The 60,117-nt window shown below is 34.4% G+C and overlaps 4 protein-coding genes and 1 long non-coding RNA gene across 17 annotated transcripts; 1 reads left to right on the top strand and 4 right to left on the bottom strand.

The window, feature by feature from the left end:
- Window positions 1-640: 640 nt before the first annotated feature.
- LOC103484111 (glutaminyl-peptide cyclotransferase) lies at window positions 641-6,274 on the bottom strand. Its single transcript, XM_008441061.3, has 11 exons — window positions 5,553-6,274; window positions 5,015-5,071; window positions 4,158-4,193; window positions 3,751-3,815; window positions 3,320-3,383; window positions 2,907-3,024; window positions 2,526-2,623; window positions 1,953-2,023; window positions 1,827-1,854; window positions 1,586-1,637; window positions 641-1,166 (listed from the first exon to the last, which is right to left on the bottom strand). Exons 1-11 carry the CDS (start codon window positions 5,823-5,825, stop codon window positions 1,054-1,056), a joined length of 975 nt encoding a protein of 324 aa, XP_008439283.1. The 5' UTR covers window positions 5,826-6,274; the 3' UTR covers window positions 641-1,053.
- On the top strand, window positions 6,269-9,803 carry LOC103484110 (heat shock protein 83). Its single transcript, XM_008441060.3, has 4 exons — window positions 6,269-6,816; window positions 6,951-7,092; window positions 7,199-7,479; window positions 8,012-9,803. Exons 1-4 carry the CDS (start codon window positions 6,679-6,681, stop codon window positions 9,560-9,562), a joined length of 2,112 nt encoding a protein of 703 aa, XP_008439282.1. The 5' UTR covers window positions 6,269-6,678; the 3' UTR covers window positions 9,563-9,803.
- LOC103484108 (protein REVEILLE 6-like) lies at window positions 9,426-15,489 on the bottom strand. Of its 9 annotated transcripts, none has more exons than XM_051086714.1 (8): window positions 15,105-15,477; window positions 14,693-14,750; window positions 13,832-13,955; window positions 13,562-13,753; window positions 12,896-13,000; window positions 12,154-12,263; window positions 11,977-12,036; window positions 9,426-9,725 (listed from the first exon to the last, which is right to left on the bottom strand). In XM_051086714.1, the coding sequence occupies exons 1-8, from the start codon at window positions 15,320-15,322 to the stop codon at window positions 9,714-9,716; spliced, it is 879 nt and encodes a 292-aa protein (XP_050942671.1). In that variant the 5' UTR covers window positions 15,323-15,477; the 3' UTR covers window positions 9,426-9,713. The 9 variants fall into 9 exon arrangements, with proteins under 9 accessions (XP_050942671.1, XP_008439277.1, XP_008439276.1 ...); XM_008441055.3 differs by lacking the exon at window positions 9,426-9,725 and adding an exon at window positions 11,571-11,765 and having other exon boundaries at window positions 13,562-13,747; window positions 15,105-15,478; XM_008441054.3 differs by lacking the exon at window positions 9,426-9,725 and adding an exon at window positions 11,571-11,765.
- A 4,795-nt stretch (window positions 15,490-20,284) lies between these two features.
- LOC103484107 (uncharacterized) lies at window positions 20,285-20,999 on the bottom strand. The gene has a single exon (XM_008441053.3). The coding sequence runs from the start codon at window positions 20,937-20,939 to the stop codon at window positions 20,433-20,435; it is 507 nt and encodes a 168-aa protein (XP_008439275.1). The 5' UTR covers window positions 20,940-20,999; the 3' UTR covers window positions 20,285-20,432.
- An 18,458-nt stretch (window positions 21,000-39,457) lies between these two features.
- LOC103484106 (uncharacterized) lies at window positions 39,458-58,578 on the bottom strand. Of its 5 annotated transcripts, none has more exons than XR_007821955.1 (8): window positions 58,224-58,578; window positions 55,248-57,892; window positions 54,840-54,899; window positions 54,704-54,759; window positions 54,529-54,615; window positions 54,117-54,282; window positions 53,884-53,964; window positions 39,458-39,760 (listed from the first exon to the last, which is right to left on the bottom strand). It is a non-coding gene; the product is annotated as an uncharacterized LOC103484106 (long non-coding RNA). The 5 variants fall into 5 exon arrangements; XR_007821956.1 differs by having other exon boundaries at window positions 55,268-57,892; XR_007821957.1 differs by lacking the exon at window positions 54,840-54,899 and having other exon boundaries at window positions 55,248-57,437; window positions 57,811-57,892.
- Between the last annotated feature and the right edge of the window lie 1,539 nt (window positions 58,579-60,117).

Raw genomic sequence — 60,117 nt, 5'->3', positions numbered from 1 at the left:
AGGTTTAAAAAAAAACTATAGAATATGAACCTCTGCATTCCAAACAAGATGGACCTTTGGAACATTTGCTTAAAACTACTTTTATTTTTGTCCTCATTTAAGACTAACAATCTTGTAATAATTTCAACCGTAAATACCATTGAGAATAAAACAAAGAAAGCTTTTTCTTGGATTCAATTAATCATAAAATATTTGTAGGAAACGAAATCAATAGAAAAATTATGTAGGAAAAGACACAAATTTTACTCTTTTTGGTTAAAATTTATAAAGTTTGACTAAATTACTGAGATTCAGTTGGAAAAGACAAATTTATGAAGATTATAGAATTTATTTAATCAATTTGTCTCGGTCCAACTCAATTTATTAAGTTTGAACTTGATAAATTTATGAAGAATTCTGCATTTGTTTCTTGGTGGTTGTTCTTTACAAGGAAAAAAAATGATTTCCCCCTGTATTTATATCGGCCATTAGAAAAGGTCAATTTTAGTACTCACAATTTCTTCAAGAAAAAACTGATTTATGTCTTCTGGAAAACTTTTAAAATCGCCCAATTAAATGAATTGCAATCTTGGTTCTTGATGATTAGATTTCCTATTTGCATGTTAATAACATTATTTCGAAAAAGAATGTAGGAGATTGCTTTTCCCAAAAGAAAATAATGATGAACAATAATTAAAAATGATTGAGAAAGCAGGGAGTTTGTGCTTAGTGCTGAAGATACAAACAACTCTAATTCCTAAGACTGGCCTTAATGATGTGCTGTGACTATTAGAAAAATTACAAAAACTACCCTATATTCAAAGTACTCAAAGCACAAGGATTCGAATAAACACAAATCCTACAAATATTACTTGCCTCGTATTTTTTTATTTAGACTATAATTACATAACTTTAGTAATATAGTTGAAACTTGAACATATCATATAGATAAGTGGTCTCCTTTGCTATCACACCGAGTGCAGGCAGAATATTATCTAAAAAAATAGTGAACTTCATGTATATATCGACTGCACCTCGTGTGGATGTCAACCTCGTTCATGACCATAATGTTAGTCAAAACGTAATTGCCTCTCGCAAGCAAAGCTGCTTTATCCTTTCATCACCATAATTCTCCTTTGATGGCTGCACTTTGATTTCATAGAGCTTCGGCCATAGCTTTCCTGTCACTGAAAGAGAAATGGAGATTTTCGAGTGAGGTAGTTCATAGAAGATGCCAATACAAACTATGACATCAATAACTGTTTTAGGAAAGAGAACTATTGATCGTTGTAACGACGAGATCTACCAACATGAATGACTTGACTAATCCGAAGATCAATGTACAAAGCACAGCATTTAAGAATTTTGGGATTCTTTCACATTGAAATGAGAGTAAAATGTGTGTTTTGGGTACTACTGGATTAATAATCTAAGGGGGAAGAAACAATTGACGTTGAAGTCTGTGGATTTGTCGATAATTCTATTCTGCATATTGCGTTCTCTTCATATAATTATACTTATCTTTCTAACGTAAGATATAATAATAACAATAATTAAGTTGCGATGCCGATTAACAAAGAGGATATCAGAAATCTAGGGTTCTTACCAAAAAGGCGATTCTTGCCACTATCCCATGCAATGCCATTTAAAACATCAATCTGCAAGTAAGAACAATGGGTCGTACAAACTTCAGAGATTAAAAACTTGGAAATGTCATTGTCAATGGAAAATGATAATAGAATGTTTCATTCTTCGATAACTTGTCTAATGTTTCATCCAATAAATATAGTATATCAGGACCATAATCAATGGGAAAATAACTATTTAATTCTGATTGAAGCACTTACTTGTTTCCCTTCTTGCAATAATTTCCGTCTGTAATAGAAAATACAAGTACGATTAATGTGAATTTTTACTGACAATGTGAAGTCTCATTAGAATTCTGCTAAGCACAATTGTATTAAATGCAAGACCTCAAAGTCGGGAGGAGAACCCATCCAAGCACGCTTCCGTCACGTACAGAGATTCTGGCGATGCAATCTGTCTACAGAATGGAACATTAAATCAAACCTTATAACCTTGCAGAGAAAATAAAGGCCAACAGAAAAAACATGTGTAATATTTTCATCGAATATATTCAATTTGACAGTATCACGAGACATATAAAATATAAAAAGTTAATAATTAAAATGTTGGTTGGGCAAGATAGGCCCCAAAGAATGATATACCAAAAACAAACGATTAAGACATTTTTGATTACTCCAAAAATTTGAATTTACTTGTTAATATAAATTTTGGTTTCTATCAATTATGGATCTATAAATGTGATCTAGAATGCCATAAGACCAAACATATGAACTTACACCACATTCCGTTAGGTAGCAAACAAAAAGTTCCAAGATGTGGTCAAGCTAACAATTATTTTATGGTGCACGTACACCTAAGAGTACAATTATTTCAAGACTCTAGAAACTTTAGAACGACAATTAGAAATTTACACAAAGAAAGAAAATCATTAAAAGAAATAGATATCTTCGAGAATATACCATCCAAACATTTGCCCAGACTTCTCCATTGATAAATTCCAACTCATTGAGGTTATGCACTTCATCTCCTTGATATCTCACAACCCATTTATTAGTAACTGCACTAATTGAGAAAATAGCAATATGAATGTTAAGTAACGAGACATTTTTTGCTAAATTAAAAATAAAAATATGAAAATATTTATTTCTTCAGCAAACAATATTTAGGTAATAAGTAATACACTAAGAATGAGAGGCACGAGGCAAGAATGCTTCAAAATCCTCGTACCAGTTGAGAACAGATTCAAAATCCTCGTACCAGTTGGGAACAGAATACGGAAACTTTTAGAGTCATGGAGTTCAATTTAGAATAAAACACTAGTTGTTACATGGTAGAGCAACCTATAAATGTCTCTGGATCAATTTGATATAATGTTGATGTTCCATCGCTTCCATACAAAATTTTTCCATCTGTTGCCAATCCCCAACCATCAGTCATTTGATGAGTGAATTCCTTAACCTGCATGGAGAATAAAAATAACATTATATCTTTACATCTTAAAATAATATTTTTTATAAATGATATCTCAACATATGTAACATAGTTGACATTGGAATTTAGAGCACCTCTCTACTTAAGTATAATTAAAAACCTGAGAGCAAAGGGTCCAGGAACATAGTTGATCCAACTTTATTACTGGTAAGTGGTAAGAAAAGGCGTGTTTTTCATTACATTTACAACCTAATCATTAACCAAGCAGCCCAGAGGTCACATCAAAAATTGAAAAACAAGGTAATAAAGATGAAGTACAAACTTCGTTTAAATTGTCTTGGTCATATATGAAACCAGTTTTCTTCAACCAAGTTACTTGAAACAGCCTACAAAAGAACATAGAAAGTGCTAAATTAGAGATTTTGAAGACTCCTTAGACATTTTTCTAGCTGCTATAATGAATACAGATATAGATACATATGACACAGTAAAGTAAGAACAAATTAGCTTTTGAGGATGAGAAATAAAAAGTTAGGCTGCATATAAATGGACATAGATTTTGAAATAAGTAAATAACTGAGTTTCAGCACACTAAACCAATTACATTCCTGGTTTTTTATTTTACAGTTGAAAGCACTGAGCATTTGATTTCATACTTAGATGGTTATTGGTTAATATCCAAAACAGTAGTTTGCCATACTTCCTTCAACAAAATATCAAAACAATGCAATTAGTATCCAAACTATCACAAACCTTTCCCCAAGAAGTGTTAAACCTTCCCCAAAGTAAGAGTCATCCATCTTGTGAAGAACCTCGGTCTGTAGAGGAAAATAAGTAAATAAATAAAAGTAACAAAAAAAATGGAATGTGTTTTTAAATAGTTTCTTCAGTCATCGATTGAAAAGGAAAGAGAACAATGTAAAAGAAAATGCAGTCAAGTTGGGAGAGAGAGAGAGAGAGGACAGAAAAGAAAAAATGTCCAAAAAATCGGGCACTTCAAAAGCTCTTCATTGGAGCTCTCTCTCAACATCAAAACTCAACATCAGGCAAAAATTTTAAAAATATTAATGGTGTAAATCATGATCAAAATAATGAAAAGAACACATTAAAAATGCATCACTTTATCTTTTGAATGTGAGAAATCTGAAAATGGAAATTACCTTCCCAGTAGAGAGAGCTACTTTTCGAACTGATGACTGCAACAGAAGTTATATAAAGTCATGATAAAAGCCACAAGAAAAAAATTGAAGGATAACAAAACTAGAGTTATTCAATATTCGTCAAGTTAATAGACAATTTTGAACAACTAAAAATGTAATAATTTCCCAAACTGCAAACACACATTCTGCTTACACTTAAACTTAGTTGTTCAGAACAGCTATGACAAATTTATCTAAGAAGAAGAAAATGATGGATTAGGGGAAACGAAACTACACTTGAAAACCTCCTCAAATTCTAATCCCTATCTATTTTAGTGTGCTGTTGGAATAAGCTGAAAGAGAAGATGCAAGGGCATAAGGCCATCATGTATACAGCAATACCAAATTATGACTATTTGAGAAATAGCTACAAAATAAAAACATGATGGTCAGAAATTTCTTACCAAAACTAAGAAGAAAGTGATCAGATAAAACCATGTGGATCTCAGAGCACAAGAATCAACAAGCTAAGTAGTATTGCTAATCACAAAATTGTTAACTATACTTCGAACTCAAGGATACAGTTGTACAACCTCTAGAATTCATATAAGGTCGTAAATGGTACTATGGTAGGAAACAGGAAAGTAAACAGAAGCATTAAAGAATGATGCGATGAAAAGTTCACGGTAAAAATTGTAAACAACATACAGTAATTCTCTGAAATTGGCAAAGAAGGGTGAACCCAAACAATCAGGCAAGGGGGAATGAAAAGGTAATGAATAAAAGAAAACGAGAGAACACTTTAGTTGAAAGATTCTGAACCAATGAAGGCAATCAAAGTGTTTAGAACGCCATTACAATGAGAAATGCAAATTCACCTGTCCATAGAGGCCAGTTGACTCAAATAGGGTGTCATTTTCTACATAAACCAGTCCCTGGTGAATCATGAGACAGATTTGTCAAAACCAATACTTATGAATATAGCATTCCAACAAAAAACAACGTTCAATGCGCATAGGATGAGCCAATATTCCAAATTCAGTTTCCTGAAAAAACTCTACCGAATATTCAATTAAAAGCGGACAACTAAACAAGAACACAACGATTAGGAATAGGTGATTAGTCAATTCTTGATTTGAGAAAAAATGCTTAGACAGAGAATTACAAAGCAACACTTCGGACCTTGTCACCATTTATGAGCATCAGGCGCGTCTGTGTGCGTAACAATGGTCAATACTAATGAATATCAATTACACCAACAATATAATGATTCTAGATTGGAAGAAAAATTCCCCTGAGCCAATATTTAGATAACTTATCCAAATCATAGTATACAAAAACTTGAAATTCAGACTCCTGTACCAAAAAAAAAAAAAAAAGGAATTATGAATTCGAAATGGCTCAGCAATTGGATACCTGAGTAAAGGCTCGAGGATCGTGAGGAAATTCGTTGACCACCTCAATAGAGTAAATCATTGGCGATTGAACTTCATATTTGGGCGATCTACGCAATACATTCAAAGAAATGCCGGAAACCAGAACAACAAAGAAAATCAAAGAAATGGAAACTAAGAGGGCAGTGCTTCTATGGGTGAGGAAAGATTGATAAGAAGGCCGAGAAGCCATGACTATAGAAGGCTTGGAAATGGATCGCTTAGACTGCCTTCTCTTCAAGGATCCGGCCGCCATTAGACGGCGGATTGTTCATTGATAGGGAAGAAAAGAGAGAAATGAATTAGGTTGAGCATGCAAATTGGGAGCCAAAAGAAAAACTAAGGATCCGTCTAAAGTTGAATTTGATGGACTCCGAATTGTCCATTGGAGATTCGTCTTCAACACTCTCTTCTCCCCTCCATAGTTTTGATTCAACTTGATATGGAAACGAAATAGTGATCAAATTAATTATGTAATAAATATTTTTACTTATTTTCAAATCCAACCTATGTAACCAAAATATTTATCGAATATGAAACACTACTGCCACAAACACAACCACAGATACCATTATGTATATATGTAAACCACAGATACCATTTGGTCCCATCTATTGTAAATAAATAAATCGTGCTATTTTATTGTATTTATAAAAGTCTTCTAATTTAAAATAATTTTTCAAATGTTTTTACTAAAATAATTAAAATATTCTTTAGAAAAATTTAGTTCGAATTCTTGCGAGCAATATTTCGCGCTAACGAACATTCCAGAGACGACCCCACAACCGAAGAACGTTCTCGATCTCGTTATTAGAGACCAAACCGTCGAGGGAAAACCGAGCGGCAACGGGTCATACGACGACGTTTAAACAACATCAATTCAGACGTGATTCCTTTTTATCAAAGCTCTCGAGAAACGTAGAAGGATCGAGACTTTGTTATATTCTTCATCTACTATAAATACCTTTCGTCTTCTTCCACTCCGGATCAACTTCGAGTTACAAGCGATCTCTGTGCATATCCTGTTCTTAAGTCTCTTTGCTCTCTCCAAACCTTGTTTTTCGCTTGCTTTGAGTTTTTCTCCATTCGTGAGGTTGTATAAGAATTCAATGGCGGATGTGCAGATGGCTGATGCGGAGACCTTCGCCTTTCAGGCTGAGATTAACCAGCTTCTCAGTTTGATTATCAATACTTTCTACAGCAACAAGGAGATTTTCCTTCGAGAGCTTATCAGCAATTCCTCTGACGTGAGTTTTCTTTTCTTCTTCTTCTTCTTGTATCTTCTTTACATTCAATGTCTACGTCGTTGTTGAGTTTTTAGTGTTGGGTTGTGTTCTTTTGATGACGGATGATCGATTGTTTTGGTTTTGATAATCTACAGGCGTTGGACAAGATTCGATATGAGAGTTTGACAGACAAGAGCAAACTCGACGCACAACCAGAGCTCTTCATTAGGATTGTTCCGGACAAGGTTAACAAAACTCTCTCCATCATCGACAGTGGAGTCGGAATGACTAAAGCAGGTAAGAGAAAGGTCGAGTTCATTTCTGTTGAAGTTTGGACTCAACAATTTTCTTGCGATATTGGAAACTCGAACTTAACTGCTTCGATGTTGTTTCTTGAATGCAGATTTGGTGAACAACTTGGGAACCATCGCAAGGTCGGGTACCAAAGAATTCATGGAGGCATTGCAGGCCGGCGCCGATGTGAGCATGATTGGTCAATTTGGTGTAGGGTTCTATTCGGCTTACCTTGTGGCCGAGAAGGTGATTGTTACCACGAAGCATAACGATGATGAACAATACATATGGGAATCACAGGCCGGTGGTTCTTTCACCGTCACAAGGGACGTAAATGGAGAGCAACTCGGGAGGGGTACCAAGATCACTCTCTTCCTTAAGGAGGACCAGGTAATTGAATCTTATAATAATAGTTCATTTTGTTTTCTGTTCTTAGGATTCGAAATGGAGAGCATGAATTTCGTAAGCGGAATAGGGAAGTGATGCGAAATGTGTTTTTTGTTAGTATGCCTTAAATATAATATCCGGCTCTGAATGACCAAATACAGCCTAATTTCTTAACATCATGCACAATATTTGATATAGACCTTAAAATCCTACTTTATCAGTGTCTTCACCCTCTAGGGTGATCATTGGTAGGTGGGAATGGTTTTTGGGATAAATTGATGACAATTATCGATTTTGGTGAGGCTGTCTACATACTGTCTTACTTTTTAAACCGGCTGATCGACTTTAGATCAGTCAATTTTGGTCGGTCAGATTGGTTTTCTAGTGTTCTCTTGCACGGCCTTATAATTGCCACGTGGTTAACATGTTGGGTCGATTTCTCTGCGGTTTACTTTGTCACTTCTATTACACTTTTGTTTTTTGAGTTTCTGCATAATGTTGAATGCGGCACTAATTGGATGCATAAATTATTCAGTTGGAGTATTTGGAAGAGAGGAGAATTAAGGATCTTGTGAAGAAGCACTCTGAGTTCATTAGCTACCCCATCTACCTGTGGGTTGAGAAAACAACCGAGAAGGAGATTAGCGACGATGAGGACGATGAACCTAAAAAGGAAGAAGAAGGAAATGTTGAAGAGGTGGACGAGGAAAAGGAAACCAAGTCAAAGAAGAAGAAGATCAAAGAGGTTTCTCACGAATGGGAACTCATCAACAAGCAGAAACCCATTTGGCTGCGCAAGCCTGAAGAAATTACCAAAGACGAATATGCATCATTCTACAAGAGCTTGACAAATGATTGGGAGGAGCACCTTGCAGTGAAACACTTCTCTGTAGAGGGACAACTTGAGTTCAAAGCAATTCTCTTTGTCCCAAAGAGAGCTCCATTTGATCTTTTCGACAACCGTAAGAAAATGAACAACATCAAGCTCTATGTGAGAAGAGTGTTCATCATGGACAATTGTGAGGAGTTGATACCCGAGTATCTTGGATTTGTTAAAGGTGTAGTTGATTCAGATGATTTGCCGCTCAATATCTCACGTGAGATGTTGCAGCAGAACAAGATTTTGAAGGTGATAAGAAAGAATTTAGTGAAGAAGTGCATAGAGATGTTCAATGAGATAGCTGAGAACAAGGAGGATTACAACAAGTTCTATGAAGCTTTCTCTAAGAACTTGAAGCTGGGTATCCACGAAGATAGCCAAAACAGGGCCAAATTGGCAGACTTGCTTCGATTCTACTCGACCAAAAGTGGAGATGAAATGACAAGCTTGAAGGACTACGTCACCAGGATGAAGGAAGGTCAAAAAGATATTTACTATATCACTGGTGAGAGCAAAAAGGCAGTTGAGAATTCTCCCTTCTTGGAGCGCTTGAAGAAGAAAGGCTATGAGGTGCTTTTCATGGTCGACGCTATTGATGAATATGCTGTTGGGCAACTGAAAGAGTACGAGGGCAAGAAGCTAGTCTCTGCAACCAAGGAAGGACTCAAGCTTGATGATGAAACCGAAGAAGAGAAGAAGAAAAAGGAGGAGAAGAAGAAGTCTTTTGAGAACCTATGCAAGACCATCAAGGACATCCTTGGCGACAAAGTAGAGAAGGTCGTCATTTCCGACAGGATTGTGGACTCCCCTTGCTGCTTGGTCACTGGCGAATATGGTTGGACCGCAAACATGGAGAGAATCATGAAGGCTCAAGCTCTAAGAGATAACAGCATGGGCGCTTACATGTCAAGCAAGAAGACAATGGAGATCAATCCAGACAATGGAATCATGGAGGAGTTAAGAAAAAGAGCTGAAGCAGACAAAAACGACAAATCTGTCAAGGATTTAGTCATGCTTCTCTTTGAAACTGCTCTGTTAACTTCTGGTTTCAGCCTCGATGATCCTAACACATTTGCTGCAAGAATCCACAGAATGTTGAAACTTGGTCTTAGCATTGATGAGGAAGAAAATGAAGGAGATGACGCAGACATGCCTGCTTTAGAGGAAGATGCTGCTGAAGAGAGCAAAATGGAGGAAGTAGACTAAGCCAATCCTTTGTATCATCCATCATCCAATTTCTTTAGCTGGTCATCGTGTTGATATTGAGGTGTCTGTGAATGTATTTTGAGGAAAGTTGATGTCTTGTGTCCAGTCATTGATCAGCGTCAATGTCGGTTTTTGTGTCTTGCTTCCTGTTTTACATCATCATCTGTTGTAATCAAGGAGAAAATGTGTAAGTGCTAAAGCGTGTTACTCCAAATATATGAACAGATCTTTTTTTTTGTCAGCATCTTTGCATATTTATCATCTATATGTCCTGAAAATCAGGAAGCAAAAGAATTAGGCAAACTTCAGATCATCTCTTTTAATGAAGTATCAAAATCTTGATGTCAAAACTTAGAACAGTGGAAGTGTTGCTGGAACATGACAATGTATTGTCATTCCTTCCACTTTTTTCTGGTTAGGTTGGACTAGGTTAGAGTTAGAGTTTGTACTAGGTTAGGAGTTATATTTTGGAAGAGAAGGTATGATAACATGAGTGGAAAGTACAGTTATTTAGAGAATGTTTTTCAAGTCTCTTTTACTCTGAGAAGTGATGGTAGGCGAATATACAACATTAATACAAGACTGGATATCTAGTGCAATAATATTTAGGAAGCTCAATTAGGTACGATTGGATGAATTAGTAGCTGCCATTTCTATTTCCTCCAAGGGCGAAGAGAGGCTCATTCCCATATTTGAAGAGGCAGCCAAGTCTTTTAAAGGAAAGGTACAGTTGTTGCTAAGTAAATTATTTCTTTCTTTTTTTTTTTTTTGAGAATTGAGAAGCTAACTTCAAATTCGAAAGTTTAGTCTCAGTGACTAGGAATATTTTGTTGTCCTTAGCTTGCAAATTCAGCAAACTGTCTTATTTTTCATGTAGATATTAACGAGGAATTGTGAGATGCATTGTTATACTATTTTGGAATCCAGGGTTGCTCTCTGTATTTCTTTCTAATTTTATGTGTTTCGATGCAGCTTATTTTCGTTTATGTGGAGATTGATAATGAGGAGGTTGGAAAGCCAGTATCAGAATATTTTGGCATTAATGGCAATGGTCCAGAGGTTATCTTTTTCATTACCTCTGATATATTCATTTTCAAATAAAACTTTCGTACGTTTGTTTAACTTTAGCAAGCTTGATATTGGGAAGTTTAAATTTGTATTATGCATTTGGATTATATGAAAAATAGGTTTATGTAATCTATGTTTGTTAAAATTTAGAATATACTCGGTAGTACATATTATATAATGTGTGAGCTGTCCTTTTCATGTATTTCCAAAGTGAAACTTGCCTACCTATAAACATCAATTTCCACCGAATGTGTTGTATTTAGAGTCAGTATGTTATAGAAATCAAATGAACATACGACAGTATGAAAATGATTTTACAAATAGGCTTTGAAATTGAAAACATAGAAAACATTTTCAATTTTCATGAATGTATGCATCCCAATTTTAGAAACAAGTTCTACTTCACCGGAAATATGGGTCAGCGAGAAATCTGTGTTTGATTAGGACGGTTGGTTGAATTTGGTTGTTAGTATATCTTGTGATGAAATTAAAATTTTTGCTTCTATGTAGGTTCTTGGATACACTGGAAATGAGGACAGCAAGAAATTCGTGCTTGATAAGGAAGTTACCTTGGAAAATATTAAGGTCCACTAATTAATCTTCCTTCCTATCCCTGTAAAGAGTATTCTTTTACTTCAACTTCTCAGCTAATTTCTCTTTTCTCATCCAATTCACTGGACAGGCTTTTGCAGAAAATTTTTTGGAAGACAAGCTAAAACCATTCTATAAGTCAGATCCCATTCCCGAGACTGTAAGTTGAACTATCGCACTTTTCATTCAATGAAAAGTCTTTGTTTTCTTTATTTTCTTTTTTAAAAAAAGTTGAACCGACTCACATTTCCTGTCAGTATAACTTTACTTTTCGTATTTGATTTCTAAGATGTTTCCCTCTCTATTCATGCAGAATGACGGTGACGTGAAAATAGTGGTTGGAGACAACTTTGATGAAATTGTTTTAGATGAATCGAAGGATGTTCTCCTTGAGGTATCGTGTAATCCAACAAGCATTTTATCTGTTCAGTTTCTCATGTTGTTCATTATATACTGATTTATGTTTCATTTCTAGATTTTCAGCTTTCTTGTTATATTTCTAACCATGTTCCATGAAGCAATCATACGATGAGAGTACCCTTTTCTGCAAGATAATATGTAATAAAAAACAAGTTAGAAAAATAAATAGAAGCACGTTCTCTCGAGAATGGAATGTTTCTTATTTCAGTATACTTAAGGGTGGGGGTTAAGGGCAAAATAAAAGGATCGTCAAGGTGATGAATTCAAACGGCAAACAGATTTTCCCCATAAGTTTTTGCAAAAGCATATTTTCGTTATTGAGGATATAAACTCACATGGTCCTCAAAGTCGGAGCTGGTGAGATTAATGGCTAGGTTCCTCATCAACAACAGCACCTGAAGAGAATGAGAAGATCAGATATCTACAGTGTAAGTTGTTTTAAGCACAAAGGATGTTAAAGAAGAGACTATGTTTGTGAAGTGGAAGGAATGAAATAGGGAGAAAGAACATACAGTTTCGACGTCTATTTGGTCCATCTGTTCTAACCTCTTCAAATGATTTGAGGCTTTCGGGTCAAACACGCTGCCTATGAAGTTATAGACTTGACCAAAATCTGGCAGTACTGCAATGAATTTGAAGATTAAAAAAGCATCAATAAAGGAACGAAGATGCAACTTCAGGTCAATTTTCTGTGGATCCATAGTAAGTGAAGGAACTGAATTATGTAAACGCCGGTCTCTCTTTCAGACGGTAAAGTGAAGTTTGTCTATGGATTGCAATAACCTGAAAATACTTGAGATTACTAGCCAGTCTCAAGCAACTATACAATATACCTCAAAAGATCGACATAGTTTGAGATCAAGGGTAAAAAGTATAAACCAGTCCAGTGAAAGAGTATGACAAACTGAGGTCCAGTTCCCAAGGGTACAGAGTCAAGTAGTCTTCATTGAATGTTCTGGATACATAGGGGTTGGTTTGAGCTACTAGCTCAGAGCAAGAAATGATGTTCATCATTGCACGTGGCTTTTGAAGTCGGAAATAAATTTGCGTCGTACACAATTTAGAGCTGCTTTCTGAAACACTGGCTAGAAAGGAATTGGACGGTTTTCCGAACTGTTCCGTTGGTATATTACAATTTTCTGCTTTATTCTTAGCTGCTTCTTAATGGAGTGCGTTTTTATTTGGTAGACCATTTTTTCTCCAACAAGTACCAATCAGGCAAAGAAAAAAAAAATCGTAATCATCAAAACTGACCTCTCAACTGAAGGTTGTTATGTTCCTCGATGCTTGACTTGGTTGGAAAGCGTGTTCTTGTAGTGCGGTCCGTGCTACTACTACAATTGTTTTCTATTACTTGCCCTGCAAACATAAATTGGAAAGGAAATATGACTACATCCATTTAATTTTTTGTTATGTTATTTTTTAGATATTCATTTTTTTTAGAATTATTATCCAAATTCTAAAAACAAACGAGGTTTCAATTTTTCTTTTCTTCGTTTGCAAAAGTACTTGATATTTTAAAACAGTTCTAGAGAACAAAAGAAGTGATGATGTATCATCTAAAATTAAATGTTATTAAATGGGAATGCATTCAAAGCATTCAAAACAAAAGGAACGAAAAAAAGTTTGTAAGTTATTAAGTAATGAAATTTCTAATCCTTTCTGTTTGAAGAAAACCGTTTCTATTTTTATTAAGTAACTTTTAAGACTATTTTTTTCTGTTTTCAAAGCTGCTTGGTTTTTCACCACTCCTGAAAAGTAATAACATAATTTTAAAAAATTGAATGTTGTAAAACGGGAAACAGAAGTTTAGTAATAAAATTTTCAACCCCTTCCGAAGACTAAACGAAACCAAGAAAAGGTTCACTGTCTAAGCAAAACTACAGAAAAATAAGATCTTATTCTGATTCAAATTCTCACTTGTGATTTCACAATTCAAACCTCTTGCACCTTGAGAGAAATTGACTGTCTGGATAGAGTTATCTGCCCTAGATGACATGGCAGTAGCAGAAATGAAACTGGCTGGAGCAGAAGAGGAATCTGGCTTTATATTATATTTCGGTTCAACAGAAGAAGATTGAAATGGCACTGTCACTAGTGCTACACCTGAGACTAAAATGGGTTTCCATTACCAGAAAGCTTTAACAGAATTACATTGTCAAAAGAAAAACAGACTGAAATTTTACTGACCATTTTTCGAAGCTTTTTGAGGATATGGATGAGCAGCTTTCCTCTTTGGTCGTGGAGGAGGCAAGTGTTCGCCCGTCCCACTCTTTTCAACCTTCAGGAAGTACTTCTGAGCATGACTACGTATCTAATCATGTTCAGAAGATTTATAATAGATGAGCCAATATTTGAAGAACTAGAGCATTCTTCAAGATATTCAGTAGCTAGCTTTTAGCGGTAGAAATTAATAGAGTACGAAATTGAATGGAAAATAAGATAGAATGTAACATTTTGAATGAAGATTGTTCCAATGAAAGAACTAAGCACTTATTTGTCTGTGTTCGGGTGGAATGAGAGATGATGGTTACAATATACAAATTTGTAAATATGGCAAACAATGAGAATTTTCTTACGGTAGAAATTTAACAATGAGAATTTTCTTACGGTATAATAATAATTTGAGCTTTCAACTATCAAAACAAAATACTTGAACACGGACAAGAGCAGAGTGTTAAATCGCTTCTAAATCCAAACTTAAACAGAAATTAGTTAAAACAAAGACAAAATTTGTATATGTCTCTGTTTCACCATTTCTTCCTACATCTCCAAGTCAGCAGGAGATAGTAACTTTCTCATATATTCTTTTTCCGTTTGTATGAACTTGAGAATAACATGAACATCGGAATTGATTTCTTTTAATCGAACAGAACAAGAGATAGAAATTTACTTCATAATCTTTAAATAATGTAATGAGGATCCAATTTCCCGAACATGTCTATAATCTTAGAAGCGGTATTTTGAAAGACCAAAATTCCAGAAAAGAATGAAAAGATCCCCAGATTTGTTCAGATAAAAACAGGACGTGAGACGAGTGTCTTACATTACCTGAATGACAGTCTTCGATCCAACAAAAGCTTCAATCTTCTTCCAGTCGCGATCAAAGCTAAAGAACAATCAAAAAGAAAACGCAAGATCAACAATCAGAGTTCCAAACAAACACAACACAACGATTCAAACACATTTCTGCCTCATTTCACTCCAAATAATCAAACAGACAGACTACAATTCCTGTCCCGATGAAAGTAAACCAAAAAAACAAACAGTCAAATACTCCAAAGTCACTTCGAAAACAAACCGCACAAGCCTCCAATTCGGAAACCTCAAAGGATGCCGGATTCGAGCACACAATTCCAAACAGGAAATGTTATCAACATGGAAAAAATTTCAAATTGAACAACAAAGAGACAATCATGAAGAAGAAGAAGTAAAAAGAAGAGAAAGAAAGCGGAGAAGATACAGTTGAATAGCTTCGAGGAACTTATCGTGCTCTGGCTCGGTCCAGCTCTCTCTACACTTGGTGATGGTGTAAGGCTTACGAGCTCTCTTCGAAAGGTCATCTCTCGAAGACGTGGTAACAGACTCGAAGGGTAAGGCCATTCGTAGGGATCCTACATCAGGGCTCAGACGAAGCGGGAGGTTCGAGAAAATGGCTGTTTGCAGTTGCCTCAGTGCCATAGATATTTCCGTGAAGATACTTAGGAAATATCAGATGCAGCGGGGTGTAGATATGGCATGGTGAAACCAGTCTATTAGAAGGTGCCACGTGGTCAATCAGGTCCCGGAGGGTAGGGTGTGGTGGCAGGTAGAAGATTGGGGCTGGGAAGATGGAGGGAAGGAAGGGAACCGTTGCATGGGAAGTGGAAAAAAGGATAAAAGATAGTGCCCTTAAGAAGGGGCAGACACGTGTCGGTCGATGCCTCGGTGGCTTAAAAAAGTGGTTTTTAAGACATCCTCAGTACAAGATATTTTGATTGGGACCCACGTATGGAACTCGAATCTGTGCCACTGATCCAATGTTCGGACAGTTTTTCGTTTATCCATTCATCTTCAATGCATTATTCGTGGGTTTTTTTAGCGAAAAGTATTTATGTGCTTTTCACAATTGATATTTGTTTTGTGTATAAAATTAAAAGAACATTTTAGGAGGATAATTTATTAAAATATGGTTATTTTTAAAACTTATTACAAAAATAACGATATCTTACTAAAATACTGCTACTTTTCTTTCATTTTCTTTAATATGTTGTAGTAGGGCTAGTTCTCAAAATTCTTTCAAGTTAGTTTATTTAAAAAAAAAAAGCAAAGAGATGAGACTCGCCCTCTCACCATTTCTTTTCTTTTCTATTATTTAAAAAATTAAATATTTCTATTTTCTATAATTTAAAAAATTTATTTAAATATTTTTATTTTCTATCCTTCATTTAATTATTTACTCTTGAAAAAAGATGTAAAATTTAATTTTTAATTGTTATATTATATTATATTATATTATATTATATAATTCTTTTAAAAACTTAACTTTAACTATTTTAAAATCATTATTAATATTAAATGGTTGAGAGAGAAAATAAGGCCACAAAGTAAAGATAATTTCAAATTTGATCCTAGCCTACTAGATATTAGGAAATTCATATCCTAATTGAGGTATGGTAAAAATAAATCTTACAATGGTTCATATGAGTTATCTAATAATTACTTTTCGATTTTTTCTCCATCCTTATAGTTTAGTTTTTTAATTTAATTAAAATATTAGGAAAGAGTTTTAAGGAATTAGTTAAAATGTGACCAATGAATGTTAAAATGTGTTGAATTAAAAAGTTTAAAATGTGTTAAATTAAGAATTTAAATAAAAAGAAAGTAATTGAATTAAAAAATGTCATGGTCATCGTTTTAAAAAAGGATTATTTTAACTAATTTAATCTTCTCCCACATTTTAATTAATTTAAGTTTTTTAAAATTTAATACTAATTTATTTTTCTTCCTCTAACAAAAAAACTCACATTCTCTCACATTTTAACTAATTTATTTTTCTTCCTCTTTTGAGTATATGTTTATGCCAAATTAGATCCTACATTCTATTTAAGTTGTCACATAGAGATTGGTCATAATCAATCCCATCGACACTATCTGTGATATGACTATTTGTAAATAACACTGACACATATTTGCCTATCATTTTCTTATTGGTTTTGAATTTCTCGTTGAATACACACGTTTCTTCTTTATATTAATACTTCTCCTTCTTCATATTCTCATTTCTTCTTGTGATTTCTTCATATCTTGTTCCATAATTTTTTTCTTCTTTGTCATTTCTCATATTCGTGCCATCTCCTTATTCTTTTTTCATTATTAGGTATTGTGTCATTTTTAACTTATTATTTCACTACAAATCAAAACGATCATTTAGCAAGATCATTTAAATTTTGTACCCTCACATTACATTAATAGTGTCTAAATTAGTAAGGAAATTGAACATTAAAAAAGAAGTAAGAAATTATTAGATAACTCGTATGGAACCATTATACAAAATTTTAGTAAGATTTATTTTTATCCTACCTCAATTAGATAGGAATTTCCTAATATCTAGTAGGCTAGGATCAAATTTGAAATTATTACCTTATTTTCTCTCTCAACCATTTAATATTAATAATGATTTTAAAATAGTTAAAGTTAAGTTTATATATACATATATATATATAATATAATATAATATAATATAATATAATATAATAATTAAAAATTAAATTTTACAATTTTTTTTCAAGAGTAAATAATTAAGTGAATGATAGAAAATAAAAATATTTAAATAAGTTTTTTAAATTATAGAAAATAGAAATATTTAAATAAATTTTTTTAAATAATAGAAAAGAAAAGAAATGGTGAGGAGGGCGAGTCTTCAAGACTCTGCCCATCTCTTTGCTTTTTTTTTTTTTTTTTTTTAAAAATAAACTAACTTGGGCGAGTTTTGAGAACTAGCCCTACTGCAACAGATTAAAGAAAATGAAAAAAAAAAAAAAAGAAAAGTAGCTGGATTTTAGTAAATTCTTTTAGGATAGCATTATTTTCGTAATAAGTTCTAAAAACAACTATATTTTAATAAATTATCCATTTTAGGATGTATTTAAGTATTATTCTTTTTTGTATATGAAGAATGTTTGTTAGTATAAAATTAAATTGATGTAAACTCTTATAAATAGATATTTATCAGTTTTTTTAAGTAAAAAAACGTAATTCAATTAACATCAAATATTTATAATACGATAAGTATGATATGCTATTTCACGTTGACTAGATTTGTATAGATAGATTTTATTCGTAGACTTTTTAGTATCGGTTCAATAGGGTTGGGGTCTCCCCGCAACTTTATATTCTTTATATATAAGATATATATAAAAAAAACAAAAATAATGCCAGTTACCAGTAAACTTGATAGTTGAATGTCATCCAACCTCCTTTAGGTTCAAATTTAAGTATTACCTTTTTACGGTTTTTTTCCAAGTATTTACTAAATTATAAATCCCAAATTGTTGAGAAATGGAGTGGGTGGTGAACATGCGTATAAAAGTGACAGTGTAATTATTCAACAAGTATTAACTCAATGGTTTCAAATATTTATAAGAGACGGTTAAGCTTGAACAACAGTTACGTTTTACTATTCTCTATGTGAATGACAAAAATCATTAGTTGAAGGAACGTCTATATTATAACCCTTCATTCTTGCATTTAAGTAAAGCAAATTAATGACTAAATTAGAATGAAAGTTACAAAATCATTTATTCTTATTACAAGTAAAACAATAACATAACCAAATTCTAACCTCGATCAAATCACTCTATAAATAGATCATTGGATTTATAAATCAAACAACATAGAACAATATTGAACAATTAAGTATATACATGCATGGAATTATAGAAGAATTCACACTAAAGCGTTCTTTTTAAGATTTATTCTTTTTTAGCGTCTTATTAGCTTGCCACCTTCAAATTGGTAAAAAACTACACAGAAAAATTAAATACAAGCATGGAAGTAATGAATAAGGGAGTGTTATCAGGTATACACTCTTGTTTCCTAACTTTTCTTTCTTTCATCATGAGGAAGGTAAACATTAAAATGATATTTTATTAATTTATGCTTTCAATTTTAGAGCAAAGTGAAGAAGGGGGTTAAGATCAAATTATAACAAATTATGAACGATTTAAAGGTGAGTTTGTAATAATTAGTAAGAAATAGAAAAAAAAAATTCTAATATTAATTAAGCTCCGAAATGATCGAATCAAATCAAAATTTCAATTTGGTTGTTGTCGAAAGTTTATTATGATGAATTTATTCATCTTTGAGATGTGAAATATAATACATGATTTTAATTTACACAATTTCAAATTCACTACATTAGATTAGTTTGATTGTTATATATATATATATATATATATATATATATATATATATATATATTTTAATTATTAACTTAAACAGGAAAGTCATCTAATAGTTAAAATGTATATGAAAAAAAGTTTGGTAGTTAATACTGTGTTTACTTTCAGATTCATGAAAACTATACATGTTATAATAATATTATATCAACCCTACGAGTTTCTACTATATTTGAATATACAAATTTATATTTATGCAAATTTAATTTTTTTTTTATATATATTCAAATTTAATTTTCTTATATATATTAAAATAAAATGACAAATTTTACGTACGTGTTACTTACTAGTATATTCTAAAAATGCAAACTAAATAACTAATTGATTCTAAATGGTAATTAGTTAGAAGTTAATGACATATGCTATACATATAAACAAACCTAACAACCTCAAGTAATATGCCTAAATAAATAGTCTAATTTTAGTTTGATTTTTACAATCGAGTTACATTCAAAATTTATATTTTTATCTTCAACCTTTTTATTGCTAAATACTATTTAGTCTTCAGTGTTCATATCTACCATCAACCCATTTAACATAAACAAAAGAATAAATGATATAATCAGCAAAATAACATGAAAATATAACACTTCATATATTTGCAAACATTGACTAATTAATTTGTAGAATTTTTTAGAATTTCAAGTTTTGTCATTTAGTTTATAGCAACTATGTACGACAATTGATAGCAGTCATTTGTTGGATACTCCCTAATCATAATTATAATTATTTTAAGAAGATTGATTTTCAAACATCAAGATATCAATAAAATATAACATAGATGTTTTTTAACAATATTGTAAAAGAGTTTACGATAAATTAGATCCAACTGTAAAAAGAATTTACACTAGATTAGATCCTAGTGTAAAAATCTATTAGTGACCATGCATGTTGTTGGTATTAGATAAATCATGAGAGAGATTTTCTAAAAATGTTAAATTATGTTGATAAATTGTTAGTTCCATCATACTGCTCTAGCCTCGCAAAAACAAACTAGTAGTCTTCGATCGTCTTAAGTTTAAGTAGTACTCCACCCATAAATAATAGCTGATAGGGTGCTGTAATTGATTACCAGACATGCTCATTCTTTTTTCTAATTGATTACACCTATCATCTATAGTGATTAGTGAGGGACTAACTACAACAACATCAAACAATTTTGTATATTTGTAAGATGCATCGATAGATGTCTGGAAATCTCAGATTGATTCCTGAACCATTGATCAAAGTTCCATAACTTAACGGGAAAGTTTCAAACATATATTACATTCTCACAGTGATACCTTCATTATTATATTTCTTATTTACACACATTCCTCCGTCCAAAAATCCCCCAATTACCGAAACTCAAGTCAGTTCCTAGCCGGATCGATTCCCACGGACTTCAGCGACTCAGTACGGTGAGGATGAGCATATGCATCGCCGAGCAGAGGATCATAAGGAACTTTGTAATCCCCAAATTTCTCCACCTCCTGAACGTGAGCCACTTTTCTAAAGAAAGATTTAGCGAAGAACTTCTCTGTCTCCTCCGCCACGTGCTCCGGCTCCACCACCTCCGGGATCGTCTCTCTCCGTTTTTTCCGAACGGAAACCGACGGCGAGTAAGCCAATTGCTGTTTCGCCGTGTGCAATCCGAGACCAACAGAGAGAGCAATCATTCCGATCGCCACGTATACCGGAACAAAATCGCCGGCTCTTGATGCCTTTGGCTTGCTCTGGTGATCGAAGTGCGAGAAATCGGCCGTCGGCGCGTAAGATTTCATTCTTGGAGTCGTCGCCGTCGCGTAGGTTCTTGTACTTTTATTTGATGTTCTGAAGCCATTTGCGGCCATTCGAGATACCAAATACCTGAGCGCCATTTTGGTTAGGGTTATTACTGGAAGGTTGATAGTGGCGGGATTTTATAGGGGTGAGAGAAGGAGATGGTTCTGGAGGTATGGTGAAGACGGTGTTTGAAGAAGAAGATGGTATACGTGTCGATGTGGAAAAGATGACACGTTTCATGGAAGTCTCCTGAAGTTGCCGGGTGTCCTCGTCTTTACGGGAAAGTAATGTTTTTGTATTTTTTGTTTTAGAACTCTCTTTGTATAGTCTCCTTTGGGTTTTTTTTTTTTGTTTTCTTAGTATTTTCGTTTTAACTATTTTGGTTTTTGGCTTATTTTTAAATTAAAGTGTGTTATACATCCGGTGGCAAAAAAGACTGGTCCATAAAACTTTTAAAAGGAGTGAAACGTTTTCAACGTACAATTTTAAATACAGAATCTGTTGAAACCGTAAGAATATCTATGCTTAGGCATCTATTGTATCGCTTCATAATACTAATACATTTCAACAAGCTTAATTGGGTGAGCATTGCTAATGTTCTCTTTGATTTTAGTGAGTTTGAGGTGGTTCGAGAGAGTTCTTTTGGCCACAATGTCACTTGTGAATAAGACATTATTTCTTTTTAATAATTATCTAATGAACTTCACATGCATGAGTAGTGTGTTGTTTTTCTTAGTTGTTTTGGGCATCAAATATTTTTTTAATCTTTGACTTTGATCTCTTGCGGTCGGAGATTCGTCTCTTCGTTTGGTGAATATGGGTGGTCGATAGACTCGTTGGCTGAGATAATATGGGTGATTGATAGGTGGTGTGGTCTTCTACCGATTGTGTCGTCTCACAATTTTGTTACTTATGAAGTCCTACAACACGATTGCTCCTAGATGATTGGTGTTGGTAATGTACGAGTTCAATTTTAAGCCGGTCTTGATGTTAATTTTCATGACCTTCAAGAGAGAATGGGCTCTAAGGCTAAGGATTTCTCCTAATTCCCTTTGTGTTGATCGATGTTGTCTTGATCAATCATAGCCTCCATTTGGGGTATAAAATCATAGTTACCTTGAATTCGGAGAAGTGTTCAAAGTAGTGCTAATTCGAGCTCACAACGAGACTAAAATTGCAAAATATAAACATTATCTGTTCCATCACATAAGTGGGGATATTGGGCTAAGAAATTGAAATTGGAGTTTGTGAACTTCATTTTTTTGTTTGATCATTTCTAAGAAAATTGTGAGCCACAAACAACTAAGAACATCGATTTTATATTTTGTATTAACTTCTTACGTGGAGTGATTCAAAAGAAAAAAGAAATCATGGGTTCTACAACCTCGTCATGCCTCTCTCCATGGATTTCATTTTTTCTTTTTATATATATCTTCCTCTAAACACTTTTTGAAGAGTGAAAGTAAATTTCTTATGATCTGAGCACGTACTTTTCTTGCTATGATATAAAAGAGGTATATAAGAAAGACAAAAATAAATAGGTTGCATACGTGATAAGAGAGTAATAAGAGAGTAATACAGTATGAAGTCACTACAGGAAAAAGCCTCTTTGTTGATGCCTAGTCCCAAACAGTGTTGACAAAATTTGTTGCGTCGACAGAAACCATCGAAACAGGGTCGTCAAGATAGGTTGAGGAAGCCTATTCTTAACACTTTTTTGTTAGCGTCGGCATAGATCGTTTATGCCGGCACATGACAAATGGCTAGTTTTGTTGACACCTCCGAGGTGGCATCGAAAAAACCATTCTACGGTGACACATTGTTGTGGCGTCGACAAGAGGCTTTCCCAACCACTGCATGTGTATGTGTAGAGATATGCTATTTGATATATACATTAAAAATGCTTCTGACAGACGTATGATGTCAGAATAGACTGTTGGAATTTATGTCCTAAAACTTGTAGCTTGTAGTTTAAATATCCTATTCAATAAAGTGGTCATTGAGAACTTATTAGTGAAACTAGAATACTATATTCTTGAATCCAATACTAAGAACCCAAGATTATCTAGTGTAGACTTAAACTTTATATAGAGATATAAACGTGGATCAAGTTCAAGTTTATGTAAGACTAGAACCATGAAATTGTCAATTATACGTTGTAAGTTCCACTACAAAAAATTGGGATTCTCCCAATGTCAGCATGCGTCGGCGTAGATTCCAAAAGGGGTCGACAAAAGATATTCGACGTACATGCATACGTCAAGAAGGATGTTGGCAGAACTGCATCGGGGGACCCATTCCCGACATGCTAATGGCACAGTGTCGAAACTTCCTTTCTCCCGATGCTTCTATTGCCAACGAATGAAAGACGTCAAAAAACTTCATGCTCGACGTCACATTCATATGTCGGGAGTAGGTCACCGCCAACGTCCCATGTAGACGTTGGACAAAATTTCTTCGACGTGTTATTCAATGCGTTAGGGGCAGACATCATTCTCGATGCTTTGCGTGCGTCGAATGATATTTTAAATATATATATTTTTAAACTTATCAATTTTTTTCCAACCGTATGGTATTCTTTTCGGTTCTAATTCGATTTAAATTGAATAAAATTGTAAAAAATAAGCAACAAATTACTAAATAATTATATAAAATACCAAATCAAAATTAAATATATTATAAATTAAATATTAAATTGTCTAACAATGTCGAATGTTGCAAAGAAATTACATAGAAAAGAAAAAAAATGCATTGATGTCCTAATGGCAGTTGACATCATATTCCTATAAGTCCACACCTACAATGACACTGTTGAAATTTATGTTCTAAAACTCGTAGTTTGTAGTTTAAATTACATTATATTAAATAAAGTGGTTATTGAGGATTTATTAGTGAAAATAGAATACTATAATCTTGAATTCAATAAACTAAGGTCCCGGGGCTATCTAGTGTAGACTTCAACTTTATGTAAAGACATAAACGTGGATCAAGTTCGAGTCATAGCCTAAACTGCCTATAGTGTATGAATAAGGTTGGGTGCCTTATCCATACACTATAGCCCAACCTCTTATTGGCCCAAGATAGATTCAGTTTATAGGTTGGACCTTAAATCAATTGTTCAATATTGGATCAGTAGGACTTAAGAAACAAGATGTAATCTTGGGGATAAAACGGTATTTTGACCCAGTCGAGATTACGAACAACCTTTGAAGGATTAACTTACTGATCATGGTTATATCATATGGATAGAAATATATCTATAGCGAGGGGAGTACAACTACGAGACTTTAGTGGAATGACCCTTAGTTAACAAATGTTGATTAGCTCGGTCTAAAAAGGTTTAACCAATTAATATCAGATCGTTGGAGCCAATGATCTATAAGTCCATTAGGTTCCCTTACTAGCTCATATGGAATTAACGTAGAACAATATGTTGGAATAATTCAAATTGTTCGAGTTAGGTAAAGAGAGAAAAATCAACAAGTATATTTGATATAGTCGTCGTCTATAGCTTTAAGATAGAGCTTTATATTCGAAAGCTTAGAATTGATGGAAATTGTTAAAGTTGTAAAAAGTCAAAATGTTGACTTTTGACTTTGAAAATTCAAAGTTTGACCAGCTTTATATTCAAATGTGACTTGAATTTAAAAAAATGAATGGGGTTCATGCTCGGGAGGTCGAAATTAGTCAAGACGGACAAAATGATAAAAAGTCAAAATGTTAACTTTTGACTTGAAAAGACAAAGTTTGACTTTAACTAGAATGGTCAAATGACCATTTTGGCCCTTGACTAAAGTTAGTGGAAAAATCCAACATTTTGTTGGATAATCCACTAACTCTTAGTAGGCTAAGTGGAAGCTCATGGTAATAACATGAAGCCTACTAAGAGAAATTGGAATGGTGTTTAATTTCACTAATTGGTAGTGGAATAATAGGTGTTGAGTTTTTATAAACAAATTATATACATTTTTGCATGTAATTTGCTTATAAATAAACTAGTTTTCAACATTAAATATATTTTCCCTCTCTTTCAAAATATCTCAACCTTAATTCTCTCCTCCAATTTTTGTCCATCTCTCAATATTCTTTCATTTAACGGGTCCTACAACCTAGTTATAAGTCTGGAGAATAACGAGTCAACTTTAGTGGTGGTCTTGGACTTGTGTTTGTGAGGAGATTTCGAGGATCGGGAGGCTTCGAAGGTAAGTTTTTTATAATTCCTAATTTCATTGAAATAGGGTTCATTATGCATGTTAACTTTTAAATTTGTTTGCATGTAATTAGAGTAAAGTTTCGATTCTTATTTCCGTGCGATTGTATGCTTTCCATCACAATCATCTTCTTCATTTCTTCCATCTGTTGGGCATGGAGCTATGATGTCCTTCTTTGTTCTTCAATCGAGCGTTTGGCTCCTTCAAGCTTGATTCTTTGTTGCTCAATTAGGACTTAGCTTCTTCGACCTCCCTAAAGTGCTTTTCTTGCAAACATGAGGTCGAGGAACTAGTAGCACTCTTCCTGGACTTAGGCTTGGGGCCCCAATCAAGACCTTTTGAGTAGCTCGATCGTCTACCCAAAATGATCTCACGTATGTCGTCCCCGGAGAGTAGTTGGCAACCCCCTCCTGCTTCGCCCCTTCAAATTTTCAATACACCCCACCCCCTCAAATTTTCAAATTCAATCAATATAACAAATTCAAATTTATTCACAGTATCAAATTCAATGAGTATTTCAAATTCAATCTAAATTAATTCTTAAATCCTAAAAACACTTAAAATTCAAATTCAGTACCGAAGACTAATTCAAAATCTAAATCCTAAAACTAATTTTAAATCTAAATCAAAATACACACCTACCAAAAGCAAAACTAAACTAAACCTAAAGTAAAACCAAAACCAAAACTAAACTACTTACTGAAATTAGGAGCGATGATGATAGACGACAACGAACGGCGGTGAGTGGCGACAACACGGTGAACGGATGACAGGCTTCTCTTCTTCTTGGTTTCTCTCTCTCGTTTTCCTTATGTGATTTACATAATTGAAAGAATGTTTTTTATAGGGAAACTCTCGATGCAGAATGAAAATATTGGGCGAACTCATCATTTTCGACGTCATTAGTAATGCATTGGGGTTTTATCACCAAAGCATTTGCAATGGCGTTGGGAATAGGGTCCACGTTCCCAATGCCATGCAATTCGTGTTGGGAGAAATGAAAAATATTATTTAATTGTTTTCGTAATTCTGACACTGTAGGTGAACACATTGAAAATATAGACCACAGTCTCGATGTTTCTTACATGGCATCGGGGAAGGTGAAATAATTAAATAATATATTTTCTTTCCCCCGATGCTTTAAAGGTAAATGTCAGAAATATGGATGCCAATCCTAACGTTTGTCACAACTGCGTCGGGAAAAATGAAACGTTCATTTGAGATTAGCTTCAGATGGGTTTAATCCGTTTGGGAATGAGTACCTCGTACAATATGTGGTATGTGGTGTTAATTCCTTATAATTTGTCGCCTTAGAAATGCATGAAAGAGTTCAACTTCTTCATGTCATTGCTCATATCTGGTCCAAGATCTTTTGGTAGGGAAATTGATGTTTACCTACAACTATTGATTGAGGAATTGAAAGAGTTATGGACTTTTGGTGTGTTACTTATGATTCTCTTACTAGTCAATTCTTTCAATTGTATGCAGCCTTGTTGTGGACAATTACTGATTTCTTAGCATATGGTGACTTATCCAGGTAGAGTACGAAAGGGTATCAGACATGTCCCGTATGCATGAGAGATAACTCGTCATTCAAGATAAGAGGAAAAATATTTTTCATGGGACATCGAAATTATCTTCTAGAGAACCACATTTGGCGTAGAAGTAAGCTACATGATGGAAATATAGAGCGTAGGGCTCCTTCAGATGTACTTAATGAGAATGATATCTTAGAACAACTAGATTACTTGGATTTTCCAATTATAAGTAAACATCCTTCGCTGAAAAATAAGAAAAGAAAGAGAGCTCTCAATTGGACTAAGAAAAGTATATTTTTTGAACTTCCTAACTGGGCAAAACTACTATTACGTCATAAACTGGATGCAATGCATATTGACAAAAATATTTGTGATAACTTGGTTGGTACATTATTGAAAATTAAAAGAAAAACGAACGATACTACGAATGCTTGGTTAAACCTACAAGATTTGAAAATAAGAAATGATTTACTTCTCATAGAAGTCGGTAACAGATTTGTGAAGCCACATGTAACATATACTTGACTAGCAGTGAGCGAGTTGCATTTTGCATGTATCTGAAATCAGTTAAGTTTTCTGATGGATTCGTTTCTAATATGACACGTTGTGTGAATGACAGAGACGAGAAAATATCAGATCTTATAACACACGTCTGTCACATTTTACTACATCGACTGCTCCATATTGGTGTTCGAGCATATTCACTGAACAACGTGTCCATTGATGTTACTGACTTGTGTGGTTTTTTTGTAATCTATGCGCAAGAACGATAAAAATAAGTGATTTGGATCGATTGCAATCAGATATCACTTTGAAAGTTGGAAAGAATATTCACACCTGCCTTCTTCGATGTAGTGATACACTTTGCCATTCACCTACCATATGAAATCAAAGTTGTTGGTCCGATCACTTACAATTGGATGTATCCCATTGAAAGAAGTCTATGCACGTTAAAACAATTTTTTCAAAACAAGGCACGTCCTGAGGAGTTTATTGCAGAAGCATATGTGATGAATGAATCAAGGACTTTTTGTTTGAGATATTTAATTGGGATTGAAACTCGATTCACTAGAGATGAATAAAATAATGATAACATTCCTGATGACGAGGTAATTGGTGAGTTTGAAGTGTTCGTATAGAAATTACGTCCATTAGGGACGTCAAGTTTACGTAGTCTATCACAGGAAGAGAAACGTCTCGCACATTGGTACATCCTCAACAATGTAGATGAAATAGCGGACTGCCGCAAGTATGCATTTCCCCACTTTATACTTCATTGGTTGATTTAAGTCTTTGTTATTGTAGTCACAAAAACTGACAATTATCTACCTTAAGAAACACTCGAGGTTGATACGTTGTCAAGCTCAAAGCACTTCTAACTTATATAGAAGACATCAACGAGCATTTCCTGATTGGTTTATAGCTCATGTATATAGCGTACATGATTTTGGAAATTGGTATATCTTATTTGAGAACTTATATATATTCATTTACATGAATTTCAGGTCTTAGAAATTCGCGAGGGAGAAAACCTTTCTCATGATTTCTTCTCACTTGCGATGAGACCTTCAGTTGAGGTCGCTCTTATAGTGGATGCATTGTTGGTGGGGAATGATTTCACACAATAAAGCGTGATTTCTGATGCACTACACAAAACAGTGGAGTCATGGTAGTTGATGAAAACAGTGGCAGTGGAAGTGCCAACAATAATTTCTACGGTGTTTTAGATGAAGTGTTGCATGTTTAATATCTTCTGGGACGACGTGTTTAGCTATTCAAGTGTTGGGGGCGACGTTCGGAGGGTCATGTAGGAATCTGTAGAGGCGACATCGAGGTTGAAACGCGTCACTGAGGTTCGATCAACCACCGTAGCGTCGAGGACGCGAATTTAAGCCATCCGTACGACGGTGCGCACGGGAGGCTAGTGTGTGCCCCCTGCCTTCATAACAATCCCACATGGGGAGAGTTGTGTGGTGGGACAGCGATGCATGACGCCCAGGCGACATACCCTCGGCCAGAAGGCTCCAAGCACAACCTATGTTCAAAGACTGGGTGGTTTGCGAGATCCTCCAATTCACACCAAGTATCACCTTTTGCTACGTTCTTCATCGATGCGAGAGTCGAGATATCTAAGATTGAGGTAGGGAGCAGGCGAATTCATTTCACATTCCTTGGCGTGACGTGCGTTGGGGTTTTGTTTAGACCTATCGGGAGGGGAGGAGCAGGCAGAGAGCATGCTTCCTTCTGCCATTGACGCAGATAGTTTGTTTTTAAACGCGTTTGCGGGTCGTTTAATGTTTAGGCATCTATAATGACCCTTTCGTAGGTTCACCTACGGAAAACTTTTTTCTACTTCTCCTTCCTTAAATAATAAGGTTCAATGGACTTCTCATGACGTTGTGGGTAATGAACTGCCTATGTCGCCACGATTCAAACACTTCACTAGACCATTCAATCGGTAGGAGCGATGGACGGTGTGTACAAAGGGTAGGGACGTAGTCAACGCGAGCTGATGACTCGCGCTTACTAGGAATTCCTCGTTGAAGACCAACAATTGCAATAATCTATCCCCGTCACGATAAGATTTCAAAGATTACCCGAGCCTATCGGCCAAGGCTATAAACTTGTTGAATACATCAGTATAACGCACGTGCGACCCAAAACATCTAAGGGCATCATAGACCTGTTATTGCCTCAAACAATCCTTGGCCTAAGCGGCCATAGTCTCTCTAAGAAGTTGGTCGTGGAGGGGTACCTCTGTATAGCTAGTTAGCAGCTTGAGGTCTCGTTCGTTAACGAAATTAATCAGACAAATTGCTCCACCAACTAAAAACGACCATTCACTACAACCCATAGAATCAAGAAAGAGCTCTAAGTCTGTCAATCCTTACTATGTCTGGACCTGGTAAGTTTCCCCATATTTAGTCAAATTAAGCCATAGGCTCTACTCCTGGTGGTGCCCTTCTATCAATTGCTTTAAGTTTCAGCCTTGCGACCATACTCCCCCCGGATCTCAAAGACTTTGATTTCTCGTAAGGTGCCGGCGGGGTCCTTAAACCAACATCTGTCGATCCCTGGTCAGCATCGTTTATGGTTGCTAATAGGATGGTATCTGATCGTCTTCAAGCCCCCAACTTTCGTTCTTGATTAATGAAAACATTCTTGGCAAATGCTTTTGCAATTGTTCATCTTTCATAAATCCAAGAATTTCACCTCTGACTATGAAATACGAATGCCCCCGACAGTTCCCGTTAATCATTACTTCGATCCTGAAGACCAACAGAATATGATCGAAATCCTATGATGTTATCCCATGCTAATGAATACAGAGCGTATGCTTGCTTTGAGCACACTAATTTCTTCAAAGTGACAGCATCGGAGGCACGACCCGACCAGTAAAGGCCAAGAGCGCATCACCGACAGAAGAGACGAGCCGACCAATGCTCACCATAGGCGGATCGATCGACCCAACCCAAAGTCCAATTATGAGTTTTTTAACTACAACAACTTAAATATACGCTATTGGAGCTGGAATTATCTCGGCTGCTAGCATCAAACTTGCCCTCCAATTGATCCTCGTTAAGGGATTTATATTGTACTCATTCCAATTACCAGACTCGAAAAGTCCAGTATTGTTATTTATTTTCACTACCTCCCCGTGTCAAGATTGGTTAATTTGTGCGCATGCTGCCTTCCTTGGATTTAGTAGTCGTTTCTCAGGCTCCCTCTCCGAAATCGAACCCTAGTTCTCTGTCACCCGTCACAACCATAGTAGGCCACTATCCTACCATCGAAAGTTAATAGGACAGAAATTTGAATGATGTGTCTTCGGCACGATGGTCGTGCGATCCGTCGAGTTATCATGAATCATCAGAGCAACGGACAGAGCCCGCATCAACCTTTTATCTAATAAATGCATCTCTTCAAACAGTCGAAGTTCGTTGCACATATTAGCTCTAAAATTACTATGGTTATCCGAGTACCAGATACCATCAAACAAACTATAATTGATTTAGCAAGCCATTCGCACGCCACGCGTCTGCAGGAGTGTGTGGGGAGCGCGTGCAAGGTGCCCACTATAGAGGTTATTGGCACTATCTAGTGCCCACTTAGTGCCTACCATTGATGCCCCTCGTGCCTACCCAACGCCCACCATGCACTCCCCATGCCGCACTTAAGGCCCCCATGCCCACTCAACACATAAATGAGATGTTAAATCTATCTTCTCGTGCTTGGATTGTTATGAAATTTTTTCTGGGAGCTAACTAATGTAAAATAATGATGTCATCACTTAATAATAAAAAATTCATAAAAAACTATTGGTTGGTTAAAAAATTATGAAACTTGTATTGCACATTCATTTGAATGTCTAAAACATAATACAATCATGTCCTGGTCATAATAATAACAATATCAAGCTTTTCTCAATGGTGTGACATTTCAAATTTTTCATATGCAAGCCTACCATACCAAAAAAAGTTCAAAATGTACTATATAGGAGGGGCGATCTGCCTGCATGGGCGGGGCGCGGAGGTACCCCTATGCCGTGACGTCGACCTTTCAAGCACATTGCACCTATCATGGGCACATATGCTTGAGGTGTTGACATCGTTGGAGTGCCACGTCCGATCGTCCGGTGGGGAGTGAGAGCGGGATGTCGAGTTGATGTACTCGGATGGGCTTGGTCGGATAATGCTTGTACCTTGTTGTTGGCATAGTCTAGGCGTGCTTGTCCTTGGCGATACGAGAGGACTTGCGATTACTTTATGCTTGGTGGAGGGATTTGATCGGAGTGCCACGTCCGACTGTCGGACAAGGAGTAAGAGCGAGATGTCAAGTTGATGTACTCACATGGGCTTGCTTGGATAATGCTTGCACCTTGGGTTTGACATCGACAACAATAAAAGTCATAGGACACACGTGTCGTTAGGCTACAAAGCAATCAACACCTTGCGTTTTTGGTTTGTTGAGGAGCTTATCATTCTCGCGAACCAGACACATTAAATGTAAACTCAAGATTTTTTTTGGATTCTTTGCTATTGTCATATAATATAAGAAGTTGAATTTAAGTTGTTGAAGAAGAAAATGACAATGCTTTGTGTTAACCATTTTGGGTTTTTTTAAAAAAAGAAAGGAAAAAAATGGAAATAAAATTACGTATTAGTTATATATATATATATATATATATATATATATATATATATATATATATATATATATGTTTTTAAAAATGGAATAAAGAAAAGAAAGAGGCAAGGTGGGAGAGAAGAGAAATTCATTTGGTATTTGTTTTTTTCCTCTCTCATTATTCTTCATCGCCAAAAGGTTTTTCTCCTATTTCTCATCACCCTTTTGATTCTTCAACTTTAGATCTATGTTGATAGAAGATTTGTAAATATTGAAAGCAAGTATTTTGCAATTTGAAGGTTGTGGAGGATAGGGAACATTAAACTCAATTCAATTTTTAAACATATTGAATTCATAGAGCCGTCCTCTGGTTTTTAAGTTGGTTTACACTGCTCAAGAGAAATTAAAAGGCGAGGTTTGTCTTTTTGTTTGAAACTTTATTCAATTTCTAACAAGTTTTGTAAAGGAAGCATGAGCAAATTTAGATTTTAGATTGGTGTTTTTCAAAGAGGCATTTAGGTCATAAGTTTGGGTGCGAATTTGTGAAGGCTTTGGTTTTTCAAGTTTTCCAGATCCTACAGAGGGAGTTAGAAACTCTATAAGGTATGGTTGAAAATCTTATGAAATTTCCTACAACTTTTAGGAAGCAATCGTGAGCCAAAAATGACTGGAAGTAAGCTTAATTTCAAGAGCAAGTCAGGGGATAGTAAAAGACTCGATTTCGGACTATTTCTATTTCGGGTCATTATTGTAGCAATCTGTTCAGAATCTCGTTTATTTTCCTTCTAGAAAGTTGTAGATGAGTTAAAATCGAAGAGTTTGATATAAAGTATATTAAGTTTGGTGAAGTAAGAAAGTTATGAATGTTTGAAGTTAAGTTGTTGAATCTAAAAAATTCTGGGGAAGTAGGAGAAATACTCTTTTATGCCTAAGTTTAGAATAGTTGAATGTCATCGTTTGTGCGTCATCAAAAGTTAGTATAAAGATACTAGACAAAAGTTTTAACGCTCGATTTTGGTTTGTTTGACAGGCAAAGATAAAATAAGTCGAGTCTACGCACCAGGGAACTAGCCTAAGGCTGTGAGTAACAAAATAGATTTTGAAACTATTATCTATGATTATCCTTCTATAGTACATGATTACTATGAACAGTTTTCAAGCATAAGTTCAAGTTTAGGTTTTATGATGAAATCTATATATGAACACGTTATTATCGACTTTCTGAAAAGTAACTGAAACAATATCATTTTAAGCATGTATTGTTTTAGATATTCAGTTTTCCACGAACAATCTAAGCAAGCTTAAGTTTTACAAAAGATAAAGATAACAGACATGTTTTAATGTTTCCGTATGATTTTCTGATGTTTTTGTTAACTACATGACTGAGATGTTGAATCTGAGGCTATTTGGTACCGTGTGCATACAAGTTAGATTCTGTTGTTGTCATTTGAGTGTACTCCAAACAACGATATTGCCGTGAGTGTTGGGCGGACCCCACTACAATAAAGACGATGAGAGTGCTGGGTGGACCCCACTACATCGTAGAGCTAGTAAACGTTGGTTGTTCTGGACATGCCTTACACAACGTACATTTATCATGTTAGTTAAAATGTTTTGATATACTTGATATGCCTTGCTAGATTTAAATGATGTACATGTTGAATATTTGAGAAAGTTGTTATTATTATTATATGTTTATATTTACAACTTGATTAAACAAATTTATGTGTAAATTTTTCACGTGCTCTGATATTTAATTTACAGTTTTAAATTAGGTCACTCACTGAGCTTAATAGCTTATGTTTCCAAGATGTTTTTCCCATTTCTTAGGTAGAGATCGAGCTCCCAGTGCCTGATAGACTGCCTTAATCTGTTGAAGCTCCAATATCGATTGCTTGTACGTGGTTAGAGTTGTACATAGAGTCTGTTTTGTTGTGTTGTATATGTCTGTAAGATAGAGATCGTCTTAGCTTGTGTAAGCTCTAAGTGTTGCGGTTGTTAAACCTTTGTTGTTTATGTTTTTGGTTAAGGTGTCTCCATCATGTTTACTTGCTAAATCAATTATTACAGGGTTGCACTTCATGTATGTCTATGATTAGTCTAGGTTCCGTTGTATTGTGTAGCATGTATAATAGTTTAACTACCAGTTTAGCAAGTTTATCAAGTCCAATAGTACAACAGAGTCGACAGATATCGTTAAAGGGGAGCGATGTGGGTCGACTTCACGTCGTTTTTCAGGCTAACCTAGCAAGTAGTCCGAAAGGGGGTGTGACATTAAGTCTTTTACCTCGAGGACCCAAAAAATGGTACCAATTAGAAAGTTTTTCAAGTGGTCCAAAATAAACGTATATGGGACGTGCTCGAAGTGGAGGATGTTGAGAATGAGCAATTGAATGTATTAGAAAACGTTGCTGAACATCGTGTGGATGAACACATTGAAGATGACATTCTGTGCAGACCTGACATTGGTCCTATAGTGGTGAAGAGATCGATTGTGCATCATGTCATTGACGACTTCATAAACGATGATGATGAACAATTATCACCTTAAAGTGGATCACGCGACGACGAATAATAACAATGAATCACGTATCCACATATTTCTTTTTTTTTTTTTTATACATTCAGTTTTAGAGAGTCTTATTTGTCTCATTAATTTTGGTTTTTATGTCCACAAGTACTATATCTTCATTCCCTAACTGTTTCTAAGAGACAGATGATTTGTTTATGGAGTTCGACGACGCGTCCAATAACGTGGGATTGTCCTTAGTGGGTAACACTTCAGGTCAGTCCCGTCTCGTTACTGTGATGACAATTGCATAAACATGGTGATAAGATGTTGAATAGTGAAACTCACACCAACTCAAATGAGGAGGAAACTGAAACACATGCTGGAAATTCATGGGAGCACATTCAAAGTCAAACCAATCAAGAGGCAATCATTATGACTCAAGGCTCAATGACAAAAACTAGAGCAAAAAGACTTCAAGATGGATTAAATGCTTGTTTACATGCTAGATTTTCAGTTTCAATAAAGAGTTGGAACTTCAAGAGTCATTTGGACACTCAAGGGTCATAATGAATCTAGAATTTTCTCATAGAGTGTTTTCTCTCAAGCTTTATGCTTTCCTTTGTATTTTTGTGTTTGAATGCATGCTTAGAAGTTTCAATCTAGTTTGATCAATTAGATTGTGGAGAGTTCGAAATCTTGAAGTTAGGAACAAGTTCTCCTTTCTTCTTGATCTTTGATCAATCTTTCCAAGCAAAATCTGTTTAGCTTTCTTGGGATTGTTAACTAATTGTTTAATCGGGGTTATTCTTATTACTGTTGTGGGGTTCACCTAGGATAAGGGGAGTTCTCAAACGTGATTAAGGTAGTTCCGTTTATCACATGCAGTTCTGTTTTCTTAGATGACTCTCAATCCACTTGCACTCCTAGGAGACGTCAACACTCTCGCAACTTGGAGTTTGAGAGGTACGTACAGAAAAATGGAAAAATCTCAATCTCCCTCACCCCAGAAGTGGAGAAGTCAATCTCACCACATGTTATTCGATTCAAAAACACCATCGGTGTATTGACATGAGATCTATTTCCAGTCCGCTATCTTAAACACCTCAGAGTACATCGAGGTTGTCAAGAACGGTTTATAGGTAAGTTTATAAATTACTTTACATATATGTTGAATCTACACATACAGAAACCTAATCCGTTTTTTCTTTCCTTTATAGCAATTTTTCGTGCTTGATTTCACATATCAAGCACTTACTCGATTTATTGAACATCAAATGCTCACCTCGTGGAAAGAGTTCAGGGGAGACTACCATAGGCATTTTAAGCAGTTCAACTGATGGAAAAAACATCAGAGAAGCATGCAGCGGAAGACTAAGGATCATGCTTTACTCTATATGCATCTAAACGATTTAGAAATTAACATGCAACTACTACACAATAGACCTAAACGAAGAGTATAAAAGGTAAACGATGAGCTTACCTTTGTAGTTCACATCTTCTTCGTTCCAAAAAACTTCTCCCTAAAGATCACGAGCAACAGACAACCACTAAGTTAACCTACTAATCTCAGGACCAAGAACCGAGTTGTGGGACACGTTTTTTGTGAAGTCAACCTTTTTTAGAGAAAGATGGAGGTAGGTGTATCGTTTAGGTTGTTTTTATATGAATCATCATCATCCGCTTCTCATTCTGAAATGAAAAGTTTATATAGAAAAATTACATGCAAAATACATGCAATTTATTTCATATAAAATTATAAACTCAATACCTAATTAATCCAATAACTATTAATGGAATTAGTAGCTTCTAATTCATTATAATCTACCACATTTTCCACTAACATTTAGTTAATAAGGAAATTAATCAAAGGAGTAATTTGGTCATTTGACCAATTAAGTCAAAGTAAAACTTTGACTTTTTGTTATTTTACCCGTCTTGACTAATTTTAACCTCCCAAGTATGAATCCACATTCATTTTCTAAAATTTAAATTATATTTGAATATAAATCCGATCAAAGTTTTTGTTTTTCAAAGTCAAAAATCAACATGTTAACTTTTACAACTTTGACCATTTCAAAAACTTTTCAAGCTTCTAAATATGAATCTATATTCATATTTATTTGAATCATATTTAAATACAAAGCTTAAAGTTTATATCTACCGACTTATATCATATATATTTGTTGGTTTCTCTCTCTTTTCCTAATTCGAACAATTCGAGTTACTTCAACATATTATTCTTAGTTGAATCCATATGAGCTAATAGAAGAATCTAATGGACCTATAGATCATGAGCTCCAACGATTCGAGATTAATTGGCTAAACTCTTTTAAACCAAACTTAATCAACATTCGGTAACTAATGAGTCGTTCCACTAAAAACTCATAGTCGCACTCCCCTCACTATAGATATATTTTTGTCCACCTGATATAACCATGATGAGTAAGTCGATCCTTCACAGGTTTTTCATAATCTTGGCTGGGTCAAAATACCATTTTACCCCCGAGATTACATCTTGCTTCTTAAGATCCACTGATCCACTATTAAACAATTGGTTTAAGATCCAACCTATAAATCTGAATCATTCTCGAGCCAATGAGAAGGTGAGACCCCTTGTTCAAGACTTGGATTCAGTCCTTAAGGAAACAACCTATCTACTATCCTAGAAATGGGTAGGAGTGAATTCCTTCTTACACCCTACACCTAGCTATCCACTCGGACTTATCCCTGAAATGGGAGGCTTATTGGGCCAGCGATGATGAACTGCCCTCACCTATGCAGATCTAAGGATACTACCGAATGAACAGAAGTTCATAGTTAGCTCAGGATTAAGATCAAGTTACCTAGGTCATCATAATTGAAATAGTCGGTTTATAGTTTACGGTGTTATAACTAAAATTGACTATTTCGTGGTTCCAGTCTTATGCAAACCATTTACAAAGGATGCCCCCACTCCCATGTCTTTACATGAACGATTTAGGATTGCATCATTTGTACTAATTACGGAGCGGGCCGCACCCATAGTATTTTTCCAGAATAAGGCACCAAACCTTATTCATACACTATAGACTATTTGGGCTATTAACTCGAACTTAATCCATGTTTATGTCTCTACATAAAGTTCAAATATATTGACAAACTCAGTAAAATAGCCTCGGGACCTTAATTTATTGGTTTTAAGATTATAACATTCAATAATAAATTTTATTGAATCAAATAACAAAGTACGAGTTTTAGGACATAAATTCCAACAAACTCCCACTTAGACTAAAACTCCAAGTAAGTTAGGATTTAAATAATGAGAGAAGAGTATATATATATGAGTACAATAAACATATATATATTAAACTAGGGCACAATTCCAATAAGTCTCCCACTTGTCCTAGTTTACAAACAACGTAGACCTAAACCATATAGGTGGCTCTTTAACACTTTAGTCGTGACAGTTTTTGTAAACGGATCAGCCATGTTTTGCTCGGAAGAGATTTTTGTTACTGTAACATCTCCTTGATGTACGATTTCCCCGATAAGACGATACTTTCGTTCAATGTGTTTTCCTTGTTTATGACTTTTAGGTTCTCGAGAATTTGCAACTGCACATTGTCGACACAGTATAAGGTGATTAGCAAATGCATATTTGGAATAACTTCCAAATCTGTTAAGAACTTTTTAAGTCATACTGCTTCCTTTACTGTTTCACAAGCTGTTACATACTACCGCTCCTCTATACAGAGTGAAAACTAATCCCGATGTAGACTTTCTATCATCTTTATAAGGTTGAAAAACAGAGTCAATGTATCCAGTAAGGATCATATCCTTAGAACCATACACAAGCATGTAGTCTTTTGTTCTTCTAAATTATTCTTAACGGCTGTACAATGATCAAGTCCAGGATTGGACTGATATCTACTAATCATCACTACTGAATAGCAAATGTCAGGCCTAGAACATAACATTGCATACATCAGGCTTCCAACAGCAGAAGCATAGGGAATGTGACTCATATCCTCAACTTCTTGAGGTGTCTTTGAACATTGTTATTTTGATAAATGAATTTCATATATGTACGGCAACAGACCCTTTTTTAAATTCTACATCTTATATCTTGACAATATTTTGTCTATATAAGATGTGTGAGACATGGGTAGTGTTTTGTTCTTTTGGTTCCAAACTATTTGGATACCAAGAACGTTTTGAGCATTTCCCAAATCTTTCATTTGGAAGTGCGTAGCTAGCCATTTCTTAAGGTCATAGTTCACATCATTCATTGTCTGTTTATAAGTCAAAGGATCATCTATCACATCATCAAGTATGACGATTTGAGCTTCATTTAAACCCAAATAGCGATCAGGCTATCGTACAACCCTCCCACTACATCGAGGTTCTCCCAACTCTTGAGAATGATGTGTTTGACCAATATTCCTAGTTTTTTCAACTACTTCAGTGGATGAACTAGGTCTATTTTTTGAAAATTTCTTCTAATACTAGTTTACTGCGAGTTTAATGATTTCTTATGTGGTCTTCATCTAAGAACGTAGCATTTGTCGATAAAAATACTTTATTTTCTTGAGGGTCATAAAACAAACTACCTATTGATTCTTTTGGATAACCTACAAATAGGCATAATTTTGAACGATGTTTCAATTTTTTAGGGTTTTGCACCAACACGTGTGCTGGACATCCCCAAATTCTAAAGTGATGTAAACTACCTTCATGTCCTTTCCATAGCTCATAAGGTGTTTCAGAAACATTTTTAGAGGGAACGTTGTTTAAAATATAGATAGTTGTTTCTAAAGCATATCCCAAAAAAAGAATCTGGCAACTGAGCAAAATTCATCATCAAGCGACCCATGTCCAACAAAGTTCGATTTCTTCTTTTTGATACACTGTTCTTACGATTAGGTTTTGAGGGTCCAGCTTTAGATTTAGAGGACGATCCTATTGAGAATTTTCTTTTTGTAGTAGCAACATTTGCTTCTACTTCTTTTTCCTTATCTTTGATAAGATTCTGGAAACGCTAAAGCTCATTTAGAAGAGTTGTCAGGTTAAACTTTATCTTGTTTAAGGACGCATTTGTTTGAAATGGTATGAAGCTCTTTAGAAGAGACTCTAAGATAAAGCTAACCTGATTAGCCTCATCGATGACACCACCATTTACTTCAACAATATTGAAGTACATCATCATGTCTAGAACATGTTCTCTAACAGAGATCCCCTCACGATAAAAAAAAAAAAAGTTGAATATAATAATTGAAAATATGTATATCTCCTGACGCACAAACAACGTTGGGCATTCCCAACGTCATGGACAATGCCACAGGGAAACCGTCTCCGACGTCGCATCAGGAGTCCCCCACTGCCGATGTCCTCTATCCGTCGACATTGATGGTGTTGTGAGATCCCATTTTTGTAATGAGAATAGCAAAATTACACAGTCATGAAACTTTTTAACATAAAAAGACATTTAAAGTTCAACATAGTGCATAAATATTGACAACAAAAAACACTTGCTTTCACGAGCATTGATCCTGTAAAAAAAACAATAAAAATAAGTTTAGCTTATATCTAAACACATTCATTAAAACCATATGGAGAAACAAATCCCACTCCACACATAAGAACACTTACAAGCATTAATTCATTATGGGATTAAACATTCAAAATGATATAAAAAAACACAAGCACCCATAATACAAAATGCACGCAAGCTATGATATTATCTAAATTAAAAATGTTTCATACTAATATCGCACAACAAAGCTTATAAGAGAAAATGCAACTACATAAGAAGATAAATTCCACCTTTGAAAAACATCACCAACTAACAAAATAAAAGACAGATTATAAGAAAAAAACAAAGAATACAAAAAAAAATGAATGAATTTAAATTAAATTCGATTTCAATTTGCAAAAATAAAATAAAAATATTATAATAAGAGAGAAAATGGTCGTTTTGACGACACGGCGTCGACAGATGGTTTACCGACGTTGCGTTGGTGGTTTAGGTATGCCGACTAACCTGAGAACGTTGGCAGTAACCTATTTACGACATCGCCATTAGACATCGGTGGTTTTCCAATGTCGGCGTGTTAACCATGTCGACGAACACTACATCGACAGTAACCCTTCACTGACGCTAGCCTGTTAGCATGTTAGGATAGCCTCTCACGATGCTTTTCTCATGACACACGTTTCTACATCGACGTAGCCTCTCCTGACACATTCCTGGCTTCGACCGACGTAGCTCTGCATCGGCATACCCCCTTCTTGTAATGTTGAAAGTTGGGATATAGTGAAAGTTTCGAGATTGGATACTTGTGAGGAGGAAAATAAGACTAATTACACGTGTTTATGTTTTAGGTATTTAACGATGGACAAGGTTTGAATGAAACTTAGGAATAAGTTATCGGTTGAGTATAGAGAGGGAGTTTTTTAATTTTTAGAAGCTGTGAAATATCACGTCGATGAGTATGGATAAATAAGGTGTCCATGCAAGAGATCTATGAACTAGAATTGACACTCATTAGTGACTGTGGAGAGACATTTATTAACGATTGGAATATGCTCCTCCTACATAGATCGGATGTATCATTGAGAGCCAATGAACTTGTATAAGGTATAGAAAGATTTGATGAACAAACTAATAATGACCCTTTCCATGAAAGAACTAGTAGTGACCCCTTCCATGAAAGAACCCGTAGTAATTTGTTTTCTGAAGACAATGAAATGTTGGATATGTTGCAAGATTTACAAGCTCCGATAGAACACAAAGAATAACCGACAGAAGGAAGGTTTGGAGAATGACAAGTCATTCAATAGTGGTGTAGAAGAGAAGACGACAAATATATTTCAAGAGTTATTAAACCAAGCATGTCGTGATCTATACCCCGACTATTCAGAATTTTCACCCCATAATTTTTTGGTTACATTGATGCATGTTATAAGTCCTTCGACATGTTATAAGAACTGTTAAAACGTACATTTTCAATATGTAGTACTACTATCGCTAGTTCTTTCTATGAACGAAATAAAAACTGCTTGACTTGAGCTTGGGATATGAGACTATTTATGCATGTAAGTACGACTGTGTATTATTCTAGAAGGATTTTGTCAATTTGCAACATTGTTCAACTTGTGTAAGTCTCGATACTTTGCACAAGGTATTGCAGCACTTTTCATTGATACCGAGATTACAGAGATTGTTATTATCGTAAGAGGACTCGTCTAAAATGAGATGGCATAAGGATAACCAAGTCAAAACAGAGGACGTGTTGAGACATCCAGCAAATGTAGCGAGATGGAAGCATTATGATTCTGAATTTTCCGAATTCGCTTCAGATCCATGGAACGCTCGTTTGGGATTAGCTCTTGATGAGTTCAATCCGTTTGGGCATATGAGTACCGCCTACAGTATGTGGCCTGCAATGTTAATTCCTTACAATTTGCCACATTGAAAATGCATGAAAGAGTCTAACTTCTTCAAGTCATTCTTAATACCCGGTCCAAGATCTTCTAGTAGGAAAATTAATGTTTACCTCCAACCATTGATTGAGGAACTGAAACAGTTATGGAGTCTTGGTGTTCGTACGTATGACTCTCTTACCAGTCAGTTTTTTCAGTTGTACGCAACTTTTTTGTGGATTAATGACTTTCCGTCATATAGTGATTTATCTAGATGGAGTACGGAAGGGTATTAAGCATGTCTCATCGCATGGGAGATAAATCATCATTCGGGATAAGAGAAAAAATAGCTTTCTCATGGGATACCAACGTTATTTTTCAAATAATCATGTTTGGTGTAGAAGTAAGCTACATAATAAAAGTGTAGAGCATAGGCCTCATCCAGTTGTATTGAATGAGCATGATATCTTGGAATAACTAGATTTCCTGGAGTTTCTAATGGTGAATAAGCATCCATCACTGAAAGATTAAAAAAAAAAGCTCTGAATTAGATGAAGGGAAGTATCTTTCTCGAACTGTCTTACTGGCCAAGTCTACTGATACGTCATAAACTGGATGTAATGCATATTGAGAAGAACATTTGTGAAATCTTGATCGGTACATTGTTGAATATTGAAGAGAAAACAAAGGATACTACGAATGCTCGATTGGACTTTCAGGGTTTGAAAATAAGAAAGGATTTACACCTGATAGGAGTCGATAACAAATTGGTGAAACCTCATGCAAGTTACACATTGACTAGCAGCGAACGAGTTACGTTTTGTAACTACCTAAAATAAGTTAAGTTTTTCGATGGATTCATTTTTAATATTTCACGATGCGTCAATGACAAAGATGAAAAAATATCAAGTCTTAAGTCTCACAACTGTCACATTTTATTAGCATGTGTACACAACTACTACTGAACTATGTATTGTGTGCAAGGACGATAAGAGTAAGTGATTTAGACCGGTTTCAAGCAGATATCATTATCATACTTTACAAATTGGAAATAATATTTTGATCTGCCTTTTTCAACGTAATGGTACATCTTGTTGTTCACTTACCGTATGAAGCAAAAGTCACTGGTTTAGTTAATTATAGTTGGATGTATCCCATTGAGAAAAATCTATGCACGTTGAAGCAGCATGTTCAAAACAAATCACGTCCCAAGGGGTCTATTATCGAAGCATATATGTGATTAATAAATCAAGTACTTTTTGCTCGAGATATCTAAGTCGGATTGAAACTTAATTTTTTTTAGATGAACGAAATGATAATAGCATTCCAAAGGACGAGGTACTTGGTGAGTTTGCAGTGTTCGTGCAGAAGGTATAACCATTAAGCGCGACAAGTTCACAATCTATCACAAGAAGAGAAACGCCAGAAACATTGGTACATCTTAAACAATGTAATTGAAATTGTAGAGTACCGCAAGTACGTACTTTCAACTCTATATTTCACTAGCGCTTTATGTCGTCAGATAAACAATGTTGTCAACTTATTCAAAAGACAACCACGGACATTTTCTGATTGGTTCAAAGATCAGGTATATATGTGGAGTACATAAATACATTTGGAATTTTCTTAGGCTTATTTCAAACTTATATTCATTAACAAAACAATTTCAAGTCATCGAAACACGTGAGAGGGACGACCTTTCTCATGATTTTTTCTCACTTACTATGGGACCATTATTTGACGTTTGATCCTACAATGGATGCATCGTGGGTGGGACGATTTCACACGATAGATCGTGATTTCCAACGCACAACACAAAATAGTAGAGTCATAATAGTCTGTGATAACAGTGCCAATGGAAGCAACACTACAATTTTTACAGTGTATTAGATGAAGTTCTTTTCGTTCAATATCCGATGAGATGTCGTCTTGGTTATTCAAGTATAGACGGTGTGACATAGACAAGAACAAAAATCATAGGACACAAATGGAATTAAGTTACAAATCAATCAACACGTCCCGTTTTTGGTTTCTTGAGGAACCAGTCATTCTTGCAATCCAGGTACATCAAGTCTTTTACATCGATGACCCAAAAAATGGTGCCAATTGGAAGGTTGTTCAGGTGGCCCAAAATAAATGTACTTGAAATAGTTGTTAAACATCGTGTGGATGATCACATTGAGAATGACACCCCACAGTGGTGGAAAGATCGACTAAACGTCATGTCATTAACAACTTCATAAACAATGATGATAAATAATTATCCATTTAAAATGAATCAAACGATGACAAATAATAGTACTAACGAATCACGTCTTCACATATATTTTGTTTTTTTACATATTCAGTTTCAAGTACTCTCATACGTTTAATTAATTTTAGTTTATATGTCCTCAGGTACTATGTCTAATTTCCCTACCGGTTTTAATGACAGTGATTCTCTTTTTTATTTTATGCCAACGAGTTTAATAACGTAAGAGGCACGTCATCGGTGGGCGACAGGTCAGGTTAGTCATCGTTACATGAACAATTGATTACATAAGTCTGAAGTTATGTTTCTGAAAATTATTTTATTTCTGTAGATGGCTCTCAATCTACTACCTTGCACTCTAAGGAGACGGAGGCACTCGAGGAACCTAGAGTTGGAACGATATGTCGCACAACACGAGAAGATCCCCATGTCTCTTGTTGCAGGAAAGGATAAGCCAATCTCGCCATACTCCGTCTGCTTCAGCAATACCATCAGCGTGTTAACGTAGGATACTTTTCCAGTTCATTTTCTTAAGCAAACTGACGTTACGATGGAGTACGTCGAACTCGTGAAGGGCGATTTACAGGTAAGTTTTTAAATCACCTGTACATATATGTTACGTGTATATATATAATCTTAATCCATGTGTACTTCTCTTTTGTAGCAATCGTGTTGAATTTCACAGATCCAATACTTACTCGACTTATTGAGCATCAAATGCTCACGACCTGGAAGAAGTTCAAGGGGCAAAACCACCGCTATTTTAAGAAGTTCAGTGATCTTGAACTGGCTCATGCCAACCCACCCTCAAATTGAAGAATCGTGTTCAAGATTGACACTTCCTATGCAACCACTACCTTACTCGACAATTTCAGGTGATTTAGTACATTTAATGTTCTCAAACAGTAGTTCATTTTTTTTTATGTAATATTTTGATTGTTTGCATGTAGAAGCAATCAATAATGAACAAGGCTAGATCAAACCAACTCTACAACCACAATAGCGACGCTAAGTCATTTCTACAACGATAGCACGAGCTCGTTGAACAACGAGGTTAGCCAATCGACCGTGTGAAGTTATTCAAGGAAACACACGCTCAAGGTGGCCATTTTGTTTTATCGATGGTTACGGATATTCATGTAAGTTTCTTTGATACTTTTGTCTTATTTTGTATGTACATTTAATTTACACGTCTTACTTAATTAATAAAAATTTCATTGCAAAATCAGACGCTGGAACTTCAATCCCAACCTATCCTTGTAGGTTCGAAGGCATTGGGGAACTACATCGACACTGTTTAAATTATGTTTTTAATTTTCATTATTCATGTACTTTCCGAACTACAAATATGTATTTTTTATACTTTTGAACTAATTTTAATATAATTCGATTTGGTATTTGATTAAATTTTACGTTAGTTGTTTTTCGAGTTTGAATGAATTTAAATCGAATTCATCCTAATAGCAAAAAAAATTAAAAATTATTATAAAAAGGTTTTTTCGATGCACCAAATATCTCAAGAATGGACACCTCTACCGATGCAGCGTCGGTCCAAGGTATGTCGATGTTGCATCGATCGTTCATTTAACCTGACGTACACAACGACATCGACAATACCCTATGTGCGATGCATTTGATCAGTCATCGGTAGTACCCTATTTGTGACGCTCTGACCAGACGTCGACATTACCCCAATGTCGACGTGTTGGCCATGTCGATGAAGCATGTGTCAGACAAAAGCCTTTGCTGACGTCATCTCATTTATGCGTCAATGTTTCCTATCACGACGCCGCACTCACGACATGCGTTTCTACGTCGGTGTAGCTTTTTTCGATGCATTTTTTATATCTGATGACGCACATATGCGTCGATAAAACCCCTACTTTTTGTAGTGACAAGAGGCAAGGTAAAAATAATAAATATAAATAAAAAAACGTCTCATAAATAGCCATCGCATACAATAGGCAAAAGAAAAGGAAGAATCTCAAAATTTCAGAACAATTATCCATAATACAAATGCAAAGGACAAAATACAAATGCAAGCAAGCTAAAAAATAATAAATTTAAAAATGTATCTGATAAAAAGTCATCACTTAACAAAGGACAAAAAAACTCAAAAATATTTTGCAACAATCCATAATACAAAAATGCAAACTAAAACAAATAATAAATCTAAATTAAAAATATCTCCTAAAAAGACATTGCACAACAAAGAACCACAAAAAAGAAAAAGAAGAAACTTAAAATTTCATAACAATCCATAATATGAAATACAAGTAACCTAAAAAAATAATAATCCTAGATTAGAATTAAATGTCTCGTAGAGAGATATTGCACAACAAGAACCAAAAAAAAGAAAAAGTAGAAACTCAAAATTTCATAATGTTCCATGATGTAAAGTAAGCGAAAGATAATAAATATAAATTATTTAAAATATCTCTTAAAAAGACATCACACATCAAAGGACTAAAACAAACAAAAATTGGAAAAATCCATAATGCTTGCAAGGAAGCCAAAAAAATAATAATTTTAAATTAAAAATGCATCCTTAAAAGACATCAAACAACAAATGACCAAAAAAGAAGAAAAAGAATAAGAAACACAAAATTCCAAAACAACCCATTATATAAAATACAAGGAAGATTTAAAATAAGAGAATAAAAAACAAAGACCCCAACTAAAAATAAATCAGAACATATGTCTTCTATTAAGGTAATAGAAAAATTAAGTTAATAAACAACCAACTTTTCTTAAATCACCTCAAATTTACTAAAAACACTCCAAAATAAATGATAAAGGAAAAAAAGAAAGCAATAATAGCCCGAAATCAAACAAGCAAAATTTAAAAATATTCAAAAAAAGAAAGGAAGGAATAGAAAAACCGAAGAGAGTGAAAGCCGGTGAGATTGAATATATGGTTGTGTGTTATTAAATTCAAAGTTAGAGGTTCCCTACCATGATCATGTGATCTTAAAAACATTATAATCAAAGAAAAAATAAATATAAGTGTGATTAGTTGAAGAATAAAAATTAATCACACAAAGATGTAAAAGGATATTGATATAGAAACGATACCGATAGAGATAATAATATAACTAAAGCAGAGATGATGATAGGGCATATCTAAAATAAACAAAGGAGAAGAGTATTAACTAACTTGGTGATATTGACCTTGAGAGAAAAAATAATGAAAACCCTACGAAAGAAGCAAAGACTCGCCTCTTTTGCCGATTTTTTATAAGGGAAACCATCCAAATATCACCCTTTCTGATCAACTACGACCGATCAACACTTCAACTATTTCGAATAACAAATTAAATAGAGAAACCACTGTTTTTATTTTATCTATGTTTATGTATATATTTAGAATAAATATATACAAGCCACATGTTAAAATGTGGGAGGTCAAAGATTCTTTAGCATTTATTGACTTCCCAATTAGGGAATGGTTGTAGAGCCCTTAACAAAATATTCAAAAAATTCCATAATTATCTTCAAATTATCCGTGAATAAAAAATACAGAAAGTTGGAATTAGTATACCAACAAATAGAATGAAAATGCACAAAAATGATTAAAGAAATTGAAAATAAGACTCACAATAAAAAGAAAAAAAATATAATTGATAGTTTGTTAAGAGAGTAGTATCTATACTAAACAAAGAAAATTAAATCAACAAATATATATATATATATATATATATGAAAAGTTATCTACAATTCTAAAAAAGAAAATAGTGAAAGAAATAACTAGCACGTCAAATAATAACAAAACTAAACCAAAGAAACCTCATAGTGAAAAGAAAAAGAAATCCTAAAATAGAGAGTACCAAAACTAAAAATATCATAACAAATTCCAAATTTCAAAACAATCCCTAATACAAAATACAAGCTAAAAGAATAAATCTAAATTAAAAATATCTCACCAAAACGTCCAAGGAAAGAAAAAGAAAAAATGTGTAAAAAAAAAGACAGTGGACAACAAAAAAATCAAAAAAAAAAGAAAAAAAACTCAAATTTCCAATAATACAAAATGCAAGGAAACTAAAAAATAATAAATCAAAACTAAAAATGTCTCATAAAAAACCGCATCACAAAGAACCAAATAAAGAAAAAGAAACTCAAAATAAAGGAATAAACAATCCATAATATAAAAAAATGTAATGCAGACTTAAAATATAATAAATAATTAAAGATGTTTTTGTAAAAAGACAGCACAAAACAAAGAACAAAAGAAAAATAAGAATCTCAAAATTGCAGAACGATACAAAATTAAATCAAGCTAAAAATATAATAAATCCGGATTAAAAATGTCCCGTAAAAAACTCCGTCACATAACAAATGACCAAAAAGAATTCAAAATTTAAGAACAATCTATAGTGCAGAAAATGCAAACAAAAAAAGATATATAATAAAATTAAATTAAAAATATCATCTAAATAAATATCACGGACAACAAAGGTCCAAAAAAAGAAAAAGGAGAAACCCAAAATTTCAAAAGAATCGATAATACAAAATACAAGAAAAAAATAATAAATCTAAATAAAAAAAATGTCTCATAAAAAGACATCCCACACAAAGGACAAAAGAAAAAGAAAAAGAAAAAACTCAAAATTTCAGAACAATTACCCGTAGTACAAAAGCAAGCTAAAAAATAATAAATCTAAATTAAAAACGTGTCTCATACAAAATCATCGTACAACAAAAGATAAAAAGAAACTCAAAATTTCAAAACAATCTATAATGAAAAAAAGGCAACCTAAAACAAACAATGGATTATCTGCTAAAAAGACATCACACAACAATCCATAATACAAAATGCAAACAATCTAAAAAAAATAATGAGCCTAAATTAAATGTCTCATAAAGAGACATCGCACAACAACGACCAAAATGAAAGCAAAAACTCAAAATTTCGAAATAATCCATAATGCAAAGCAAGCTAAAAGATCATAAATGGAAGTTAAAAATGTCTCTTAAGAACATCGCACATCAAAAGAACAAACAAAAAAACTCAAAATTTCATAAAAATCCAGAATATACAAAATGAAAGTTCCTGGATTTATTTTTACTTCATCTGTATTCTGGGCCCCTCGCACCTATTCAATGAAGAAACTGAGCAAAGATAAGAGAATATCCATTGGCGGTTACTTACTTGTTGATGCGATGTCATTTACCATATTGATTGCTCGAATTGGTTACTGTTGAACAGGAAATTTTGACCAATTAAATCACGTCACGTCATCACAGCAAAATTGAGATAATTATAATTTGATTGGATTTGGGTAGTCAAGTTTTCTCGTATTCAACCTAGTTCAAGCCCCTAAAAAAATTGGGCCAAAGAAATAATGCACCCGAGATTGTGCAAATAAGTGGGCCGAGTTCGAGGCCACTGAGCAAATGGATCCAAGCCCAAACCCACCGAACAAATGGGTCTGAGCTCAATCCTGTCAAGAAAACAGGCCCAAGCTCAAGCCCAACAAGCAGATAGGCCCAAGCCCAAACCTAACAAGCAGATGGGCCCAGACCTAAGCCCACCCAACAAGCAAATGGGCCCAAACCCACCTAAAGCCCATTGAGATTCTCTATAAATAGAGACCTTCTCATTCATTTTGAGGGGAGCTTTGATTGAAGAGAAGAATCGAAGCTCTGAAGAATTGAAGACAAAAACTTCTGAAGACTCTCAAGACGTGCAAGTTATCATCAACCTCGAAATCATCCTTCTGAAAGATCGAAGACTTGGAAGATCAAACTTTCCTTGAATTCCAGAAGATTGAAGCGCGAATTGACTTGTAGTTACAACTTCTTGAAGATCGAAGACCACGAAGTTCTAAATTTTACTTTTTGTATTCGAGAGAAAGAATCAAATGAGTAAATATTAGAGATTGTATCCACGATACATAAATCAATACAAAGTTCGATTCCACGAATTAAATTTCTCCTGAAATCTCGTGTGAACAGTTACTTATTCTATCTTTCAAGAATTTAAGGAGGGAAGCTGAAATGTAAGGAATGTACGCAAATCAGTCGCAGACAAAGGAAGAGGTAGAGACGTATGAAGATGAAAAAGAGCATGGTGACAACTTATGTGGGGAATGTGATGAGAATTATGCTTCAGATAAATTTTGGATTTGCTATGATATCTGTAAGAAATGGTTCCATGAGAAATTTGTTGTATGAAGAAATGTTTCAGTTTATCAGGTTTTCTTGTGATGTTTTGAGTTTTCTAAAACATGGTAGTCGTTTTTTGTTTAGGTCTATTTTTAAAGGATTTTTTCATTTATAAACAAAATTGTAATGCATAGAAGATAACATATATTATTCAATGAGATTTTCTATGGTAATTCTTCTATTAATAATGTGATTATGAAATGTTAATGAGGCCAAATGATTTTAAAACATATCTACCTTTTATATTGTTATTAATAGCTCTACAAAAACCGTTATTAAAAGTCATGTTTTTCCTAAGATAGCATTTACAAAACGCTACAAAAAATTGTTTATAGCGTTTTTCCAATATTATTGAAAACGTTATCGAAACATTTTATAGCGATTTTACAACGCAATAAAACGCTATCAAAATGTTTCGATGACATTCTTTCTCACGTTATAAAAAGCATTTCTAGCATCATATTTGTGCTATTGCTTGGGACATATTACAGTGTCTTACATAGCGGCGAAAAAACGCTATGAAAAGCCATGGACTTTTAATCACATTGACTACGACAACATTTCGAAAACGCTACAAAAAATCAACGATAGTGTTATTTTTATGCATTTTCAAATTTTTGGGCGCATGAGGTGCACACGCAGCTCTTTACAAATGCAGTTTTGTGATCTCAACTGGGTGTGAGTTTTTGTTCGTCAGCGAACGTTTCCGACATTTCAATCAAAGATTCACGTCAGGTTATCCACCAAATTGATTTATCTGGTAAGACTCAAAGTTTTACGGCTTTCGGATTGGTTTACAACTTTTCAAATTTGGAGATCCCACGAATTTCTTTATGTGGTATTCTCGACTGGGAGGGCAATTGTTCTCGGTAATACGTGTTTCCGGCATTTCTTGTTCATTCTGCTTTGGGTTTTCTTCGATTTCATCTAATCGGCTGGTAGTGATTTCGGTCCGACGGTGTAGCTGTTCTAGCGAGTTTTGGTATTGGAATCAGGTTTTATAAAGGAAGTTGTTGGGAGCTAAATTGATAAAATCCTATTGGCCCTATTGATCGAAATTGATGGCAATGTCAGAGAAAAGCTAGTCAGTTGTCGGAGATGCAACCTTGTAAGGAAACGACCGTTGGCCAAAATACAACGTATCCATGAAAAGGTGGCGCGAAGGAGGAACAAATCTGATGGAAGGGATGACCTAGGTCCGATCCAATCCACTCAAAACCGGTCGATCCTTCAAACCATCTATGAACCGCTAGGTATTGGAGATTTACGGACTGGGCCTTCAAAAGGGGTTGGCAGTGTTCAAGCTTCTAAGAGTAAACCTGTTATGAATAATTGGCAGATTTCAAAGGATGGGCCAATTAAGAATAATGGGACAATTGGTTCTGGTGGCCGGTTGCACATAATGAAATGGGTTCAAAGCAATACATAATGAAACCGTTAGATGGAAAGAAGTGTGGAAAAAATCTGATGAAATCTCCTTTGGATTTGTGAAATTTTTTAAGGGTTAAGAATGCGAATGATCCTTTGGGGATTGTGTCCGACGATGGTCAAATTAAGCAAAATAGTGGGGAACCCTTAACCACTAGTGGAAATAAATCGTCGTGGGCGTCTTTTTTTTGGGTCATCTAGTAAAGGTTCGCTTCCTTATACTCCTTAAAAAACAGTTAGGGATAAAATTGTTGTTGTTCCTCCTAAAGAGGTTATCACTCAAGGAGTTCGAGTGTGGGAAAATTCCTTAGTAGGCCAACTAATCGATCCATAGGCTTATTGAGAAAATCTGGAGTAAAATTGAAATGCTCACGATTACTATTTTGGAAAATAATCTCATTTGCTTTTAATTTTGTCATCCAAAATTTGTGGATTGGATTCTTTCGCGCGGACCATGGCATCTTGGTGGGAAACCTATGCTGCTCAAAAAATGGACTCCATGTATTGTTCCCGAATCCTTTGTTTTTAATTAAGTTCATGTATGGATTAAATTGAGTAAAATCCCTATGGTGTAGCTAGAAGCGAGGTTAGTTGTTGTTGCAAGTGTTGTGGTAAGCCCATAACATTAGATTTGGCCACTGAGGAAAGACGTAGGCTATCTTATGTTTGTATATGTGTAGAATTAGATGTGGATTCTCATATGCCGGTTGAAATTATTATTAACATCAAAGGAGTTGATTTTATTGTTACACGAGCATAAGATAGCCTACGACTCTCCTTAGTGGCCAAATCTAATGTTATGGGCTTACCCACAACATTTACAATAACAATCATCCCCGATTCGGTCCATAACTTCATCGGGATTCTACCCAATCTAATCTATACAGGAACTAAATTAAAAACAAATGATTAAGGGAAATTATTTTCAACATCCAATTCAGCATGCATGCTTTATTCAAAAGAAGTCTCTTTTTTAGAGAACAAAGAAGAATCTAGAATACGCTCAACCTCTTGATCAATATTCAAAAAATTATGACTAGGTGCACACAAAGATTCTAGAGTTAGTCTTAGATTCTTTTTAAAATCCACTTGGATGAACTTATCAAGGTGCATGAGACTATTTAAAAGTGAGTTCTCATCTTCTCCTAAAGCTAGCTCAAAGTCAAGTTCAAACAAGTATTCATCTAAAACACGGTTTTTTTCAAAAGAAAGATTTCCTTCATTAACAAATGCATGGTTATATTCACGAAAAAAATTCTTACAAGAAGCATATTCATCAGTCAAAAGATTCTTAAGAGACTCAAATTCAACAGCATGGTTCTCAAAATGGCTTCCAAACAAGCTATCACAAGACATAGGAATAGATTTGAAAGAATCAAGGTGGTTTAAAGAAAAGTTCTTCATAGGATATTTCATAGACTCATTAATGTTAAATGATATCTCCTATCTCCACCAAATGTTACAAATAAGCAACCATTATCAACATCAATTATTGCCTTGCAGTTTTCATGAATGGTTTACCTAACAATATATTAGGTATTCTTTGTATGCATGTCTCATGGGTATCTAGGTTGTAAAACAAATCTTGAACAAACAATTCAAAATTAAAAGATGAACACTACAAGAAAATTATGACCATCTAAAACTTCTAAAAAGCTTTATACTTCTAGTTTCATTGTGGCTAGATAAGACTCCAAATTCATGGTTTAACTGGACAAGAAAGTTATGACCATCTAAAACTTCTAAAAAGCTTTTCTATCATTTTCAAAATCTATCTACGCAAGATTTAGACAAGTGCATCATAAGCACGTCCTAATTAAGAAACAAAGAAGACTAGCTAAGAAAAGGCATCCATGTATTTTTTCTTTTATACAAACAATCAAGCATTCACTAACAATCATACTTGGCATTCAAACAATCATATATAGAAGTGGGTATGGCCAAAAGAAGGGTATTATTATATTTTAAAAAAAAACAGCAGCACAGTATGTACAGAATTCACAATATTCACAAAATGGACAGCATGTGTTCTACTCATTTCTAAGCTATCAAAGTATGCATTTTCAACATATTTAAATAACAAACACAATCACAAACCTGAGATCGGTGCTCAAGGGTTGGGCAGATATGTTTTTCTAAACTAGAAAGCAAAGTAGACATGGTACGTATTCTAAGAATAGAGCATTTGAAAATTTTTAAAATTTGGATATTTTTGGCAAAATGAAAATTTCCCAAAGCTACAACCCCCAACTTATGCTAATAATTTTAATCTAATTATTATATTTACAACTATTTCTTTAAGAAATGCTTAAACTCAATCCAATCTAACCCAACCCACAAAAACCCATGAAAGATGTGCATAAGCTAGAAGATTGTTAAGTTAAAAGTACGGAATAAACTCACCCTTCCAAGCCAGGATTCTTGGGGTAGTAAACGTTTTTCAATCCTAATCTATTTGCTGTCGCTGCAGTTGTTTCCCCATAACTTCTCATTTCGAATTAAGCAAGAAATATAACATTATCAAACAAAGGAACATTACGTAAAGTTATTACAGGAGGAAAAGAGTAATAAAAATCGTAAGTCTAATAAGAGTACCAAATGATAAGCAAACAACACATCATAAGAAAGAGTCTTACCCATTCGAGGATCATTCCCTTTCAAATTTAACCATTGCCGGCATCAAGTGCTTTTTGCCTTGTCAAGAGTTCAAGAACCAATATGCCAAATCCAAAAACATCAGTATTTTATGAAGATTGTCATTATAGTGCTTGTAGCAATTTGACTATTCTATCAATCATTGATCTGCATTATAGTGAAAACATTGTTCTAAACATTAGTATGATCCATAAAAGACTATTTTAATAATCAAATAACAAATGGGGTATTGGTTAAAGTTTTAAATAATACAAACATGCAAGGAGAAGACGACCCAATACCAATTGCAACAAGTTGCTACATGATTCCGCATAATTGTTCAATCAACCATATACATTAAAAAGATTAATCTTGAGAGAGAAGAAAATAACATAGAGAAATATAGAAAGACACCTTCACAACTTGAAGTATGAGAAAAGAAATCCAAACAACAAACAAAATGGAGGTCATTTTCCCTGTCAGATTGAAGCACGTTAATTCCTGAAAAAAATGTCAAGATAACAATAACGTTCAGTTCATTCAGATTCTCCATTTGCATAAACAATGAATCAATGAATTTGAGCCCCACCAGTTCTGTTTTCTGTTCTTTGAGAATCAATAGGTCATACTCAACATCAACCAATACTACAATACCACATAAAAATAAAATTAATATCTGAATAAAACAACTAAAATTTGTATTAGAGTGCAAGGGCCTCAATTACCTGATGAAGAAACCCTAGAAGATCAAGACTAGATAAATTAACCCCTAATATGCACGGTACCTATTATGCATACACATAATGTTTATATAAACGTACGATAAGAACACATGAGCTGGAATTCTAAAATAAAATATAAATTAGTTAGAAATTTCAAGCACTCAATAAATGATTTATTACGGTTCGCATGGTTTGGTTTTGCAAACTATGTTCAACTATCTTCTACTTTTAATACATTGAAACTCTAATAAACCTTCTACTTTTAATACATTGAAACTCTAATAAACCTTCATTTTCATTCCGATGATTTGGAGCTTCAATAAATCTAAAAACGAAACCAATTCGTGGAGTTTAATTTCAACTTCCTTAAAAAGCCTTGAACGTCGTTAGTAATTTCTATATTCAATTTACCTTTGAGTTCTAATCATCACCTGTAGGCGTAACCGACTCTGCAACCTTAAATTCCCAGCCATCAAAATCATCCAGCTCCTCGCCATTATCCTCAATGCTCTCACCGTCGTTTGTCAACTCAGAATGAAAACCATTAGCATCACTCAATTAGCTTCAAAATTTGAAGCATCGCCATCAAAATTAGTCCGGCTCCCATAAGAATGAAAACCATTGATATTCAAATTGGAGCCAATAGATTTCAAATCCAACAAATTATTGAAGTTCATTTTTATTAATTCTACATTTGAGCATTGAGTTTTGAGCATTTATCTTAAGGAAAATGGTATTCCTTTATTCATACGCGCAAGTTTACAAGGAATATACCTAAGAGTTGCCCAAGTATGTATGCTCCCTGTGGAATACCGCCCTCTAAACTTATTGATAGATTAATCTTAAACCTCAAGGAGGATTCCAAAATCTACAAAATCTTAAAGCACCCGTGAACTTCAAGTGTAACACTAGGGGCGTGAATTTCTTTATTAAAAGCAACATGGGAATAAAAGTAATTACGGAATCTACCAGTCCATTCATGCTTTTGTATTTTTCCTTCTCCCCATGAGCCAAAAATCATAAAAGTAATTACGGATTACAAGCATCTTACAAACCTTAGCTGACTGGTTGGTTCATTTCTCTTGTAACATAATATTTTATCTTCTGTATCTTTCTAAAAGAAAGAAATTTCATTAACAAAAAAGAGATGTAAGTTTACAAAAGATATTGTTCAGTTTTGAGTTAACATTATTAACTAAAGGATGTCTTGAGCAAGTACCAGAGAGGCCAGGATACAGAAGAAATATTTTCCCAAAGGTTTATACGACTCCTCGAGTTCTTCTTGAAATTCTTTTTCCCCTGACCAAACCTCTAAGTTTCATAGAATACCATTCCTGGGTTTTATATTCTTTTTTTTTATATATAAGAAACCAAGCTGAGAAAAGTGAAAGTATAAAATGCATACGGAAAAAAATAAAAAATACAACCCCAGCTACAAAAATGGACGCCTAAAGAGTGTTTTGAGGATAATCTTCCCTAAATATTGCATTCAATCACCCCTGATGACAGGTGCAGAATTCCAAGAAATTAGCAAGTAAAAGCCCATTGGACTAAATTTATCCTTATAATTTATTTCACTTAAGTATCAGATGTCCCCAAAGGGACATTTATTTCACTGAAGTAAATAATCCTCTCTCACACGCATGCCACAAAAAGAAAAAAAGTAATTTCATGAGCCGAGACAAATTTTCAGTTCCTCCCATTCATAAGTAGCACCTGAATCCACGCAAGGATCACAAGTTCTGTAATGCAAACTTCTCAAGTTCAATACCGCTCATACTCCCTCCCAACAAACTTAAATTCACTATCATTTTCTTTTGTGTTGGCTAGACATAGATTTAACAAATTAAGTAGGCTGGGGTGGCTCTCGGAAAGAAGAAAAAAGATTGTTTCATGAAAAATCAACTAAATAAATGAAATATAAAATTTGAAAATAACTCCATCTCCATTTTCAATGAAGTTAATCTTGCCACAACAACTGCAGCAGCCTCTTGATCAAACCCTTGCACCAATTCCTGAAATCAATGCCTCAAATATTTAGCTTTTCTCCCCAACATCGAGATAGAGAAAGAGAACCAAACAGAGAATTCATCTGTTTGTATTGGCTTCTCATTGTTCATGGAGACACAGAAAGAGACAAATACAGAGAGTTTAAGAGTTTAAATATAGAGATAGCAAAAATGGATACCAAGATTACTTTTTTTGAAGCCATTACTTTGCTTTCCGTAATATAGACGGAACACCAAAACCAAATCAGTATACTGGCGTTACAACGTGACAATTTAGAACATAAGTTACTAACAGATAAAATAACTAGCTCAAGCTCGCCACTGTCTTACTAGGATATTAGAATTTAGGAGTTCAGGCCACCGACTTGACTATTATAATCTGTGGTTTGGTTATTAGAGTCCGTGACAGATAATAGTATGACTATAATAATTTGTGTTTGGAGTATAGAGTATTTTAGGCTAGGTAGAAAATAGTAAACGTGTAATAAAGAGAAAATGAGTAGAAAATAATAAACAGAATGAAGTATAATAGCACACCCCACATACTTGAAGTTGGGAGCCCAAACACCTCTCTTAAAGTCTCAGCTACAAACTAAATCAGATGCACAAAAGAAAACATAAATTTTATTCAAATAAAACTTAGGCTTGCCAGCTCAGTTGAAGAACTGTCAATAAAGGATGTACAGAACTGAAAGGAACGGGGAGAGAAGTACATCTCGGATATAAGATACATCAAGTGGTTTCTTACCATTAGTTGTGACTAAATACTATGATTGCAGTTTAATTTAAAATTTTCATTAGGGGTTTAAAATTGCTTTGACATTTCCACCTAAGGTTCTAATTACTCATAGCTGAACTTATAATTTAGTTAAATGTGGATATATTATATATAGGTAGAAAGAGAAATCAATCTGTATGAAATATGAAAATTTGCTATAGAATAAACGAAAAAAAAAAATATTCACCTTACCAATACAAGCCAACGTCTAATTTCAAGCTCCACAATCTCCCACTTTAGAAGTGCTTCAATTAAATAACTTCCTCTTCCTTAGATTTCATTAGAACAAAAGTTCCTTATTATTTAAATAACTTGGCCGTTATCCACTCTAACTATTTTAGTGTACTAAAAGTTAAGAGATGTACTTTATTTGAAAGGAATGCGATTATAACTTCTTTATTCATCTAGGGTTATTTATAATTATAACATAAAAATATAACAAGGGCGTGAGATGTTCATAGACAGCATTAGGGTTCATTGAAACAAATCTTTGTTCCAAAAACCAAAAGGACTTTCGAAATTAAAAAAAATATATAGAGAGAGAATACAAACGGGGGAAGATTGAATGTGCGTTGAAATTCAACAAAAGAAAACACTTACAGTTCACCGCGACGAAGCACCGAACGGAGGAGGGCACGACGGAGTTCCAATGTCAACCTTAAACTTGAATCAAGCACGGAGATTTCGAAGACTGTGAGTCCCAATGTCAACACGAACGGAGCACGGCGATTTCGAACTGAGCACGGCGATTTAGAACCGAGGGCGGAGATTTCGAACGGAGCGCGGGTATTTCGAAAGGAATACGGCAAAAGTTTTCGTTTTTGAAGGAGACGGTCATTTGGTAGGCGTTTTACAAACTCAATCTGCCCGTTTCTTTTTTTTATTATTATTATTATTTTGTCGATTTCAAAATTTGGAATTTGGAATTTTGAGGTTCCTCTCACTGCTGCCATGGGGACGAAAACCGATTAAGTTGAGTTTCTCTCTTTCTTTCTTAATAATATAATATAATTCTAAATTTTAAATTTAACTTTTCTTAAATATTATATACCAAAAATAATACATTTGTTATGAAATAAAGGATAATGAAACAAACAAAGTGAAGAATAGAGAAGAGAGGGAGAAGAGAATACAATTGAACTCAATTGTGGTGTGTCTTACAAAGGCACCACACTCCTCTATTTATAGGATATCTTATGTATAAGTTATATCATGGAATTCAATGGGATGGATGTTACAATATGGAATTGAATGTGAGAGTTATATGAAAATTGTAACCTATATAGGTTATGGATATCTACATTTATAATATTATTATATTTACAATACTCCCCCTTAAATATCCATATTATATAAAAATAAATGTCTTGTTAAAACCTTACCCGATGGGAAAAAAATCATAGTGAAGGAAAAAGAATACATCATTTTTATACATTAATAACTACCTCATAAAAACCTTGCTAGGAAAATTCAATGAGAAAAATCATAGTCAAAGGAAAAAAAAGGCATTACTCCTATTCCTTAAGGACAATATTTCTACTCCCCTTATGGATACATCACTTAAGTTCTCTGAGTCGTCGCATTCCAATATTGTGCACTAGCTTTTCAAATGTTGATGTGGGTAATGCTTTTGTGAATAAGTCTGCCAAGTTGTCTTTTGAAGAAATTTGTTGAACACTGATGTCACCATTTTCTTCAAGGTCATGCCTGTAGAAGAGTTTTGGTGAGATATGTTTTGTTCTATCTCCTTTTATATACCCTCCTTTGATTTTTGCTATACATGCGGTATTATCTTCAAATAATATTGTTGGTAAATTTTTACTGAAAGACAAACAACATGTTTCTCGAATATGATGAGTCATTGACCTCAACCATACACATTCTCTACTAGCTTCATGAATTGCAAGAATTTCTGCATGATTCAATAAAGTGGCCGTCATGGTTTGCTTTACAGATCGCCAAGATATAGCAGTTCCCCCACATGTAAACAGATAACTTATTTGAGATCTTGCTTTGTGTGGATCAGATAAATATCCAGCATCTGCATAACCAACTAGATCAAAGTTTGATTTATTTGAATAAAACAAACTCATATCAATTGTCCCTCGAAGATAACGAAGTACATGCTTAACTCCATTCCAATGTTTTTTGGTTTGAGAAGAACTATATCTTGCTAACAAATTTACTGAAAATGTTATATCTGGTCTTGTGTTATTAGCAAGATACATTAGTGTACCTATTGCACTAAGGTACGGTACTTCAGGACCAAGTAATTCTTCATTATATTCTCGAGGTCGAAAGATATCCTTTTTTACATCTAGTGATCGAACCACCATTGGAATGTTTAATGGGTGTGCTTTGTTCATGTAGAATCTTTTTAAAATCTTTTTTGTATATGTTGATTGATGAATAAAAATTCCATGGCTAAATGCTCGATTTGTAAGCCAAGGCAAAATTTTGTCTTACCAAGATCTTTCATTTTAAATTCCTTTTT

The sequence above is a fragment of the Cucumis melo genome, chromosome 6 (genome assembly GCF_025177605.1).
Source record: "Cucumis melo cultivar AY chromosome 6, USDA_Cmelo_AY_1.0, whole genome shotgun sequence".
In the NCBI taxonomy this organism is placed as follows: domain Eukaryota; kingdom Viridiplantae; phylum Streptophyta; class Magnoliopsida; order Cucurbitales; family Cucurbitaceae; genus Cucumis; species Cucumis melo.
This window is presented reverse-complemented; position numbering and strand designations above follow the sequence as displayed.

Coding starts and splice junctions, on each gene's coding strand:
- LOC103484111 (XM_008441061.3), bottom strand. CDS start 5,825: ATGGCGGCCGGATCCTTGAAGAGAAGGCAGTCTAAGCGATCCATTTCC. Junction 4,194..5,014: donor CAACTGGCCTCTATGGACAG/GTGAATTTGCAT, acceptor CTTCTGTTGCAG/TCATCAGTTCGAAAAGTAGC. Junction 3,816..4,157: donor TAGCTCTCTCTACTGGGAAG/GTAATTTCCATT, acceptor TTTCCTCTACAG/ACCGAGGTTCTTCACAAGAT.
- LOC103484110 (XM_008441060.3), top strand. CDS start 6,679: ATGGCGGATGTGCAGATGGCTGATGCGGAGACCTTCGCCTTTCAGGCT. Junction 6,817..6,950: donor TTATCAGCAATTCCTCTGAC/GTGAGTTTTCTT, acceptor GATAATCTACAG/GCGTTGGACAAGATTCGATA. Junction 7,480..8,011: donor TCTTCCTTAAGGAGGACCAG/GTAATTGAATCT, acceptor TAAATTATTCAG/TTGGAGTATTTGGAAGAGAG.
- LOC103484108 (XM_008441054.3), bottom strand. CDS start 15,322: ATGGCACTGAGGCAACTGCAAACAGCCATTTTCTCGAACCTCCCGCTT. Junction 13,956..14,692: donor GATCGAAGACTGTCATTCAG/GTAATGTAAGAC, acceptor GAACATGATTAG/ATACGTAGTCATGCTCAGAA. Junction 13,001..13,561: donor TTTGAATTGTGAAATCACAA/GTGAGAATTTGA, acceptor TTATGTTTGCAG/GGCAAGTAATAGAAAACAAT.
- LOC103484107 (XM_008441053.3), bottom strand. CDS start 20,939: ATGGCGCTCAGGTATTTGGTATCTCGAATGGCCGCAAATGGCTTCAGA.